This window comes from Colossoma macropomum, unplaced genomic scaffold, assembly GCF_904425465.1.
Source record: "Colossoma macropomum unplaced genomic scaffold, Colossoma_macropomum, whole genome shotgun sequence".
Classification (NCBI taxonomy): domain Eukaryota; kingdom Metazoa; phylum Chordata; class Actinopteri; order Characiformes; family Serrasalmidae; genus Colossoma; species Colossoma macropomum.
This window is the reverse complement of record NW_023494794.1, coordinates 19,035,858-19,107,946: the sequence shown is the minus strand read 5'-3', so window position 1 is coordinate 19,107,946 and position 72,089 is coordinate 19,035,858. Positions and strand designations below refer to the sequence as shown.

At 38.5% G+C, this 72,089-nt stretch overlaps 2 protein-coding genes across 2 annotated transcripts; one reads left to right on the top strand and one right to left on the bottom strand.

The window, feature by feature from the left end:
* Positions 1 to 36,349: 36,349 nt before the first annotated feature.
* Positions 36,350 to 59,841, bottom strand: bco2a (beta-carotene oxygenase 2a). Its single transcript, XM_036580488.1, has 13 exons — positions 59,729 to 59,841; positions 50,649 to 50,738; positions 49,176 to 49,362; positions 47,737 to 47,948; positions 42,271 to 42,386; positions 42,041 to 42,143; positions 41,789 to 41,917; positions 40,397 to 40,557; positions 39,977 to 40,144; positions 39,247 to 39,384; positions 38,414 to 38,596; positions 37,751 to 37,861; positions 36,350 to 37,578 (listed from the first exon to the last, which is right to left on the bottom strand). Exons 1-13 carry the CDS (start codon positions 59,733 to 59,735, stop codon positions 37,459 to 37,461), a joined length of 1,725 nt encoding a protein of 574 aa, XP_036436381.1. The 5' UTR covers positions 59,736 to 59,841; the 3' UTR covers positions 36,350 to 37,458.
* An 8,417-nt stretch (positions 59,842 to 68,258) lies between these two features.
* timm8b (translocase of inner mitochondrial membrane 8 homolog B (yeast)) lies at positions 68,259 to 71,120 on the top strand. The gene is made up of 2 exons (XM_036580489.1): positions 68,259 to 68,849; positions 70,354 to 71,120. The coding sequence occupies exons 1-2, from the start codon at positions 68,733 to 68,735 to the stop codon at positions 70,519 to 70,521; spliced, it is 285 nt and encodes a 94-aa protein (XP_036436382.1). The 5' UTR covers positions 68,259 to 68,732; the 3' UTR covers positions 70,522 to 71,120.
* Positions 71,121 to 72,089: the final 969 nt, after the last annotated feature.

Sequence of the window (72,089 nt, the reverse complement as noted above, 5' to 3'; positions counted from 1 at the left end):
GTTGCTGTTTGAAAAATGAATGGGAAAGCTTGTAATGCTCAACATGACATCCATTTACAAGGAAAGTGCTGCCTTACAATAAAATGAGTCAGTCAGCTTGCTGTTTAAGCCGCAAGTGGGAAAAGCTCCCTCTTGTTGTGGAGACATGGGCATGTGCAGTAGCCAGAACACACGGTAAAATGAGGTTTTTTGTACAATATTTTAGCCAAATGGTACCAACCTTTTATGCTGTTTTTGTCCAGTTTTATCAGTCATTTCTGATGTTTTTGAAATGTTAATGTGGTTTATAGGTTTCTCCCCATTCAAGGAGATAAGAGCCCGGTCTTGTATAATTGGAAATAGCTGCCTAGGGGCATTGCCAAGATGGCCGTTGAATGGACAGACTTTCCTATAAGGACTGTGACAGAGCCCTGACCATTCAACACCTTTGGGACAAATTGGATTGTAGCTTGCATGCCAGGCCTTCTCGTCCAGCATCAGTGCCTGACCTCACAATCAGTCTTTAAACTGAATGGACACAAATTCCCACAAACATACTCCAAAGTCTTCTGAGAAGATTGAGGCTATTATAGCGTCAAAGAGGGGGGCAACTCCATTTTAATGCCCATCGTTTTGGAATGGGATGTCCAACAGGCGTGAGTGATGGTCCTGTGTCCACATACATGTGGCCATGTTGTGTAGTTTGTTTTTATAGGATTGTGCTGTTTTCTTCTCTTAAAATGTCACCAAAGAGAACCTTGCACAGTAAACATAATGCAAACTAAAGCCACACTTCCAACCTCCAAACTTGTTTTTATTTCTTTTTTATGTATTAAATCGTCGCTAAGCATAAGCCCCTTACCCTCTCCACCCACTGTACTCCGATTAGATTCAGCCATATGCCTAGTTTGGATTATTTATGATTGTTTACATGAAAGATGGCAAACCGATGGGTATGCCAGCAACAGTTTTAAATTTCAAATGCTCATATTTTTTTCATTGTTACATCTTTACCACGCAGGCAGATTTAAAAGAGAAATGCCGCTGGATTGTTGTCAGGTTCTACTGGTAAATGTCAGATGTACATCATCCTCCTATCTACTGTATAATGTCTGTGGTGGTTAGGTAATGGAAGCTTAAGTAAAAGGCCACATGCTACATGAAACTATGCCTTATCACATTTACAATAGACCTTGTGTTTATGTTACATACTGGCAAGTGGAGCCATCAAAGTGCCATTATAATTATATGTATATGATTTACCTATATGACCAATAAAAGGAACCGTCGCTGTTGAACTCGCGTGACCCTCCGCTGCTGTTTGCTGATGCATTACAAGCTCCTTCAAGTGCTTCGTGTAGACCGACTGCGTAACCATAGCAACGGGACTTAATGTATTGTTATGAGAAGTTGCAAAGGTTTATGTTTCTGCTATGTGCTATGTAAAAGGTCTCTGGTTCGTACTGGAATGGGTTTGCTGATAATCCTGTTGTTCTGACATTGGCTGAAGGAGACTCGCATGGCTTCTTCAGCTGGGTTTTAAAATCAAAGGTCAGAGGTCAGAGCCCCTGTACCACCTCTGTATTGATATGATGGGCTGCAGATTTCAAGGTATTTCAGTTTGGTAGTGTTTTTCTGAAAGAGAGAGAGGGAGAGAGAGAGAAAGAACTTCTCCCTATGTTGCCTCTTGACAAGGCAGGTACTCTTCCAAGTCCAGAAATAGATTTTTCAGCCCTTTAAGCCATCGGATAAATAACACTGAAAAAAAAAAACGCATTACGGAATGCCACAATAAATCTGAGATATTAAAAATCTGCGAGGCCTATGTTTTATTATTGTTCCTCATGGCAGTCGAAGAAAGTAGGCAAAGAGTGTTGATCTTATCTCTGTCTTTCCATTCTAAATTGCCCCAGCTTTCAATAACATGCTTAGCCTGATGCAACAGACAAGAAATACTAAAATAACTTGGACATCTTGAATAACTTTGTCTTTGGGGTTATCTTGAAAGTATGTTTTTTTCTGATTTCCTAAATGCCATTGATGGTATGTAGTACAATTGACCATTCCCAAATTTCTGTTAAGTTTCGCCTTTGTTAGTTACTGTTACTGTGTCCATCCTAACAGTGAAGATAAGAAAACTCATCGTAAAGTTGTTCTGTAACATTATTTAGCATTGCAGTTAATATTAGCATGACTATAAGCAAATAGAGCAGCCTAAATTAAGTTTAGCTTGTCTTAGAGCCTGTTCATAGTTTTGAGCTGCAAGTTTAAGTGCAGTTAAGTTCAGTTTAATACAAAACCTTTTTACCTTTTGGTAGAAAAAAAAAATACCATTCTCCAGAAGATCAGGATTTCCAAATTATCATTCTTATTAGTATTAGTCTAATAATTAAACAAATTTACTGCAACTTTCTCACTGCAGGTTTGTTCTAAGGAGTTTTGTCAGAGGTTTTCCTTAGTATGATGGGAAGTAATGCTTCCCGTCATACTAAGGCAGAGACATGATCAAAATCAATTTTTGGTGCTTCTAACAGAGCTGCTTATCCTTAATGTACAGGTACTGCAGTGTTGCTTAGTGCAGGCCTGATCTTAAATGGCAACAAAGGGATCTCCAAATTCATAAAAATGGGCCTTATTCACCAACTTCTTCTTAAAACCCACTTATGCAGTTGTCATGAACATTCTGACATTCACCAATGTTTTCTTACATGGGATTTCTTCTAAGGTAAGAACATAATCTACACACACTCAAGAGCACAAGGGTGAGAACAGTTCTGCGCTTTAAGAACATGTCATGAATCTGACATAGATTTTTCTTAGGATCTTTCTCAAGAACACATTTAAGAACAAACTTAGGAAGATATTGGTGAATGAGGCTCAGTGACATGATTGAGCTTTGCGAGTAATAGGCCTTCATATTTTCATTTTTGAGTTCCTTCCATTGTAGTTGTGACAACCCCAAAGTACACTCTTTAAAATTAAAGTGCCAGAAATGATTCTTTGGGGCAATACTATAAAAGTTCTTTAAAGCGCCATATTTATAATGAGTTATGTGAATGTATAAAACCTCCACATAATGTTCTACACCAGTTTATCATGCAACCATCCAAACCAACGACCATTAAGAGCCTTTATTTTTAAGTTTTAAGTAGACAACAACTGCTTGCATAGTTTACATTAGTTATCCCTAGTTATAGTTACATTAGCTAGCCCTTCATAATTAGTCAGAAACACTCTTGGCTGGACAGTTTTGGGTAGGGACTGCTCTCAACCTAGCAGTGATACTGACTTGGGTGAAACCCCCTTTAACACCGCTGTGCCTGATGCATTCATACCAGAACCACACATACTACTTCACTTTTACCGTGTCAGTGTCTTTGCTGACGCACCACCCAAATATTGTCTGGTCAGCAGAAGTCCTATAGTCAGAAACTGGTAGAGGGCAGCTGATAAATTGTGCAGGGCAACAGATGGACTACAGTCTGTAATTGTGCACCTTAATAGTAGAGCTATAAGGTAGATTATTATAAAATGCCTTGAGAAAATAGAACACAATATAGATGTTTCTAGTAAAATGGATGATGAGTGTATATGTGTACTATTGGGTGGGCACTATATCTCACCTATTGTGTATAGGGTTGCTAGCCATGTCATTCTTAAAAAATATGGTTCTTCAAGGGTTCTTTAGTAAAGGGAATGGTTCTATTTAGAACGTGAAGTTCTATATTGAACCATTTCATGTTTAAATGGTGGTGGCATGGTGAAACTTTTCACCATGCAGAGGACCGTTTAAGCATGAAGGGCCTGGGTTCGATTCCCTGGCTAGACGACCAGGGTGCTGTCTGTGTGGACTTTGCATGTTCTCACTGTGTCTGTGTGGGTTTCCTCCGGGTGCTCCGGTTTCCTTCCACAGTCCAAAGACATGCAGTCACACTAAATTGCCCCTAGGTGTGAATGTGTGTGGATGTATATGTCTGTCTGCCCTGTGACTGACTGGCATCCTGTCCAGGGTTTATTCTGCCTTCCGCCCAGTGAACGCTGGGATAGGCTCCAGCACCTCCCGCGACCTATACAGATAAGCAGTTTAGGAAAGAAAATGTGTAGTTCTACCTGATTCTAAAAAGAACCATTCCCTTTACCAAAGAATCCTTAAAGAGCCACCTTTTTTGACATCCTCACCTGACCAGTAGGTAAATATTAGGTGCATTCAAATTGCATTCAAATAAACTATTTTGAGCCTTAATCTTTTTATTGTAACGATTTACTTTTATTGCTTATACATAGATATCCTGTACACACATTTAGAGAGTGGACATTTAGTAACTGTCTTGAGGGATTGAGTAAGAATAGAGAAATCAAAAGCACACAAGCATTCAAGAGAAAAAGCATAGAATTTCATATTCTAATGAAATGAAATAATGGCAGCATGATCTATCTGCTTCAAAAAGGCCATTATGAAGATTATTATAGTGCAGCTTTCTGTTAGTTAGCGCTGTATATGTATGTGTGTGCATATTTGTTTAGCGGAAATCCCGCTCGCACTTGTGGCAAACCCCATTCATCGCTAATCGGAGGGAACTACATAAACACTGCAGGATAGGGCTCATGCTCGTCAGCAGGAAACTCTTTCTTCTTTATGAGTTTATTCAGTGAATGGGTGGAAAGCAAACAACACTGGAGATAATGTTTTACAGCGCTGTTTAACAGTTTGAAGGCCAACATTCCATACGAGACACGCCGTTTTTTGCCATGGAAAGATGGAAAGGTTATTTGATTACACTGGAAAGAGCTTTATATGTGACTGGTAAGAGTGAAAACAGTTAAAAACACTGTCAGGTATTTTTTTTCCTCAGGTTGGATTGGAGGATTTCTTTTCTGCATGTATTAGCATAGCATGACACATTGTTGGTATTCAAGCCTTGACCGGGTGCTCTGTGATGTCTTCCCACACAAATAAACTATTCTGAGCCACAGTTCTTAAATTGATTTTTAATGATTTTCACACATATCCTGCCTTTTCTCTGCGGTTCAGCTCACATGAAATGGCTGAAATGTTTCTTTTGGCTAATGTAGCACACTGTACCTGGTTAGAAAAGTAGATGGCTAACATGCTCATATGTCCACTGAAGCTCCTGTAGAGGTTTTATCTAGCTACAGTGTTGCTTTTGGTTAATATAGAACCCAGTACCTGGATAGAAAAATTGCTTAGTAGAAGGCTAACATGCTCATATGTCTAGTGAAGCTCCTGTAGAGGTATTAGCTAGATACAGTGTTGCTTTTGGCTAATGTAGCACAGAGTACACCGTGCTCATATCACACCGGTGGCATCTCAAAGTGCTTTACAGAGAGGTGATAATATTTTACAAGAATAATCAAGACAATGTCACATCAAGTTACAAAGAAATACCAGAAGATATTTGCTGGAGGCCAACATCTGCAGATCTTAGATCACGTGTTAGAACATAAACAGCCGGACATTCCATGATGTAAGCGGGTGCCTTAAGGTCATTTAGAGCCTTAAAAACTAGGAGCATAATTTTTAAATATATTCTGAATGATACCGACAGCTAGTGCGGTTCGTTCGAAACAGGAGTAATATGATCTCTCTGTTTTGTTTTTGTTAGGATCTGTGCTGCTACATTTTGTTGTAAGGGATGTATTGTTTTCTTAGGAAGTCCACTAAGAAGAGCGTTATAGTAATCAACTCTGCTTGTAAGAGTTGCATGAACGTGTTTCTGTGCATCGCTCTAAGATAGAAAAGGCCAAAATTTAGCAATATTTCCCAAAGGATAAAAACTACTTTCGTGACTGCATTTACATGTGGGTAAAACAGAACTACACCCAGGTTTCATACTTTGGGTTTGATATACAAAGCTAAAGAACCAAGTTTTTATAAAGTGCTTTCTCTGAATTTTTGTACCCACGATCAGTATTTCCGTTTTTACGTTATTTAATTGTAGAAGATTTTACAACATCCTCTGAGATATAACTGACACACAGCTGATTAGTCTGTCTACAGAGTCTTAATCATCAGAAGGAATGGAAATGTATAACTGGGTGTCTTCAGCATAGCTATAAAAATTTAGATTATGTTTCCCAGTGACATCACCTAGAGGTAACATGCAAAAAGCAAAGGCCCTAATACTGAACCCTGTTGGACTCCACAAGGAATGTTAAATCTCTTTGAATGTTTTCCCAGTGAAACCAAGAATTGTCTGTGCATTAAATATGATTTAAACCATTATAAAACTGTACCTTCTCTTATAACTTATTTGTTGATTGTTTGAAAGTAACTTTTTCTAGGACTTAAAAAAGGAAGATGAGAAATTGGTCTAAAATTATTTAGTGTGGAAAGATTCATGCTACTCTTTTTCAGTAGGGGCTTCACCTGGGCAGTTTTAAAAGCATCTGAAAATAAATCTGGAAAATACTGGCTTTTTCAGCAGGGCAGAGATTATTAGCCTTAAAGGGAGCTTTTGCTCAATCATGAGCCTGTGCCAGCCAAGCATGTCATTACACAGCAGGGTTTAGTGCAGAAACATTGTAATTCGCTTTATAAGTAGTTTTTGTTTACCTCACTGCCTTGCCTCCCTGAGATAATGCTAATTTCCCTTAGCTTGATAAAAGGGATTTGTCTGTTATATTATCATCAAGCTAACGGTGGTGAATGTTTCCATTTAAAGCATCTCTCTAGATGAAATGCAGATATTTGAAGCTCATAACAGACATTTAAGTAACATATTCTTTACTTTGGATGTTATATTTTGGATGTTGACTCCTGTAGAAAAGATTTAAACTCAAATCCTGTCTCTGAATATTACTACCTTGCTAGGAAAACCAGCATAGCTGGTCAGCACCAAAACCGGCATATGTTGTGTTTAGGATGCTGTCGTGCTGGTCAGCAGCAATAGAAGCCGATATGAAGTTAATATAGGCATTAATATACCACTGTGACCATGCTGGGTGACCAGCTAAACTAGCACCAGAATAGCAGTAGACTGGCAGTAGACCAGCTTAGACCAGCATGAAGTTCATGCAGTTTGTCCATCTTACACTAGTGAGGACAGAATATGGTCCAGTTTGCTCATAGAGAGCTTATTAACATCAACAAAGTGAGTCTGCTGAATCAGTTATTAACACATTAGTTTAATATTAATTAATATTAATGTTAATATAATATTAATTAATTAATTTTTGTGGTTTGTATTGCTAAACTTACATCTGTCATGTTCAGCATGTATCTTAAATAACCAATAATGTTGTAATACTATGCAGCAGTAATTTATATTGAGTTTATTGAGAATGTCTATTGCAGCTATCACTTAGCTGGTGGTAACATGTAAAAGCATTCCACTGGCATGCAGTAAAATTGTAACTGCCTGTTCCTTAGGCTATGTAAACCTTTTTTACTATACTCAACCACACACACACACACACATTCACATGATTGCTATCATAGGCAATAAACCACTTTTACAGTGTGCCTGGTACAGTATCACTTTCATACAGTGGTACACGTTGGAACCTGTTAAAACTTAAGCTAAAGTCAAACAGTACGCCCTCGTATCCAGCTTTTTAGTTGCCTCCTGAAAGTTGTACTGACAACAGCGTGGTCAGATTCTACCCAAAGCAAAGTAATCTTCCGCAAACACTTGGAAAGGGTTCACTGCATGGGCAGTTCATAGCTTTGCCCCCAAGGTTGAAGCCTTTCCAAAGGGTTTGCAGGGGCTTGTGCTGGTGTGTTTGTTTGAGCAGCTTGGGTTTTTGAAGATTTTCATTTTACATCAGTTCATTTCCGTCATACAGAGAAGTTTTGTTCTTCGAATCTTTCTTTTGTTCTTTTTTTTTTTTTCCCTTTTTTTAAACTCTCTCTCTCCCTCTCTCTTTCTCTCTGGCTTTGTGTCTCCTTGTCTGTCAGACCTCCCTCTCGCTGGCCTCTCTTTGCTTGGTGAGCCTTTCATTCCCCTGAAGTTTTGTTCTCCTCTACCCTCGTCTTTTCTTCCTTTAACTTGTGATTTTCCCTCTTTTTCACCCCATTTGCTTCAGCTACTTTCTCAGATCTTTCTAGTATTAAAAGTTCCCGTTGTCCCACCCTTCTCACTTTCTCTCTCTCTCTCTCTCTCTCTCTCTCTCTCTCTCTCTCTCTCTCTCTCTCTCTCTCTTTCTCTCCACACATACACACACATTCTTTTTAATCTTTCTTTGAACCTCCCGCCATCTCGCTAATCTGCAGTAGACAGCTTCTTTTCCTGTTGGCCTGGCTAATACCTCTCTACTCCTCTCTCCTGTTCTCTTCTGCTCTCTCATAGTACGTTTCTTTCCCCCATGTTCCTCCTTTGCTAACTAATCCCTCTCAAATAAAACCTCTTCTGACCTTTCCAGACTGATGAAATTTTGTCTGAGAAATGTAGCATAGTTGACTCAGTGCTAGAGACCGAATGTTGCTTTTTGTAACCGAAATCTTTAGCAAAACACTCACCATTGTTGTCTCTGTATAGCACTAACTCAGAAGCAGCACGTACACAAAGACCAGACACCTATGCAGTCCAGAACTCCCTTGTTTCAAGGGACTCTGGCAGAGTCTTGGTGGGGTTACCTTGGCAACCCTGACCACCAACAAAATGCCAGGTGTCCGTAGCTGCGCCGCTGGCACCGCAGGGTCTCCCTTCCCTCCCTGCAGGGGCTATCGCTCTCCGCACTCTTCCCATCGTGTCCGGAAACATGCTAAGCCGGTGCAGCTGAAGGGAGGGACGTTTGGACGCCTAAACTTTTTGAACCATCACAGAGCTGAAATTAAAGGCACGGAAGGTCACCTGCCCAACTGTAACTAAAAGGGTTTAAACTCTAGACTTTAATCAGAATCAATCTGTCCTCTGTAATATACCAGAACGTATCAGACCAGCTGCCTTTTAACAATACAGTTTGAAGTGTCCTTCACAAGACGCAGCGTTGATTCCTTTTCTGATTCCTTTATGTTCCTTAGAAGTCTATTGTAGACTTACTGTTGTTTTGCTATACTGTAGGACCAGTCTACCAAATTAGTTTAAGCTGCAGTCCCTCAGTAAAAAAAAAACCTATAAAAAAATTAATTTATGATAACCTTTTTGTGTGTTATAATGAAAAATATTACGTTTAGGCTGTGTTTGCTAATCATGTACTGGCTAGCATTTTTGAATTATGACCAAAACATTCATTCATTCATTCATCCTCTGAGGCGCTTATCTTCGTCGCAAGGGGCCTATCCCAGACTACAAAACATTGGTTGTAAAAACATGAGTGTTATAGCTGTTTTGGTAGTGACAAAAAGGAATATTCAATCATTTATTTTAATAAAATAAACATAATTAAAATCAGGACATTTCAGTTGAACTTACGTCTTACATATTGCGCATGTGACTAGGTCATAGTGACATTTGATGGGACAAAAAATATATTTTCTCTTTTTTAAAATTTAGGATATACTGACAGAACATTTCCACAAATTCAGTATTCATTTTAACTGAAAGCTTACTCGCTTTCTTCTTGATCACTAACCATTATCAGACCTCTCAGATTTACAAGAACTCGAGGATTAATGAGTTAATTTTTTAGTCTGAATTGGCAAAAATCTTCCCACCTGACTGGCCTTCTACAGAGCTGCCACCTCCTAATTACCTACAGATTCTACAGATTGTGGAATTCAGGAATATAAAACTGTTACCATCACCACATCAGTATTATTTATAGTAAAACAATATATAGCTAATATTGGTGCAATTGTTTCAAAATGCTTAACAGAAATATGAAAATAAATCATCTTTAAAGTTTCTTAAAAGTCTTAAAATAGTTGACCTAGCTAAGGTCCATGCTTTACAGCCTCTCTTTTGTTTACCACGCGTGAACTTAGTTAGCTAGCTAACAAGCAACCAGCTAAAACCTCAACAGTTAGCTATATTGACCACAATTTGCACACATCCATATTGTACATAGATATCTTCACTCTGTAACTACTTACTAATTCAAATATTGGATATTTTAATAAGGCCTTATCTTTATTTTAGCTAAAACCCTGCTGACTAAAATGCTAGCGGTTAACAACTGATGTTACTTCCCAGAGTGAGCAGCACCAGAGCCCCTCCCCCATGTCTGATATGATTGGCTTACAGCTTACGAGGTCTGGTATGATTGGCTGAGCCGGCATAACACTTTTCCTCAATGATAAACAACAGAGGATTGCTGTCTTCTGTTATGCTAGTAAATCCCTGGTAGCACTGGTGGATTAGAGCAGTAGCGCCTTCCCCAGTTCGCACCCTGCTATCACAGTATGTTGTGAATTTGGAGACATGATGGCACAGTTAAGTAATGAAAAATAGACGCAAAATACTGTTGATGATTTGAACTATAATGTACTTTCATTTGGAGGGGGGATAAATAATATTTAGAGGGGGATAAGGCCCCATAAAACTGGCCTAGCAACACCTCTGATTAAAGCATAAGGTCACTCAAAGCAAAAGGATTTTAGTGTAGAGTCTTTGAACCAATTCGCTAGAATGATCTAGAAATGTATTTACACAATTACATGATTACATACAGTTCTGTTCAAAAGCCAGAGACAACCCTTTCATTTATTTAATTACCAGTCAAAACAGCCATTACGTATGTCAGTCATTTTTCAGGGTCAGGAAAAAAGCAAGAACCATATTACAGAAAATTATACAGAAACCTCAACAACATAATATATAATAGCATCCATAGCAATCATTATACGTTTTTGAGAGACTTGCTTTCAGTTCTTTAAAGCAACCTGCAAGGACATTTTGTCGCACCTCTGTAGTTAGGTCAGTAGAAGTTGGTTGCATTACAAATATAGACATCTTCAGTGCATAAAACCTTACTCCTCATCTCAGATGTCCAGTTTTGGTACTGTAGCACAAACGTTCTTCTTTTTTCGTGGTATTTCTTTTTCTCATTATGGACTTCTTGACAGCTATACATCATTTCAGACTCATAACATTGAGTTGTCTTCTCACAGTAGAGGAGGGACAGAAACACCTGTGGATTTTTCAGACATAAAGCAAGAGTGGAGCTTGATTTTCTCCTCTCTTTGTCACAGATGAAAGCTTTAAATGAGAATTTCACTGATTTTTTTAAAAAATCTGCATAATTAAATCATTAGGATGTAAACACAGTTATTTCAAGTGGTTTGGAGTGAAATGCTCTGGTCTAGAGTAACTTACTGAGTCAGAGTTGTTCACATTGGTGGTGACAGGAACCAGACATCTGACGAGTTTAACGCCTCTCATAGCTTCTTCACAGAAAGTTATTACATGAAGTGGTTTTGAATACGCTGCCTTATGCCTGAGATGTTGTTTTATGATAGATTTGAGAATGTTTTGGCTTAAGACATTGTTTTTTTTATATATTAATGGCATGCAGGACTTTTGTTCAGTCCTGCATGCCTTTAATGTATTTAAATTTATTATATACCATAATATATTTAAATAGTCCATAAAGATTTTTTTTTTCAGTTTAACCACTGTTTCACTGATTTAGCATTATGAACACTACATATATAAAAAAATCTCATAAACCCTGGTTCCCATTGCCACCACTGTAAAGAAATCGTTAATAAGGTCCTCTACAATTAACTATTTCACAACAAAACAGTGAATGACTTTAAGTAGTGGACAAATTAAATAATACTTTTTATACTCATTGTTGGAGGCTTTTCTGTAATTTTCTGTTACATATGTGTTCTTTCTGACACTGAAAAATGAGTAACTTCTACATAATGGCTGTTTTGACCGGAAATAAAATAAATGAAAAGATGGTCTCTGACTTTTGCGTGACACTATAGTCAGTTACATACACACACACTGTCTAAGCCACTTATCCATCTGGGTCGCAGAGGGAGCTGGAGCCTATCCCAGCAGTCATTGTGCCGAAGGCTGGATACACCCTGGACAGGTTGCCAGTCCATCACAGGGCAGACAGACATACACATTCACACACACACACCTAGGGGCAATTTAGCATCTCCAGTGTGCCTGACTGCATGTCATTGGACTATGGAGGAAACCAGAGCACCCGGACAAAGCCCACTCAGACACAGGGAGAACATGCACACTCCACACAGACCTCTACCCAGCCGGAGAATCGAACCCAGGCCCTTCTTGCTGATGTCGCTGAAAATGATGCTTTTTCTTTCTTCCAAACAAGACTGTAGACACAATAGCTTTTCATTACATTTAGAGCATAATAAAATATCTCTTCTTATGCTTACAAACATGAATGTGACATCAATTGGAAGTTTAGAATCTGCACTTTGGACAGAATTTCTATACTTCGGTGGGAAGTCATTTGTATCAATATACACCATGCTTTTGTTAACATGTGTGATAACTGTGACTTCTGAACATGAAATGCTGTAGGCTACAAATAGGCTGGATACGCCGACCTCCAAGAGGGTGTTTTTCATCTGGTCAACTGTTGTGAAGGGTTTTTTTCTTTTAGAGAATGCATCAAAACGTTGAAATGGTTAATGTCTTTTCTATCTGTCTGAGTGGCTTTGTTTTGATTTTTCAGCTCAATGATGGCATCATATCTGTGTCCCCTGCCCGATTTGCACACCACTGTCACGCATGCATAGAGAATATTACTTTTACCAGCAGTACCTGATCTGTAGTGCATATGTCTAAATATGACTGTATTTGAGCTGTAACAAAACAGCCATATTCCTTAGCTTCGACATAGGCTCATATAATATAGGCTCAATCTCAAATGGCTTCCTATTCCCTATGTAATGCGCACTACATAGATCATCAATCATGTTTAAATAATTCTATTCAATCAAAGCTGCACAACAACGTATTCGACATTTAGTGCACTGTTTTGGTGTAGAATCCGTGATTTCATGACATATGCCGCACACTATATAGGGAGTAAGGAGCCATTTGAGATTCAGCCACAGAAATACTCTCATGCTAAACCAAAATTATAGTATTTGAACAGGTTTTTGTCCGTACCTTCTCGTCTCACTGTGCTCTATCCTGAGTGCTTTTGCCCATTGAAAGACACATACTACTAGGTAGTATTAAATCAGGAAAGAGAACAGACTGCTTATGTAGTGGTTTCAGCATTAAACACCCCAAGCTAATCGGACAGTGTCATAAAACAATGCAGTGTACACATGTGTGACAGTGGCAGGGAAATATACCACTTCACTGATCTTGACTACTCTCTGAATGGTGAGTAAAAAGTGCTAAATAGAGAGCAAACTGCCCAATTAGACTTGTCATTGTAAGATAGTAGATCACAGACATAAGGTGTCCGACATTTGAGCGCTCAGCACTAACCTAATAACCTATTGCTAATCAGTAACCTATTGCTAGCTAGCTAACTGCTGGACTGTGCCTCTGAAGCTGAGATCACACAAGCTCCCATAATGAGTCGGCACTGTCGTATTTGCAGACACTGTAGAAAGTGTTATAAAATACAATTACAGGGAAATGCTGTGAGTCTTAATGTTAATATCACACTAAGCTGACGAGTCATGTACGGTGGATAGCTAGCTATCCTGCTCTCGTAAATGAAGTCGAATCTTGAAACAGTTGACACTGAATGCAACTAATGCAAGTAGAAAGCAGTCTAGCAATGTTACAAACTAAATCTTCATAACAAGCCTGAGCTTCATCAAGATATATATATATATATATATATATATAAATATATAAATATATATATATATATATATATATATATATATATATATTTCTTTGTTTTAGATCAAGAAAATATGAATACAACTGGTAAAAAATAACTAAACGTATGTGGGCTCACTCAGTTTTTAATTTTTCATCCTGCAGTTTGCTTTAGGTCGTTATTAGGCGCTGAAAAATGAGTTTGCAAACACTGCCCACTTATTTCTTCAGGGTGGTTATGGGAAATGAAGTCTTTTGATAACAAAAAAGCCAACCCTGCACAAAAGCCTCCGTAAGACTCTTTCTTTCTTTCTTTCTTTCTTTCTTTCTTTCTCTCTCTCTTTCTCTCTCTCTTTCTCTCTCTCTCTCTCTCTCTCTCTCTCTCTCTCTCTCTCTCTCTCTCTCTCTCCCTCTTTCTCTCTTTTCTCTTTCTTTCGTTTTTCAGAGCTCTCCTGCGGCCTGGGCAGGCCGAAGGCGTTGAGTTGGCGGCGCTCCACGTGGCACAAAGGCGCTGCGGCATTCCTGCTGTCTGTGGTTAATCTGTGGTGTCAGCTCGTGTTAGCCGGGCTGCACCGGAGCCCAGGGAATATTAAAAAGCCCAGCGGCAGAATTCCTCTGGAGCAGAGGTGAGGAGGAAAAAGGGAGAAAAAGAGAGAGAAAGAAACGATCTTGGCCTTCAGGTCGCTCGGAAGTCGGATGGTAGGGCTTGGCAACAAAGTGTTCATGTTCCAGAACGTGGGGGCCATGCTTTTACGTGAGAATGTTTCGTACTAATAACAGGTGTATGTTTTCATTTTATATTTCATTTCTTTTGGGGTAACTTGAAAGTTTCACCCCTGATGCTTTAAGGGCCCTTGACTTTAATTCCTCACTCTCAAAACGACAAAATAGTTTCGTAGTATTCAGTGAATAATAAAGACTGTCTACTTCAGCATATTGGATAGAATAAAGCACAGACTTTCAGCTTTAATTTGAGGGTATTTACATCCAAACTGGGTGAACAGTGTAGAAATTACAACCATTTTCATGCATACCCCCCATTTTAGGGGCTAAGAAGTAAATGGACAAGCTATTATAATCATAAATTAAATGATCATTTTAAATACTTGGCTACAATTCATTTGCACTCAAAGACTGTCTGAAGTCTGTGTCCTTAGACATCACTGGATGCTGTGTTTCTTCCCCAGTGATGCTCTACAGGACCTTTACTGTGGCTGTCTTTCATTCCTGCTTGTTCTTGGTCAGGTGATTGACCATTGTAAAACATTCTGCTGCTCAACAGTTTGATTGGTCACTTCTCAGCTAAAGTTTGCATCAGTGGATAAATGCATCAGATATATGTGCGATATGTTTTATTTGATGTAAAGTTCAAATGAAGAAAAAATGTAAGAAAATGACATTGCATAATATGCTACATATGTGCTGTTTAAAATTTCAGCCCCCCCCCTCAAATGAAAACACCCTCCCTCATCCCTGGTCAAATGTATATCATATTGTCAATTGCCAAAGACAATAAATTCAATACCATTCCCTGTACTTAGTTAACAAAACTCGAAAGACTCCAAAGGCACTTCTAGAAGTCAATGGCTGTTACTTGAGAGATCCAGCACCTGCTAATCAGCTAGTGTGGTATGAATCAGCAGGTTTTCAGTTTTTTTCTAAACATAGGTAAACTCATTTGAATCACTGGACACAGTCATCGAATGAATGCTGCAGATGTGGCTGACAGAGATTAAGTTGCAAAATGCTGGAGTTTTCCTTTCGTTAATAACTGAAAAATAAGCCTGTGGTTCAAGGAGTTTTACTGACCAGAAGAACTGTTACTCATGGCCTGCTGCTCCTCTGTCTGTCTTTATGACTGTAGGGCTGCTGATTGTGTTTCAGGCCCTGAGCTGGGACCAGTTTAGTCGTTTACGTAGATCATGTCGTCCACGACTTCCCAGTTAATTCCCAAATGCTGTGGAATCGATAGCTTGAGGCATTTATTGCTGCTTGTTCGCTTTAAGCAGCGTGCAGCAGGTGTATGCTATGGGGAGACTTAACAGATTCATTTTACAGCCATTTTTTGTGAGGGAGTAGAGAGAGTGGCTTGTAGCCAGGATCATTAAGCTCACGGAGCCACAGCCATCATCTGCCGCCTTCCTCGTTAAACACACAGGCGCACTCACACACATTTGTGTCCCTATAGTTGTGTTTTCTGTGTGACTGTAGCCAGGGTTGCTTTGAAATGTCCAAATGATTGCTATATTAAAGCAATTTAAATGACTTTTTTATTACTTTTTGTCTTTTTGAAGTAAAAAATGAGCTCAAACTAACTTTAATAAGGCATTTTTTTAACAAGTAAATCAGGAAAACCGATATATTACAGGTTACACATATTGTGTCCCGGAGACATTGTGATTGTGATTGACAGCCAGCAACTAGTATACTACGTTGTAATTTCCACAATTAGGGAGAAGGAAACACAAATTTCAACTGCTGGCCAAACATTTAAACACATGTAACACACCTTTTGGCGCGTAAAGGCTAGTTAACCAGAGTCCCGCCATGTACAGCACTAGTTGTAGTAGTAACGCTGCAGCTGTAGGGCAAATGACTGAGGACTGTGATGGTTTTGTCATTTTTTGAACTGTTTTGTTCACCACGGTCAACTGCTTGCCTAGCTTTTTATAGATAGTATTTGCAAAGGCTGGAAAAAGCATCTGGCAGCCATATTGTTGACCAGAATAGAATAGAATAGAATAGAATAGAATAGAATAGAATGCCTTTACTGTCATTGCATAAAATGTACAATGACATTAAGTGTACTACTCCTAATCAGTAGTGCAAACCAAGACAGACAAGTTAAGAAATGTAAAAAAAACATATAAAATAATTTAAGAGAATAAAATATTGCACTAAAATGTAATAATAATATAAAATTATTAAAGGAATAAAAAGTGCTTTTACTAATAATCTAAGCTCAGCAGGTGGCAGTAGTCCTCAAATCTTATGTGCTTATTCCAGTGTTTACTGCTCTTAGAAACTAGTATGTGTGGAATTGAGAGTTCTGATGGCCCAGGAAAAGAAACTACACTTCAATCTGTTTGTCTGGCTTTTAATGCACCTGTACCGTCTGCCAGATGGCAGGAGATTGAACAGTTGGTGACCAGGATGGTAAGGGTCCTTGGTTATTTTCCTGACGCACCAGGAGCTGGAGATGCCTTCCAGAGAGGGCAGAGGGCAGCCGAAGATGTTTTGAGCAGCATTAATGATGAATAATGTGCATGAGCAATCTTCCAAATCAAGATATGGAGAAAAATCTGTCTGATCGGACGTGGTAATCCGACAAAATTGATAAGTTATATTTGAGTCCTGATTATGCATTATTGTCTGCGATAACATATCCAAACATCTGTAATTACCTTGTAAATACTGCATCAGCATACACTTTGCAGGAGATAAGAGCATGCAAATCTCTAGATAATCATATAATTATGTGGTCTGTTGAAGGGTGAAGTGATATTCTCTGTTCTACCTTTAACTACACCATCACAGTCGTTGTAGTCGCACAAGTCAGTAATAGCTATGTATCTATGTTTGATGGGGTTAATGAGTGTTAACTTGACATTAGCTTAAGTTATGCAAGCCCTGCTAACGTTCTGGCATTAACTGCTTTTATTGTCAAGCTAAAGAATATGAGATCTAGACATAAACAGTTAGGCTTTTGCAGTCATCAGTGTCAGTTGAAATCTCAGCAGTTGAAAATGATCAAGAGCAAATGTACAGAATTCATCCTTCACATAACTGTCTACCTGTGACAGAATGATCAACTTCTAAATCAAGATTTCAGTAAAAGACAGTTTGATCAGACGTGTTGATCCATACCAAATCAGTAAGTTATCTTTGAGTCCCCATTATGTGTTATTGCTTGCAATAACATATCCAGGCATCTATAATTACCCATAACAATGCTGAAAGAAATCATAGAAACTGTTAAAAGTTTTGGTTCTGGTGGTGTCCGATAGTCATAATAGTTTTTTTATGATGGGTTTCACAGTGTAAAGGATTCCAGTGGTTTAACAGGTGTCCTGGGACTGATACCAGATGCATTAGCATTCTCAAACTGAGATTTAAAGTGGAACGTGAAAATCTGAACAAGAAGCTGGTGAATGAGAAGCTGACTTCAGCCTCGTAAAAACATTTTACAAGAAATTATTCTACTTTTAAGGAAGAGTTTCCTGCCGGACATGTGAGAAAAGTGGCTATAGCTGAGCTAAAGCTTAAAGCAGAGCTTTAAAGTCATTTTCATTTGCATTTTCATTTATAATATATTTTTTTAGTTTTTACTAGAACATTAGCACATACTGAGACATATTTACAGCCAAAATGGTAACACTTTACTTAAATAAAATGGACATAAAATATTGTGGCTCCCAAAGCGGTTTGGATTTTGTTGAAAGAACCAAATGGCTCTTCCTAACATTTGGGTTGCTGACCCCTGGTCAAGCTAAATTGTGATCAATTCTGAATAGTTTGTTCTTGATATTACATTTTATCTATCTGGATGCTTCATTAACTGACGCTTTACAAGCAGTGGCTCTGCAAGCATCGCTGTTGGAGGTATGTCAACAATATGGCAGCACGTCAAGTGTGACATCAATCAAATACTGTCTATAGTTATGTAGGTAGACGTCTGCACAGCACAGATCAGCTAAGTTCCTACAGTCAGTAGAAACAGTGGAGCAGGGTAAGGTTAATGCTTTGATTACATTTTGCCATTGAAAAAGTGTAGGTCCCGTGCCTCATCGATGGCCATGTGCAGCTTCAAATCTTGCCATGGCGATAGCTTCTGCTTTGACGATCACGTACGAGTGCAAAAATTTTGATTTTGCCATTTAGTTCATGCCGAAAAAAATGAAACAAACAGAGTCAAGTGCCAAATATATCCTTTGTTCTCCACAGTAGGGCCAATAATACCATTGCATGGTAAATGTGCTCTTACAGCTCAGACGTCTGTAGTCTGTGTAGCTACCATGTCACATTTCAGCCAAATTCTGCTAGAGATTATCTAATGTTCTGCTTCCATTTTTAAAAATGAATATGACAAAATTGCTGGTTTTTATTATATTTATATAATATATATATTATATTTATATTTGACGTACTGAGCTGGTTCATGTTAGCGAGCTAGTAAAAACTGCAGATTGGGGCCTTGATTGGGAATGTAGCATTAGCTAACATTAACAAAGGCTTTTAGCTAGCTTAGCACCCCTCCACAGTTCACATAGCATATTATCAGGTGAGGTGATAGCAGAACAATTAACCCACATCAGACGCTCACGTTGCAGTGGATATCTCTACATAGCATCAGCTGGAATCTGTATAACGGGCCTCCCCACCTTCCCTGTTTCAGACACCGCTCTCAGTCAATGAAACAAGGCTGAAATTTATTTGAATTTTTCATTGCACCTCAAACAGTGTTGCTGTAACATTCAGGCACATTTAGGCACCAGAATGTAACTGCTGCACCGTTTAAGGTTGACTGAAAAATTCAAAAAAGAAGCTGAGAAATTGGACACAAACAGTTCAGCCTTATTTTTTTATCAAACAGACTTATAAACCAGAGAAGTTGGCCACACGCTCCAATAAACCCTTTTCTCGTCAGGTCATGTATAAAGACAGTATGCACCTTTGCTGCTTTGGTTCACCCCTTTTTCTAATGTAAGAATAGCTATAAACTCTTTGACCACTATGTTTTCAGATGAAGCCTTTTCTTTTGAGCTCATTGTTGGTCCTGCCCTGATGGGATGATTGATAGTTTGGGAAGTCAATGAAAATGGAAATGCAATCGGGTTAAATGCATTTCAAAGGCATGTTGATACAGAATGAGCGCAGTAGGTGAGAACATGTTGCTGCAAAGAGGAGAGACGCTGTTTATCTTTTTACATTTGAATTTTGCCATCTTTCTAGCTTGGTGTTCTCTTAATGCATTTTCAATATTATATTATAGACTGCAAATGCATTTCAGGTAAATTGCATTTTAATTATGATTATTGTGTAATCACTTAAAGGACCAAACTGCCCACTCAGCTTGGACATGGCTGTGCCAACACAGACATTAGTTTGCCTTTGTTGTGCGAGTGATAATGGAATCCTGTTAGTTATAACCGTGTTTTTGTACCTGTATTATCTGATTGCTGCCTTTTTATAACTCTTGTGGAATACAGATATCTTTTTGTGATCTGGTTACTTATTGCTGTTACATGTATTCCAATACTACTCAACCCAGTCTATAGCTAAATGCTGCTGTGCTACACCTGTTGCTAACCTAAACTCAATGTAGACTGGAAATTATACCACTTTCTCCTTCAACATCATAATGTATATGCTTGGCATAATTTATTCCTTACAAAGGTCCAGATAAACAAATTAACATAACTGAATGGGGACAATGGTTACCTTTAAATGCTTGACCCTTAATGATTAGTCAAGGCAAGTAATGACAACTAATGAAATTAAATAATATACATCAAGAATATTTTATTTTGAAAGTACTTTTATAATCTAAAAAACATTTTTAAATTATATGGTCATTGGCTATTGTTCAAAAAAAGCTGAAAAAAAATTCAAAAAGTGCTTTAATTTTTTTGTTTTAATCCTGCATTTTCTTAACATAAAATAAAAAAAATTGTATTCATTTAAAATAAAATGAATATGAATAAAGACTATCACTTTGGAACAGAAATTTGTGGGTATGTTAAATTGAAGAGATGAATTTTGTTTTGCAGTGAAGCTCGAACTTTTGACTAGCAACACGGACTCTGAACAGAACTTTGGAGGAGAAAATGTACATTTCACTGTTCATTTGTTTTTAAACCCTGTTTGTCAACAAACCATGTAGTCACTTCACACCTCAGACCGAAAACAGTGAATGAGTTTGAATATCTATTAAAATAGATTTCTGACCTGATATCCAGCCATGTTATCTCTGCTCTGATGAGCTACCTTTGGCCAAGTCAAACACATCATTGCATTGGTTTGAATGAACTATAGCACAGGACTGCTATAGACGCCAGACTGGTCCATGTTCATGTCACTGAAATAAAATTTTTAATAATCAATTACAATTTAAACGAATAAGAAATTATCACCAGAACTACAGCTATTTACTGTTCAGATTATCACAATGTGAACATGCTTTTGCAGGGATATTGTATCATCTTGCTTTCTGCTTGTTTGCTATTCTTTTACCATTTACTTCTTCACTGTTTACTTCTACTATAACTTTTTAAAAAACAGTAATCAAATACACTAAGCAGAGCAATGTATACTATTCAAAATCATTCTAGTTCTTAGTTACAGAACATGTGCAGGTCCTACTTTGTAAATTTCCCCTCAGGACACTTTCCATGCAAAACACGGGACTTTTCAGTAATGTATTAACATGATATGGAATAGCAGAGACAAGGGAGTATACAGATCCAGTTATAGCCAAATATAAAGCACTTTGCTGCCAGTATGGTCAGATATATTACATCAAGGCCGTCTCAGACCGGGCCCTTGTTTTCTCCGCGAGTCTATATTTAATGCATGTCCTCAGTTATTGAATCTAGACCTGAGCCGGGGATATTTTAGTGGAGATTATTTTTAGATAAGAACCAGGCTAGCTGGGGATCTGTAGTAGTAGTAGGAGTGAATGGAAGCACTCTCTGACTGGTTCTGACGGATCTGACAGTGTACGAGCTCAGTACTGTGGCTGGCTCATGCTGTAATTGAAACAGACTGAGGGGAAAAAATGGTACTGTGTCTCAGCAACACAAGATTCAAAGATTTTCAAGTTTATAGGTATAGCATGTCTGCAGTGCATCTACCATCAATGTGTGTTCTCAATAGAGCTTAAGGTATTTGTATGAAACCAAAAGGACCCGACTGCCCATGTCAGGTTCATACATCAGTTCTCAAATATTTGTCTGGCTCGGGTTCATACTTCACATTGGGGTTCCTCATAGCCAGCCTTCTACTTTTAACAGATTTTGTGTATCATGCTTCTTCTCCCAACTTTTATTACCTTAACTCTCCTAAAGGCACAGTCATTATTGTCATTTTGCCATGCTGTTTAAATGTAGTTAGTAAATTTCGTTTACATTTAGTTTGTATCCTATCTCAATAGCTTTGGATCTACTTTTCTGATGTTTTTTTTCTATTTGTTTTGATGGTTTCACAATACTATATCACATCTTCTACTTACAAATGTGGCAGAAGTTCTAATAAAAGAAGTCTGTTCCCCATAATATGCATTTGCATTGAATTTCTGCCCCTATCACAATGAGCTACAAGTGATAAATAATGTAAAACTGCAAAATGCTTTCATTAGCACTAGCAATAAGGTCTTTTCACACCAAGACTGATATCTACAGAAAAAAAAAACACACAGGTTTTGTAGCGAATACATAATAATGCCATCTTTCATATCAAGTACCAAACTGATAGCCAGGTCTAGTGATGGCACCAAGCTGTTGAAGACTAGCACATACTCTGTGGCACGTAAAGCCAGCCATTACATCTCTTCAAGCTGCCCACTAACGTCATTGGACAGCTCAACGCCCTTGGATGAGAATGCTATCTGCCAGTTCTGTTTCGTCAGCTAACAGACGCCCACGTTGGCTACCATCATATTAAGTGATAGGGTGAAATGAAAGGCCATCCTACCCACCCAGAAAGAGCAGTCATGCTTTCTTGTACTTTTAGCTGAAGAAGTCTGTGTATCCTTTTTTTGATGTGAACCGATTTTTATTCAGCTATAAACAGTTTTTAATCTGTCATGCTGGAGTCACTTGTTGTTGGCACCAAAGTCCATGAGGCCTTGATGCGAATGAAAGTAAAACAGCATTTGAGTGTGTGATTCAACTCGGACTCAAGGCTTAAAACTTTCAACCAGAGAAAGAACACGAAAAAGTACAAATTAGGACTTCCAACCTGCGGTAAATGTGTTCCAAACTTTCATGTTTGAGATGTATGAGTTTTGCCACCGTCTCCTCCACATCACATCGGCATGAGGTTTAATATTACTTCAAATAACGTGCTTTCATTACAGAACAGATGTCAAGCTTCTAACAATAACAGAATCTATTTGGTGTTATATAGAACCATTTTCAGAAAGGTTCAATGTAGAGCCATATACAACACGTTGCCTCTCAATCCGAAGAACTGTTTCACCATGCAAAGAAACGTTTAAGCATGCAAGTCATTCTATTAAGAACTCTTGGTTTTAAATAGAACCATTGCCGTTACTAAAAACCCTTGAAGAACCATCCTTTTTAAGTGTGTATATAAATAACTTCAGACTAACTAACCAAGCTGTTTTGCTTGCTCATTCCTTTAAACCCTGCATTTACTGCACCTAGTATTTCCCTTTTGTTCTTCTGACTGAAGGTTCTTCTGTCAGGGTTTTAGTAGGGAGTCATGAGACTAATGATGTAAAAAAAATTATATTGAATCTGACTGGTGGCTCGACTTGGACTTGCATTACTTGTGAATATCAGGGACAGTTTTTTTCGGGTTTGGATTTTCCAGACTCAACACTAGACATGGACTATAACTCCAGTGACTCAAAACTCAACTCAGACTTGCACACCAGAGACTCATGACTTGACTTGGACTCCAGAGACTTGAGAATTAACTCGGACTCCAGTGACTCAAGACTCAACTCAGACAACCATGCCAGAGACTCGAGACTCAATTTGGACCCCAGTGACTCAAGACTCGCATATCAGAAGCTGAAGACTCGACTTGGATTCACCCTAAAGACTCAAGACTCGACTCGGACCTTTACTCCTGTTACTCCTGACTTGAGTCAGACTTGCATGCCGGAAACTCAAGTCTCGACTTGGACTCGGACCCCAGTTAGTCAAGACTCGAATTGCCTCAAGACTTGACTATGGCTTTGTTCACACAGCAGGTTAAAGTGGCCCAAATCCAATCTTTTTCTTCGGATGTGACACAGATGTGTTATCTGTGTGTCAGTATGAACAGCAAAAAACACATTGAATCTGACATTTTCAATTCTGATTTGGGACACTTTCAGATGTGGTACTGAAATCCGATACGTATCCGATATGTGGCAATGCAATTCAGTCTAAACAGCCAGAGCGGAATTCCTGCGACTTTTACGTCAATCCAACTCTGATCTGTTCCGAATAATGTCACATGTAGGTCACAGTTGTAAGATATTGTAAACGGCCTAACAAAAAAATCGTGAGAAAATCAGATTTGGGCCACTTTTACCTGTTGTTTGAATGTAGCCTTAGACTCTGACCCCAGTTACTAGAGACTTGACTTGGACTCGCATTTCTTGTGAACATCTTTGGTTGGGATGGAATTTTGTTCAACTCTGGATTAAACACAGAACATTCTTAAGCTACGTTTGTGTTTGGTTCAGAAGTCCAGTCCTGAACTTCCCAGTGGTCCCAAGTTTTGTGAAGGTGGCACTGCAATCTGCGCTTTCGACATTGTGTTGGAGTTGCTAGCCTATGTTTAACTTAAACACATGATGTCTTCAGATCTAATCTCTCCAACTCCTAAACAACTGCGGTGTGCGAGTCTTCTGATGTTTTATTCGAACACTGAAAGGCTGAAAGAGGTTGGTGGGACAGTTCCTTCCACGGCAGCTCCCCTTGCCGTGCCTCTCCCTCTCTTTCCCGGGGTCAACAAGTGCATGCCGTTACCCAGAATCCCCTGAGCTTGGCCCTTCACTCAAACGGCACTGTTCCTTTAAGAGTATGAAACAGGAGCCGCCTGTGTGCGCCCCTAACAGAGACACACAGGCAGCCAAGAGCGAGAGAGAGAGAAAAAGAGAGAGATGAGGGAGGAGGGGAGGTAATAGAGTGAGAGGGAGGTGAGATAGAAAAAATGGACCAGAGAGCGAGAAGGAGAGTGTAAACTGAGGGAGAGCGAGAGAGTGAAGGGAGGGAGGAAAAGGAAGAAGAAGGAGGGACGGGGTCAGCACAGTGGTTTAAAAGGCAGAGCAGGCGGGCAGGAGCACTGAGGGAACGACAGCGGAAAGAGGGGAAAGAAGCTGAGCGCATCCCTGCCCCCACAACAGAGCCGTTAACCCGCTATTATTCACATCCTAATGTTAGCATCGTTAGCTTCGTTCTGTCGTGCTGAAAACAAATGGTCCTGTTGCTAGGAGAGCAGGGAAGCGGCCTTCTCTTATTGGCTGTGCAGATCCGCTCCATTATCCAATCAGAGGACTGTGGAATCAGCAGGAGAGAGAGCAAGCGCGGGCCACACCAGCGGACTTGATTAATATGTTAGACATGTTTTATGGGTTACAATAAGTCTGGAGTAGATGTGTCGAAGAGGTAGCACGAGGAGTCTGTGTGAGACTTTACCTTGCTGTACTCTTTCACTATAAGCATCACATAGGAGTGCCACTAAAATACTATGCCCACCTGATAACTGCCTCCGAAAACTTAAATAATGTAATATTTCTGTTTAATCTAAAGAAATGATAAGCCTGCACAATACCCAGCATACTGTATATGTAATCAGTAAACATAAAACACATTATTACAGTCATGTAGCAATATATAACATGTTCATAAATGTGTAATAACATACATGCATGCCTACGAAATGAATAATACCGTGGTATGCAAATGTTTTGGTGCCCCTGTAGTTATTACTTGTTTTTATTGCTTTTCTTAATGAAAATATGTTAACAATCAAAGAGAACACATTTCTGCATTTTACTAGACAATGACTGTGTATTTGCTGAATTTAACATTGTGGGGTTGGGGGACATAAATGTGACCTGTGCAAAAGTCATGGCACATATTCATAGTTTATGCATTTTTTCCCAATATGTTAAATTCTGCAAATAAATCGAAATTGTGCAGTAAAATTAGCAGAAAAAGCCATGTTTAATATGTAGAGGCTGTGTTAACTTGTCTCAACAAAACATGCCATTTGACTAGGGGTGTTCAAACTTTTGGATGTGACTGTGTAGGTATAGAAAGGTATATATGAACAGCTGTGTAGTAATTCTACATAAATATTTTCCTCTGCATATTGCAAAATTGATGGCACAGGTTGAATTGAAAAGGTAATATGAATGTTAATAGTGTCCAAAGCCAGAAAAGGCTGTTTCAATTATAGTCTCTCCCTGCTGATCTAGCCACTGATAAGGCCTTCTAGCACACCACACCCTCCCATAATTATTTTATCATCTTAGTATTTTATTCTATATACGTGCAAATGCTGCATTTTTAGAATAAGCAGAGTCTTTAATAAGCATTACAGCCACATAAAAACGTCCATCTAAATCTGAGTGAACATATTTTTTTGCATTTATTTTGTTGTTTATGTCTTCATTTATGTGATTATTTTTACATAGCCATAGATATTGCAGTAAACAGAACTATGGACTATGTAGCTTCTGAACATGAGTTATTTTATTTTACTGAATGTGTTGTAAATGTGCTCCAGTCATGTACTAGTTGCTGAAGAGCAAAGCAGATACAACCTGAAAAAGAAATCCTCCCACTTGAATATTTGTGAATATGATTCTAAGAATGTGGAATGTAAATGTTGTGATGGGTGTTTTAACTGCAACGTTTCAAAAATGATGAAGGCCTTCCACTTAAAAAAAAATGCTGTGCTTAAAAATGTAATAAAAATGTCAGATTTCACATTCTGAATTTACAGTGTGAATAGCACAGCTGAGAGTGGATAGTCTGTTATTCCTTTTCACTCGGCCTGTGCTGCACCTCTGTTTCTTCTTGATATTAGGCTTCTGTTCAAACTCTATTGTTTTATACAAAAAAGTAACACTGTATTGGGATAGCCAGACACTGCAGGTGCTTTCTGGATGGTTTCACTGCCGTTAACTGGAATTTACCTAAATATCTACAAACATTAATTTCACTTTTTTTTTAGCCTAAACCTAACCCTGACCTTAATCCCAACTCTAACTTTGACCTCCACCCAAAACCTAACCCTAACCCTGGTCTTCTAACCCCAGCCTTAACACCGTAGATAAGAGTTTCTCCAGGTAGTTTGTAATAAGTTTGAACATCTTTACAGTACTGGCAGTTATTCAAATAAAGTGGGAAGTTCAGAAATCTCATTGATTGCTGTTATTTGAAAAAATATTTTTAACAATTAACCTTAAGGGGAATTAGCGTGTCTATAAGGTTTAGCTGTTACACTGTATAAGACCACCATCTAAATAAGCACTAATATTAAAAGAAAAGACACAGTGAAAAAATTGTGTGTATATGATGATTCCATTAATGTAGAATTGCTATATTTTTAAACCACTTAGAATTTTTGGAGATATCTTTTTAAGTAGCAGCTCAAACAATCCGCACTGCTGTTGGCCATTTCCGACTTTAGTCACTAGCTCAGAAAAAAATGTTTGGAAATGGGAAAATCTGTAAATACTGTCATATAGACAAAGAATTTACTCATTAATCTCTATATTTTGTGAATATATTCATATTCACCTTATTTGTCCCACATAATTCTGAAAGTAGGATGCATATGTTGACAGTCCCTCTACATTCACACGAAAGTCTCAAACTAAAAGCACAATATTGGATAAAATCTCACAGTAACAGGCGCAAACATTCACATAAGTGGGCTTATACGGTAGGTGGGCTTATATTAATGTAGATTAATTAGTTAATTAAATGTAGATTGAGTGCAATTTTAATGCCCCTTCATGATGAAAATGCCAAACTGGCTAAATACTAAAATACGTCATGTTGCTTTTGCTACTTACATTTCTTATACACCACATGGTGTTTCCCCACGATTTTTCCGAAAGTATCAAGACACCCCATTCTAATACTTTGAGGTGCACTTATTGCTGAAACAGGTGTTCACTAGGTGCTCTGGAGCAGCTGTACCTGAACCTGGGGCCACCATGTTCAGTGCAAAGCAATAGCTAGAGGTGTTTAAAGCCCCCCAGCACTGGGCTGTGGAGCAGCAGAGCTGTGTTCTTTGGAGTGATGGAGCTCCATTCAGTACCTTTGGGTTGAGTTGGAGTGACATTTGTGATCCAGAACTAATTATCTAACATAAGTACCTATCCCCACCAATGCTGTGGTGGCTGAATGCAATCAAATCCTCACAGCAATGTTCCAACTAGTGTAAAGCCATTGAAGTACTGCAGTGTCCTGTGCCATGGCCCACAGTGGACAGGTGTAATACCTCCCGTGGAGGGATCCACCATGCCCGGGTATAAACTATAGTCAAGATTGTTTTTTAAAGCTACAATTACATGTTAAATGGCTAATGTTACCAAAACAGCGCTCTGTATGTCAGTACAACGTCCAGCTCAGAATAAACTGAATGTCAAAAGCAGCTTGAGGATTAATGGCATTAATTAATGGCCAGTCACAGAATAATTTTGGGAAAAAAAAACAATTGAGGATGTTTTCTTACCTGCTGAGAAATGTCAAAACATCACGTTTGCAACATGTCACATTATTTTAATAGTATGGATTTGGAGTAAAAGGAAAAGTTCTACATCACCTTTTCCTCTTGGAAAGCGTGGCGAATTGGACTTTTCTAAGATGTTTCTAAGAAGGCTGGAGTTGTGATGAAACTCTAATGATGTTCATAGAAGTCTGCTAATTATCACCTCACTGTCAAAACGGACGACAAAGCGGAGCACCTGATAATAAAGCACAGAATTCATCCAGAATCTCATTATTTCAGCGGCGCTCAGGATGCTGTTTGAAGTCCTGTAAAATGTTGAGAGCGTAATACACACAATTAGTCACAGGCGCACAAGAAACGCTCTCAATCTGTATTTTCACTTTAGGTCTGTCTGTTTGTCTGTCTGTCTGTCTGTCGGCTCCTGGTCTTTTTGTTCTCTCGGGAGATTTTTGCTTCCGTTGTGCGTGTCGGCGGCTGTTTGAAGAGGAGGAGCAGCAGTGGGAGGGACCAAGTGCAGGTGTCTCGGGGGATTTACAGGGCAGAAGGGCATGGACACACACACACACACACTCACATTCACAGACACACACACACACACTCACTCACGTTATGAACTGACCACACAGTTGTCTTTTGTTAGGGTTTGGTTGCTGTGGGTTCAACCATTCGTTCATTCATTCATCCAGCCTGCCAGCCAGTTCATTTATTAATAAATGAATGAATTAACTTGTTCATGCATCTATCCATCTATTATCCATCCATCTATCCATCGATCAATCCATCTATTCATCCACCCATCTTTCATTTATTAATTTGTCCTTTTATTCATTTGATCCATCCACCCACTCATCCATCCATTCATGAATTTTTTCATCCATTCATCCACCCTTCCATACATGCATATATTTATATGTATCATTTCTCCATTCATCAGTTCATTAAACTGTTAATTACATTTTTCATCCATCCATCCCTCCATCCATCCATCCATCCATCCCTCTGTCCATTAACCCATCTGTCTATTCATTCAGTCTTTCATTTATTAGTTCACTCATCCACCCATCCATCTAGCATCTGTCTATACCTCCTGTTAGTTTCTTCTTTCATCCATTCATTCATTCATTCATTCATTAATTCACTCCGTCATTCATCTAATTCTTTCTTCTTTCATTCATCCACTCATCCATCCTTTTATTAGCTTGTTCTTTCATCCAATTATCCACCATCCATCCATTCATTAGTCTATCCACCCATCCGTCCCTCCAGTTGATTACTGTTTTGTTCTTTTATGTATTCAAGTATTCATCCATCAATTCTCTTTCACCCATTTTTGCGTTTTTTCAAGCTTCGTCCATCCATCCAATTATTCATTTCTTCGTTCATTTATCCATCCATCTATGCATTTGTTCATTCTTTTTTTGCTTTTTCATCCATGGATCCATTAATTAATTTGTTTTTCCATCCACCTGTTTATTCATTCCATTCATCTATTCATTGATTTATTCATATATTCATTCATTCATAAGAACTGCTAGTGAGCGTTGTGTGTTCATTCAGTGTACTGGAATGAAGTATAAGGGGAATAAATCTCACATGGACTTCAGTGTTTATGAACGGGAATGTAGGCCAGCTGCTGTGTGTGTGATTGTGGATGTGTGTTGTTTATTTGTTTCTTTGTTTACTGCTGATTTAACCCTGCAGCCTGTGAGTCATCGCTGTCCCAGTTAGTGTGTCTCCTCAGTCCACTGTCCACCATTCAAGAAAAAGAAGAAGAGCAAACGGAGGAGAAGAGATGCCTCCAGTGAAAAGAACACAGACGCGTGTTTACAGATAACAGTGTGTCACACACTGTACGAAACCACATAAGCAAGTCTATCTGAGGTTACTTAACAGCTCAGTGTGGTTCGAGATGAGCATGTAGTAATTTAGACACTCTGTCAGCACAATGCTAAATCATGCAGTTTTGGCGCCCACTACTCGTTAACTACACTAGCCTTGTAGTTGCAGTGCAAAACATCTGTTGGCTGATTGGCTGTTTGACTTTATTTTGGGCAACAGGGAAATTGTATGAAGTAGGCAATTTGCCAAACCATCGCTTTAATTTCTGGAACCAAAAATAAATCTTTTGGCTCTTTTACTTTTTCTAATAGCATCGAATTTTGTATAAAAATATTTTTCCTCATTGTAACCAGCCGCATATCCCTACAACAGCAGACAACATAGCCATGTATTTCATCACATTACAAAGATTTAATACATAATCATTGACACCCACACTTAGAATTACTTCTGAATCACTGAACTTATGTGTGCACTGACTCTGATACCTGCTGATGCTGTAACAAAATTCTGCTAAACCTCATTTTTAAACCCAAACATAACAACTTAGTAAAAGAACAGAAAATGTTGCTATTTTGTACAAACAAGTATAGTAACAGTTATAGATACAGCTAAGAGTAAAGTCTGGACCCAGAGGTGAATAAAAGGTGGAATTCCTCAAATCATCCATCCATCCGTCCATTTATCCATCCATGTGTTCATTTATTCATTTAATTTGTTCATTCATCCATCCATCCATCCGTCCACCTGTTCATTTATTCATTTCATTTGTTCATCCATCCATCCACCCATCCATCCATCCATCCACCCATCCATCTGTTTATCCATCCATCCACCTGTTCGTTCATTCATTCATTCATTTATTCATTCATTCATTCATCCATCCACCCACACACAATCCATCCATCCATTCATTTGTGCATACATCTGTCCACACATCCATCTATACATACATTCATTCCTTTATTTCATCCATCCATCCATGCATTTATTCATCAATCCATCATTCATCCATCCACCCATACATCCATCCATACGTACACACATTCATTCCTTTGTTATTTCATCTATCCATCCATGCATTTGTCCATCCATATATCTATCCATTCATCCATTCATTTATTCATATTTTTCTATATGGTATTTTCTAGTTTTCTAGCACAACATTGTCATTGGAGAGAAACAGATATAAAGGGAGAGTAAAGATATAAACAGGTACAGTTACAGGGTAAAGTTTTCTGAAGGTCCAGGTCCAGAAGTTTATAGAAGTGGAATTCCTCATAGGCCTGTTGTAACAGTGTTCCATCCATGGCAGTTCATTTTGTTCTTTGCATTAACTGTGAATAAATAAAGCTGAATGCCACAGCTGGATACAGCTCATACTGTATCAGTATTCTGGGTCCACTTTGTTCTGTGTGAGAAAAAAGGATGTAATTTTGGTCTTTGCAAAGGTAAAAATGTACACACACACTTTTAAACCCAAAGCATTCACATTCCCAGAGTGCTGCTATTGGATGTATCTTGCTCTGCCTTTCTCAGTGCTGTTTAATGTGTGGGGATTAGCAGAAACCTGAGAGCTCTCGTCAATAAAGCAGAGCTGGGAATGCTCACATTTACACACACATAATACCTAACAGAACTAAATAAATGCCAATTTAGTACAAGTATGTAAAGGTGGCATGTCCTGTAGTATCCATATTTTATCCATTGTGGGTAAACCTCACCAAAGTGTCCAGCTGCTGCAAGCGCCTACTGCCGCCTAGTGGACAAGAGCAGAAACTGCAGTATGTTCGACTTTACATTACTGGTTTGTTTTCTACAAACAAATGTTATTCCTTCAGATTGTTTCATATCATCTGTTCATATGGAGCGTGTTAGAACATGAACATGCACTTATAAACACTGCCCATTTTAGCATGTCACATTTTAATCAAAGATGGTAACGTCTTTACATAGTTTGGAGTTAGAAATTCAGATCCACCAGCAGATGGCACTGTGTTATGTGCTCCCATTGCTAGCTGATAAATGTTCAAAAGTATACAGACACTCCGTCTAAATCAGTGATTTCAACCGCTTTAAGGTGATCTCATTGCTGACAAAGGTTTTTTAGTTTCACTTGTACAGCTTGAACAATTGCTATAGAAAAAGCAGTAATAGATTGGTAATAAACAGGTAATGATAAGGTAATAATAGAGTGAGTAAGTTGCACTTAAACTACATGCTTTTTCTAGCTGTTACTGAATATAAGCTATTCAATAATTACTACTACTAATAATAATACATTACCACTACAATTACAATAAATAATTGTAGTGGTAATTTATGGAGCCCTGCTAGTGACATCCCATAGAAATAAAAAGAATATGTGGTCATGCTGTATTAACGTGTGGGAACGAGATCCTAATGAGACAAGACCACTTAGTAAGGCATGGGACCAAGTTAATTGAGTCGTGGCCATGCCTTAGTAAGGTGTGGGAACGAGATCATGCCTTATTAAGCTGTGACCAAGGCTTAATTGTCTCATTCCCATGCCATGAGGTGGCCATGCATTCGGATCTCGTTCCCATGCCTTACTAAGTTGTGGCCACAACTTATCTTGTTCCCACTCCTTACTAAGTCATGTCCCCACATATTATTTTAATTTATACGGGATATCACCAGCAGGGCTCCGTAATAATTAGTTAATAATAAAAATGTAATGGTAACAAATGTTAATTTTCCAGTTGATACAAAATAATTACTTAGCAACTATTACAGTAGAAGTGAAACATGAGTAATACTATTAAATTAGTGATTGTATTTAATTGTTGTTTTACTAAAATTAGTCCTGTAAATACTGTTTCAGTTTTTTCTACAGTTTTTTATTTCTTGCCTGGTATGTCTGTGAATGGTCAGATGCAGCGTGCTGTACAGACACAGTGATAGACTGTAATTACAGTGGTATAAATGCTATTGGAGCTGTAAAATGCAAACTTATTTCTTTCTTCTTGTTTCTCAGTTACTGCATCTCACATCAACTCTTGGAAATAATGTGGCTAACTGCACTGAACCGATGATTAAGTCACTGCATCATCACCCATGACGGTTCTATTACTTTTACATGTTGGCACACCTACAGACAAGTGTCGTCATCCAGAAACAGATGAGGAAGATGTGTTGAGATTGCACAGAATCAGGGCTAGAGAATACATCACATGTTCCTTTTGTATTACTGTTAACAGAATTCAGGTCTACAGCACATATCTGGCAAAAGACTGTACTCCAAACTCAAACTACACCACATATATCTTTATACAACATGTTTATCTTTCTCTCAGGGCCAGCTCTAGCTTTTTGCGGCCCTATGCAGAATTTATTTGGGGGATCCCGTCTTGCAACATGCTGTAAAATTATGTGTAATGTCTAAAAGCATGTTTATAACTGGCTAATTCATTTGATGATTGGATTACAATTTAAATCACAGATAACCTTCTCAGCATTCTTGATCCAGAGTTCTCTCTCACAACACAGTATTTGTTGTATACTCAGCTAAACTTAAGCTTAGTTAGATTAACGCTGGTGGCAGTGATGACAGCACTGCTTCTTTACTGTTATAAGTGCTTCACTTCCTACATATGAAGAGATACATTTCAAAATGCTGCATATGCATTTAGATATGGCACATTTTTTGTAAGTATAACAGCATTTTATCTAATAGTATAAAAATCGTATTAATTATTATTAAGCACTGATATTTCTTGAATGTGTAACGCCCTCTCCCAACAACATATATACTCTAAAAATAGAAAATTCTTGGAAGTGGTCTACAGTGCATTTGGGGAAACCCTTCATTTCTTTTTCCCACTTTGCTCGACTTCTCCTTATGTTTCACACAATTGGCTGTCCATCATAAATGTCATCATCTTATGCGCGCACATGAGGAATAATCACTGCTTTATCTTAGCTTGGCTCCAGATGCATACATTCTTTTTTTAGACATCAAGAACCAGCCGTTTTTTCCCCATCAATGGGGCATCTTGCACAACATTATGGTGCAATAATAACCCAGAAGTTGTTAGATGTCCCGCAGGTGGCCACAGGGCCCTCAGAAGCTGCTTATGTTGCTTATTAGGTACAGCCGGCACTGCTTTATCTTGGTTATTACTTGTTTTCTTGCAAACGAGAAATTCCTGTTACATTTTACCGTATTTATGTTTATTTCATTCTAATGTTATACAGCGTTTTACTGGTCAAAAAACACTTACTGGTAAGATAATAGATGGACTTAAACTATAGGCTTAAGTGCTTTAGGCTTTTGCACAGCACTGTATGTTATATATATTATCTGCTTCCACTGCATCTTAGCAGTTTGCTTTTTATCATTTCCAACCTCATGCAATAAGATGCAAATTTGTACAAAATGTCAAGAGGTAATACAAAACTGCCAATATTGAACAGTGAATTATAAAACTATAATACTGAAATGTTTTTAGATTGCATTAGTGGCTTAAAATACACTATATGGAGAAAAGTATTGGGACACACCTCTTAATAATTCAATTCAGGTGTTTCATTCAGTCCCATTGCCACAGGTGTATAAAATCAAGCAACTAGCCATGCAGTCTGCCTTTACAAACATTTGTGAAAGAAGTTCTAAAGAGCTCACTGAATTTGAGTGTGATACTGTAATATGATGCCACTGATACAACTCAGTTCATGAAATTTCTTCCCTCCTGGATATTCCATAATTAGCTGTGAGTGGTATTATTGAGAAGTGGAAGTGTTTAGGAACCACCGCAACTCAGCCACACAGTGTCAGACCATGCACAAAAACCATGAGCTTCAAGGCATGAGTTTCCATGACTGAGCAGCTGCATGCCAGCTTACTTCACCAGGCACAGTGCCAAGCATCAGATGGAGTGGTGTGAAGCACGCTGCCACTGGACTCTGTGAGCAATGGAAACATTCTGTGGAGTGATGAATCACTCTTCTCTATCTGGCAGTCTGATGGACGAGTCTGGGTTTGGGGAATGCCAGGAGAACATTGCCTGCCTGACTGCATTGTGCCAACTGTAAAGTTTGGTGGAGGAGGGATAATGCTTAGGGGCCTTTTTTCAGGGGTTGGCCTAGGACCCTTAGTTCCACTGAAGGGAAATCTTAATACTTCAGCAGACCAAGACCTTTAGGACAATTGTATGCGTCCAACGTTGTGGGAACAGTTTGGGGAAGACCCTTTTCTGTTCCAGCATGACTGAGCCCCAGTGCACAAAGCAAGGTCCATAAAGGCATGACTGGATGAGTTTGGTGTGGAAGAACTGGCCCACATAAAGCCCTGACCTCAACCCCATCAAACATCTTTGGAATAACCTAGACCAGAAATTGTGAGCCAGGCCCTCTCATCCAACCTCAGTGTCTGACCTCACAAGTGCTTTTCTGGATGAATGGGCAAAAATTCCCACAGACACACTCCAAAATCTTGTAGAAAGCTTCTCACAAGAGTGAAAGCTCTTATAGCTGCAAAGGGGGACCAACTCCATATTGATGCCTGTGGATTTAGAATGGGATGTCATAAAAACTCCTGTAGGTGTAGGTGTCCCAATACTTATGTCCATATAGTGTATGTCATGCTTTATGTTGCACAAAACTGGTACAGTTTGCTGGAACACATATATAAATTATTGGCTATGAGTCATTCTCAGATTAGGATGGCTTTCTGGTTTAGAAAATGCCCCAAATTTCACTTCTTTTGTAATCTCCCATTTATTTTTAATTTATTTTTTGTAATTTTAAAATATTCAATTAAACCATGCATGAGCAACATTTTTCAGGCTTTTATCTTCTTGACCTTGTAAATTGCACAGATAACAGTTTAAAACTGGTTAATGATGTTATGACAAGTGATACGTCATCACAACAAAGTTATTACTGAGATCTTGAAATGTTTCTTATTAAATAAAACCAATATTTAATGCATAATTCCATCGTATAACACCGTGTAAATCTAATGACATTAAACCTTATTTTATGCCAATCAAAAGCAAAACCTGTTACAACAGTAAAAAAAATTAAGATGTTTTTTCTCAAGAGTCTCTTCAGTCACACCTCATCAATCACACAGATATCAACAAGTGATGTCAATTAATCATTTACTTGAATAAAAATCTTTTTTTCATGTGTAATATGACTAACAGCAATGACAAATCTAAAGGCCTCACATGGAAAATAGAAATATTTCTATAGAAATAGAAATAAAGCAAAAGTTTACAACCTTGCAAAAGCATTAGTGAACATACCATGTACTTCTGAATACCCTGTAAAGAACTTTATTTGGAATTTGGAGGATGTTAAAGTTGGCCCAGTAACACCAATGACATTGAACTGAAGGACAAGTGTCTTTGTTAAATTATTTAGACCTTTCAATAAAGTTATGTGTTTAATAAATGTCTTTTTAAGGCAACTGCACACTGGACATGCTGCAGAGTGCTATAGAAAGCTGACAGGGCGTGTCAATAATAGCCAGTTACAATACAATGAAATACAATGAAGTAAAGCGTTCAGTGTCTCTTATCACGCTTGGCATCAGTTTACTACCTCTGCACAAACCGGCTGTTTTTGAGCTAAAAGATACTGAAAAATGCTAGGCTAGGTAACTTACCATTAGCATTTGTCTGTCTAAAAGATTGACTGCCATTCTTTGTGTAAATTTCAAGCCAAATGTGATCTACTAGGGCTTTCTGTAGTCTTGATAGAGCTTTAATGTAAAATGGTAAAGGCAAAATGTTGCATGGCGCTGTGACGTGCTGAGAAATTGAACAGTGCTTGGAGTCACGAAGCAGCGGTGCGCATTGATGCGCTGTGTCAGAGCTGGTGTGCGTACCTCCTTGAAAAACAATGGTTTTGAATTTTGGGATGAATACTTGGATGTGTGGTGTGCAGTGGCCTTTAAAGTATGACATCAAATTTAGTGAGAAACATTTTATAATGGTTAAATATAACTAAATACTGCACATAGCCTGGAGGACAACATTTTTTCAGGCATACAGTGCTTATAAAATGGAAAGAAATGGCAAATATATGAATAAAGCAGTTAAACATGATTTCCTTATTTAAAAATATATACATTAATGCTAATGTATTAATGAGTTATGTGTGAATATTTAACAAATGTGTCTTCTCCTGATCAAGGCTCAGTGGTTAAAAAAGTTTAGTGCTTAAACAGTGGTTTCAGTGTGACACAGTAAAACAAGATGCATTTGGCACAATCTCATATAAAACAATGTTGAATAAGTAACATAAAATATATTGCATTCCCTTCTCCTTCGTCTCCTCCCTCGTCTGTTTGAATTACACCCTGACCTTCATGATGATCCCTTATTCCTGCCACTGTGCTGTGTTCCGATTGTGCAAATCTTTGGCATGGGTTTTCTGAAGTATTGAAGCAGTGAGGAGCATCTTCAACCATAATAAACAGTCCAGTGCTGGGCTAATGTAGCCACTGTCAAGGCAGCATGTGGTCATCGCAGGCTTATTGTGGTGATAATACTACTTCTACTTAGTTCTCTGCGGAGTCAAAGGTTCCGTGGAAGCCATATGGAATGTTGACGGGCACCTCGGCTCTTCCCAGCTCCTCGAACGTCCTGGCGTCCAGAACCAAGAGGAACGTGCTCTTATCCTAAAAACCAAAGGGCGGGGCTATGAGCACCTTTAGAAAACGCTATTCATACAGGTGATAACTGTTGACTGTTTGAACCCTTTTGATGGAATTCTGGTTAAAGATATTTTGCTTAATGCAACTAATTTAGGTATTGTTTTGTGTATTGTGTACTGCGTTATCAGTGTAATACCTCAGTGGGTGTGAGGATGACAGACAAGATGACCCCATCGTCCTCTTCCTTGGCATCAGGTGAGGGCACAAACACAGGTTCAGATGGGTACAGTCCTGGCTGATACCACACCTGTCAATCAAACACAGATCAAGAATTATAATGGTTCAGTTATTACACTGTTTCCTTCATGGAACAGTGCAGCCAATGTAAACAATCAGCCCAAACCATGCTCTGCCCACAAATACATTATTTTGTACTTTGTTCAAATACACCATTGAACTTTATGGGAATCTGTAAAGCACAACTCAGTTTTTTTCGCATAACATCTCAATTTTGACTGTTACTCATTTTAAATGAAATTTATTTATGTGGAAAATCGCACTGTAAGGACGTGGGTGTAGTTTTATGTTGTGTAATTGAGGTTTTTGAGGATCTGATTGGCTAAACAAGAAGTTCTCTGTTTTAGCCTACACCTATAGCTACTGGCTTTATCCATAACGGACATTTTTCCTTGTTTGGCTTCTGAAAAGGGGAAGCTAAAAGCCCTTATCTGGATAATGTCTATACAGCAATAAATATCATTCAAAATTAATAACACATTAAAAATAAATGTATTTTGGCAAGTTTCTCATTAGGTTACATAGATCAGTTCACCAGCCTGATTCAGAAGCATGAGCTGACCTTGAGCTTTTTACCATCCAGGTCCATCTTGATCAACGAGTCTCCCACCAGGTGGCGGAAGCCGCAGCCATAGAAGTAGCGATACGGTTTGGTGTTGAACCTGTTATAATGAATATGGGGGAACTCCAAACCACCATAATCCAGCAGGTCATCACCATGGAGATCCTCAAACGTGCAGAACACCTGAAAAGGAAAGCAGAATTGGAAATGGATGCAATAGCATGATAGCACTGAGGTTCAACTGCATTAAAGTCCCTTTCAACATGATTCTCAACATTGAAAATTTTGTTTTAGTAGTAAAGATATGCTGTGGAAAAGGCAATTATTATGTTACATTCAATAAATGTAAAAAAAAAAAAATTACAGTTTAATGTAAACAAACCTACACCAGTGGTAATGGTCAGCAACACCGCTAACGATGCTAGAGATGGTACACACAGCAGACAGAATTGGTGTGGTTTCATTTTGAAGAATGAAATAGGTTGTTACTGTTGTTCAGTTATAGTAATAACAGTTATTATAATACAGTTATTAATTGGTTATTATTTTATTATTTTTAGCACACTATCACATTTAGTAAACATGATTATAAACATTAATAGTTATTTGACTATTACAATTACAAGTATATAATAAAAGACTCTTTAAATTGAACTTATATATTTGGAAAAATGCTGAAAGCTCACAGTTATAATTGGTATGAAAGAGAGTGATTGGCATTTAATCCATTTTACAGTGGGCCAGCTATACACACACTCAAAGACTTGTAATGCCACACTAGGTTACAACTAAGAGTACATTACTGCAAACATAATCTGTATTCTGTAATTTACCTTGTCTTTGCTGTGGCAGACAGCGGTGGCGGAACTGTTGGGCCGTGTGTTGAGATTCTGGTCTAGTGGAGTGTCGCTAGTGATGTTGAGAGGCAGGACAAAGCGGCGAGGAAACGTCCTGGCCAAGCTGTTATACACCTGAGAAATTCACAATAGTTAGTAGTAAACATCAGTGTCTGTCAATTATAACGAACCTTTACAAGGCGCAGCTGGTGCCGGACTCACTGCCCGCACCAAATTTTAAGCTGGGCTTAACAAGTAACCACATGTTCCTTAACCTAGCTAAAACAGTTATGAGTGACACTTCTGTTCACTGACCAGATATTTTGGTCATAATCACGAAATACGGCAGTCACAGATAGAATGGAATAGAATGGCACAATGACAGTGTTATCTCAAATGCTATGCACTGGAGCTGCTGCAGAGAATATTATTGGCTAATTATTGTCACAAATTGCTTATGAAACATTGGCTCCACACAAAGTTTTCTGTTCTATACATATGTGTTGAAGAATTCACATGGCTTAAAAAAAGCACAAGCAATATTTGGAACTATGAAATATACTGTCTAACAATGTGGCATTATATATTGCATGTCTTATCGCAATCCCAACTGCAATTACTGCAATTATGAAGCAATGGAATATGGGGTTGTGCCCAAAGAGAAAGAAATGGCAAGTGACAGATGAAGAAAGTGAGTGAGAGGGGAAAAGAGCAAGCATTAAAGAACCTTGTCCAGTGCCTCTCCAGACTTGCGTAAGTTCTGAATGAGGAAGTTGTTGATGGCCTGGCCGTCATCCGAGCAGCACATGTCCACCATGAGCAAGCCGCCCTCCTCAAAAGCATTAATCTGGTGGAAGGTGGACAGAGGCTTGGTGTGATACTTCACTGGACTCACCTAGAAAACAGCAAAGGGAAACAAGCAGCTTCTGTTTATTCCACAGATCAGCAAGATCTAACAGTAATTCGGTAAAATCTCTGCCAGTCCAAAATAACTTAAAACCGTGATACTCAGGACCTTAGAAGGCCAGTTCTCTGAAGCACTGTTACACAACTTGAATATAACTTCAGTTTATCCTCCATGGCCTGATTTCAATCCGCCAGGAGCGCTAACCCCCCCATGAGCCCCCAGCAGGCGCTTTATTGTTACCATGCCAGTTTGCTTGTTGACAAGGTGGAAGACAGTCTCCTGGTTGGGGTCCCAGTAGATGCCGTCGCTTAAGTTTTTCCCCCTCAGCTTACACGTCACTATCTTTAACAGATCCATCTTTATGGGCTGCTCGATGAACACCACATAGTTCTCTGACATGGCTGGCAGGGAAAAAACAAGGACATTACACCAGTAAGTGTTGCCACCATACAAATTCTTTCAACGTTCATTACTTGAAATCAAAGATTAAAATTGGGCAAATGCAGGCGCTCACAATAAAAATAGCCTATATGAACATTTGAGTTATCTGATTTGAGAAAATTCACTAATATTCAAATTATTAGTCATTAAATACTTCATTCAGTACAAGTTATTAATTTTATTGGATATAAAAAGATTAGGTATGTGATAATCCACTTGCATAAATAAGGGAAATGGTCACTATCAGATAAACAGCACTTAAAGCTTTTACCTTACTTTTACTCCACTCTTACTTCAGGCCTAAAAAGTTTCTCAGGTGTTTCTCTGGATTTCCTGAATGCAACGTAGAGGGTGACATACCTAAAATACTTGCAATCTCTCATGGACTAAATGAAGGGTTGTCTCTGACTTTCGCACAGTACTGTACACTGTTATAAATAAAGGTGCTGTGCAGGTACATTTTTTGTTCATCAAGGTACAAACAATGTTCCCTCAAAGGTACAACAGTGGTTTGAAGGCTCAGTTGTGAACCTTAAATACGTTTTTCCAGGTGTACCTTTTCATAACCTAATGTTTTAAAACAGAACAATAAAATAAAAAGGCTGGGGACGAGACGGGGTGTGTGGAGTCAGCGGAATACAGCTTAGAAAATAGAATTTCAATGGATTGTAATACAATTGTGTTCCCTGACTAAATTGACTGAGATGTACCCTTGAGGGAACCACCCCAGTGACAACAGGGCTACTGCCCCAGTGATACATTCATTCCTTTTTTTCTGAGAGTATATGAGCCACCAGGAAAGTGGAAATAAATATATTTGATGAAAAGAAAACTGATGAAAATGCAAATGAACTGACCTTAAATGCCACATAAACAAATGATTTTATAATAATTTATTCTGTGAAAAATGTTTTAATAATTTTAATTAATTTTTGTGTGTTTAAGCTAATCAGTTCTGGCCACTGAAGAGAGCAGCAGTGGAGCACTAAGCCATTCACTAAGTATCAATAAGTACATTTAGCCTTAAAAGGCTGAAATAATGAAAATTCCTTGAGTTGATAAAAATGATAAAAGATGTAAAGTGTACAGAAAACAAAAACGAAACTTAGAAACTGCAGTTAACTATGTGTCAGACTGGGTGGATGATAAATGTCTAAGTCACTGAAAAGAATGCTAGTTTAGCATGGATACCGAAGCTGTGGTAGTAGGAGGGTCTTGTTCTGTCAGTGGGGATGATGGAGCACAGCACCTTTGCCCCTTTCAGGGTGTCATCTGGGCCTTCTTTGGCTGGAGGCACACTGATAATGTTGTACAAAGCTCCTGCCGAACACACAGAGCAGACCAGCCGAACGCTCTTTAAAGCGAAGAATGCATGACCACAGTGTGATCATAGAATAGCTTGGTGATAATGTATACATAGTAAATGTGAATGTACATGCGGACCTTTGCTACCATAAGAGTTGCCCATGTTGTAGGCTGTACCATCTGGGTCAATGTGGGGGTGGGCAGTGGCCCCGTTGACTGCAATGAATTTGCTCCAGTCCACCTTTAATGAACAGATTTGATCAGAGTGGAAAGAGTATTGAATTGGTCACAGTGGTGGGGATAGGAACCAGACGTCTAAAGATTTTTGTGCCTTTACAAAAAAAAAGAGTGAAGTCAGTAGTACATACCTTCTGTTTTGTTTCCAGAGTCTCCGGGTCCACTTTATGCATAAAGTTTGTCTCTGTGCTGACATAGTAGTCGCCCTTGTATTTGATGAAGCTCACGCTTGCATTGTCTGTAGGCTCTGTGAAGGGGTGAGAATTGGCAAATTAGCCAAATAACATCATTAATTTATGGTCATTGTAGTATTTCTCTGTTCTTTGTCCGATTGGGCAATTCACTTATGACTAGCCATCTTAGCTTCTACTCCACAGTTTTTATGATAGCATAAAAGTGAGAAATTTGCATGTCATGGTATAAATTGAATTCTAACATGACAAAATTCAAATTGTACTAGTACTAAATAATATTTGAACATAGAAGGCTGGTTTTACACGGTGAAACTTTTATGCAACATTAGTTGCTTGAAACCTACATGAAGCTAAATTGCACTTGAGGTTCTTGCAACTCATTTGAAGGTCAGCTGCAACAGTTGCAAGCGTTTCAACTTTGTGAAACAAGTTACATGAAACAGCCAGTCAACATGCAGATAACACATCATGTGATCATATCGGATGACATTTCAAGCCATTGATTTCACCGGGTCACTGGAGCCTGTGCGTTGGCATTATGTTGTAAAGACATATAATGCAACCTGAAAAACTCCCACGAAATCCATCCTGATACCTCTGACTTTAAATTACTTTTTCAGCCTTTGGACTCACAGGCACCATATGTTAGCATGTTTTTTTTTTCTATTGAGTCAGTAATGCTACTTCTTTCAATTTAAAACTAAATCTTTATTTGAACATGTAATAATTTGAATTTTAACTTGTATTTACTTGTGAAAACTGAACGAGCACTTATTCAAATTAAACTTAGTTAAGATTTTTGCTAAATTGGATTTTTCTCATTTTATCCCAGAAAAATGGCCAAAGACATATGTTTTCATATGTACACTCACTGAGCACTTTATTAGGAACACTATACTAATACTGGGTATAGCCTCCCTTTCCTCGCAAAACAGCATCAATTATTTGTGTCATGGATTCTACAAGATGTTGCAAACTCCATTTTGCTCCATGTTGATTTTTTAGGTGCTTTTTCATGCTGCGAATCTTCTGTCCTACCACATCCCAAAGTGTTCGATTGGAATCAGATCTGGAGAGCATTGAACACTGAACTCATTGTCATGTTCATGAAACCAGTTTGAAATGACTTTGACTTTATGACATGGTGTATTATCATGCTGGATGTAGCAATTAGAAGATGGTAATTTGTGGCCATAAAGGGATACATGGTCAGCAACCACATTACTTAAATAGGCTACAGCATTCAAGTGATGATTGATTGGTATTAACGGGCCCAAAGTGTGCCAAGAAAACATTCGCCACCCCATTACACCACCTCCACCAGTCTGGACTGTGGATACAAGGCAGGTTTGGTCATTGGATTCATGCTGTTGGTGCCAAATTCTGACCCTACCATCTGTGTGCAGAAGCAGAAATTGAGAATCATCCGACCAGACTATATTTTTTTAGTCTTCAACTGTCCAGTTTTGGTGAGCATGTGCCCACTGCAGCCTCAACTTTTTGTTCTTGGCTGACAAAAGTGGAATCTGAAGTGGTCTTCTGCTGTTGTAGCCCATCCACCTCAAGGTTTGATGTGTTGTGCATTCTGAGATGCTTTTCTGCTCACCTCAATTGTACAGAGTGGTTATCTAAGTTACTGTGGCCTTTCTATCAGCTCAAACCTGTCTGGTCTCTTATCAACAAGGGGTTTCCTTCCACAGAACTGCTGCTCACTGGATGTTGATTCTTTGTTGCACTATTCTGAGTGAACTCTAGAGACTGTTATGTGTGAAAATCCCAGGAGATCAGCAGTAGAAATACTCAAACCAGCCCTTCAGGCACCAACAATCATGCAATGGTCAAAATCACTGAGATCACATTTTTTCCCCATTCTGATATTAGTCGTGATATTTATTTGAATGTCTTTAACTAAAATTCAAATAAATGTCTATTAAATGCAACTAAACTTGAAGTTATTAAATCTATACCTAATCTTAACCCTAACCCCGAGGCCAAAACCTACACTTACTCCTAATGCTAACCCTAACCATAATGTTATTGATAATCAACTATCACCAGAAAGTTTGTTAATAATTTACATATCTGTTGATCATCTATAGGGGACCAAGTGTGACCTACATGCCTATTGTCTTCTGATATAACTGTGTTTTGAGTGTGTTTCTGCTGCAGACGCAGCAGATAGAGGTTAGGTGGAAAAATGCTGGAGTGTTTCTGCATAGCTACATGTATGTGCAAAGCACAGTGCAAGCACATGCTGTTTATTAAGGGGAGGAGAAGCTTTGAGAGGGAATTAAGGGAGAAATACCTCACCTCCTCCCTCCTTCTCCATGTGAGGCTTAAGCAACCCCCATGACCTCTTGGCCAATCCCCAGCAAAAATAGCTGCCATGGTGTGGACTCTTTGCAGGCTGTTATGTATCTAGCTCAATTTGTGTCTTAAATTCATTTTCAGTGAATTTACTTATTAAGCTGCGGTCAGACCAGACTTCTGCCTCGCTATTCTCTTTTGTGGGGGTGGAACAAAAGTACACGTGGTAGTGACATGAGTTTTGAGATGAATGTAAAGTTTCAAGTAAACAGTTACATGTTCTGGTTAACTAGTTTGTTTTTTTGCAACTTTAAGTGACAAGCGACATTATGTCCACTAAGGAAGAGATTCTCCATTCAGTATTTTTAAGAAAAAAGAAAACACACCTCACTCTCTTATTTTCTATTGGCTGATGCTTTTGAGGTTTGCAAATTAAAGTTTAAAGTTCACCTAGATCACATGTGTCAGGTTCCAGTCCTCATGGGCCAAAACACTGCAGGCTTCAGCACACGGCCTCCTCAAACAGCTCATCAGCTGATTAGGCCTTCGTGAACTGAATTTAGAGTGTTAGTAGAGGGTGAATTCCAGTCTCTGCAGCACTTTGGCCTGGAAGGTCCCCAGTTTGACATACCTGACCTAGATGCTACAAGCAAAATTTAACGCTACTGGAGTACTTAGAGTTTAAGGAGTTCTGTTGCATGAATTGTAATTTTACTTTTTCAATTTTATTATTTATTATTTAAAAGTCTTAAAGTGGGGTTTTGTTCGTCTTCCATGACTTGCCCTTAATGAAAGCTATATTTTGCAAGAGGACCTCCTCTCTATGAAATAACTGGCATAGATTGGTAGGATTAAGTGTAAACTAATTTTATTTAGTTTTTTAATAACGAAAGTCCTCCTGACAGTCACATATTCAGTGTTTTAGAAGCTGTGCATCCAGAAATAGTTGCAATTGAGGTTCACAGCTCCCAATTAGAGAGCAGTATGTAATCATTATCCTCACTCAGTTTGTGCTGACTGATGAAATGAAATGAAAATAAAACTAGAGTTCTTTGAAAACACTGGGGCTGGAACAAGTCTCTCTACGGGAAACTTAATAGAATTTAGCCTCAAGTTCTCAAAAACAGTTGAAGGGTTTGAAGCATGAGATGTTTTTTTAGAAAAATGCTTTTGAAGTAGTAGAAGCCAGTGCACAGGGATGCACCAATACCAATACTGGTATCAAGTATCGTGCTCACTCACTTACTCATACTCAGCCTCATAAAAAAGCACTGATACCAACATTCCGATACCCACTGATGCCATGTGACATAAGCATGGTGCACACAGCTGTGCTAATAAACAAACAATTCCGTGAAGAAGGGTCTGCTCACACAGAGGGAGTGAAGGTTCGATACAAAGCTGTCGGTCACTTTAATTCCGCCTCGGGATACTGCCACCAGGAATATTCTGTGTGATTTTAGTCTCAATCAATGTGCTTCCCCAATATGGCTGGAGACTTGTAGGCTGACAAAGCATGGGCAAAAAAAGTCAACATTTCTTACTAAAGTCTGTATATACTGACTTTATAATGTATAAACTTATATATTTTTAAACAGTCTTTGTAAATAGGCTGTAGACAGTCTGTATTGTCTTACTGTGTTCCTCACCACCTTGGTGTTAGCAGAGCTGCCCAGTTTCTCAGTATGTTTGCTCAGTACTCTGTGTGCAGCGTGTTGTTTTGAATAAAACTGTCTGTAGGGGCTGCATTTCATGCAGCATGGACTAAACATTTTCGTCCAGCGGGAGCATTAAAAATTGTGGGCTTTATTCGTACACAGTGATCTATTCAAATGTGCAGTGTGACTCACTAAAGAATAAGATTTCTAAAATCGCACAGTGTCTGGCTTTAGAGGATATTCAACTACAGCTCAGCCCGCCAAACAAAATACTCTGACAAGATGCTCTGACAACTCCACAAGTGAACTCCTCAGATTTGCTTTGGGTGCATTAGCCTTAAATGTGATTCCTGCTCTCGCTGTGCTACAGAGACTCATAGTAGTTCACACCAAGGCCCAATCCCATTTCACCCCTTGCCCCATCACTTAGCCCTCACCCCTCTGTTTTGCGTGGGTGTCCTGATTTTTGTTGAGATAGAGGAGTAGGGTGAAGTGTTAGGGCTACATGGTCCTCCAAACGGAGTGTTATGAGAAAAAAAGAAAAAACTAGCACAATGGCTGCACAAGCGACCAAAAGATTAAGTAACCCTTTGTAACTCAGTTCCAGGGGGCAAGGTGACATTCGAAAACAAGGGGTAGGGGTTAAAATAAGTAATGGGATTGGGTGTCTTTGAAGTGCCTATGAGCCTACTGCACTTACTAAATGACTAACAAATGAAACGTGAGATTCATATGCTAAAATATCAGAGCAGCCCTTTATGTTGAAATAAACTAGCAACAAACGGGTACCACATACCCGCACATTTTCAATTAAGGTTCAGGTTTACATTCCGCAGTAACGTTGTAGCTCTGATGTCTTGGATGAGGTGCCGAGCGAGATTACTGCACTCCGTCATGACTTTGTTGTACCATAATTAACAGCATGTGGCTTTAATCTGAACTGAATCACATTATGAATCCTAGGCAAAGAGAATCTGAGTGTCTTTTCAGCCATTTCTTGTGTCCTCACCAAAAATGCAGTGTGTTGGCTATGACAGAGTAGGTTAGAAAAGTGATTCTTTAAAGGAATACGCCAGTGCTTTTCAGCCTGGTCTCTGTCTGCCACACCTGTAGCCAAGGCCAGATTAAGATCCCCACAGGCTCCAGGGGTTTCGATGCTCTGAGCCCCCCCCCCACATCATTCCACCACCAGGCACACAGATGTTATGTCATTAACAGATTGTCATAATTAACCTGGCATTAAAGTAAATTAAGAGATAAAGTTAAAAAGTAAAATGTTAGCCTCTTAGCTTTAATACTAAACTAAAGAAGCCAAATTTGGACTCCAGACATGTCTTGGCTGACTGACTACATGCAGGAAAAGTGGTAAATTGAGTAAATTAGATTTTTTTGCCAAACTGTTCCTTTAAGCCACCTACACTCTTGCCATGACACTCACTCATCATCTCGAAGCGGGACAGGAAGCGCAGGAACACGTTCTTGCAGGGGTCAGGGAAGGCCAGCGTGCCAAACTCAGACACCATAATGCGATTCCTCTCAGAGTTCTGGTTGTAGGAGTCACTGCGTAGGAACTGGCTCCTGTAGGTCACCTGACCATCCATAATCTGAAAGCGGTGCATCAAAGCCATCCCATCAAACCAGTGGTTGTAGCTGAGGAGAGAGAGAAATGAAAACGTAATGTAGTAAAGATAGACGTTAATTACTATGAGGATTATCTGGAGTAAACTAGTTAGTAAACATGCATGATATATAGTTAATATATTAAATCAAATTAACCAACTAGCTTCCCCTGGAATAGTGTAAACTGGTTAGTAAGGGTGCCTGATTTATGGATCATTCTACCAAATTAATCTCATAGCAAAAAAAAAAAAATAAATAATAATAATAATAAACAATGTAGACCTTAGATATTTACTAGGGGTGTATCATGATCTATTTAAAATGAAGGCATTAATTGAGCTAAATATATTTAAAATCATAATTTATAGGATATTTTCTATTGGGAGGTGTATTTCTTAAACCCTGACCCCTTTTTTTATTACTTTTTAAGTGAAGTTGAACTATTTAGACTTTTTTTTAAAAATGCTGTCCCATGCTTCCCAAGTTTTAATTTATAGGCTTAGCCTTATTTTAGCCACACCCCTGCATTTTAGAGCAGGAAGTGAGACTGCATCCTTGTCCCTCACAGCCACACTGTTGGATCCAATTGTTTTGAAGGTAAATGTGCCCTATAATCTGAAAATCAGGGTGTAACATTGCTGTAATGTAACATGTTATGATTTTATGTGTGTACAACTGTTCAAAGTTGTATTTCTATTGGATAACATTTTTTGGTTATACATTTGGCTAATAGATTAGCTAAAATTAACACTACTGAAACATTTGGTAAGAGGCATTAATATTGTACTAGTAGTCACAAAATAGAAAGTTCTGTAATTTATTTTAATGAAATAAGCATAAAAAAGGATTTAGTCCAAAGTCTAAGTCAATTAAGAGTCTGAAATGGGTTAGAATTGTAGAATTATCCATATAACCAATATATACTTACAGTAACTGGCACAAAGTTTTGGGTGTAATACAGTACAAAGTAATACATTCCTAGGCACCAACTAATGAAGGGGGGCAACACCGTCCCAATACTCGCACAAAGCTCAAGAAAAAATGCACAGAACAGCCTGAAAAACAGCTGCTGTAGTGAAACTGCATTTAACAGCTGGAAAACAGTAGATATGTTTGGTTACTTGAATATTTTTAAAATTTAGGCTGGTTAATTCAAAGTAAACCTGTAACACCACACTAGTAGGCCTATAGCTATTGTATATACTCTGAAATGTCAACTAATAAACAAAGGCTAAAAGCTCTTTTAGCTCTACTCACTGTTGGTTTCCAAACTCAAACTTTCCAGGGCCATTGCGGAGTAGACCTCCCTTGATCCAGGTAGGGATGGTGCCCTTGATTGTGGCAGGGATAGGCTCTGGAGTCTCCTCCACTGTCCGCACCAAAGGAGCAATACACTGGAGCCCGTGCAGCTCTTTGAAGCCATTCATTTGCTTATTGTGGCCAACTGAGGAAAGACACCACAGGCTGTTGTTTAAAGGATATGGGAAAAAGTAGACTGATAAATCAGTGTGAACAATTATTAATCTCAGTGTTACTGCGCTCATTTGAGATCAAACTAATAATCTCAATCTGTTATGACAGTGTATTCAGTATTCAGCCATCACTACTTTTTCAAGTTAGCCAGAAACTGTTGCTTTAAAAAGATGTATATTTGGTCGGAATGAAGAAATAGTAAAGAATAAACAGACAGTGGCTATAATTATTCTTATTATTCTTCTAACTTCATCATTTTCTTATACTGGATATGGATCATTTTTACAGGGAAAAAGCTGTCATTGTATTTCTATGGTAGCATGTTTACATGGTTCTGAACCTGTCATTGTCATGTTAAAGTGACTTATGCATTAATTAGTTGTTACTAGTTAAGTAACAACTTGAGGATTTATGGTGCAACCAAATTTATTAGAAATATAGTTTAGTAAACTAACCAGTGTTAACTAAGGACTTAGTAAGATAAACTTAGACAAAAGTGGTGCACCCAGCCCTGTAGAGAAAATTTGGGGTTGGGTAACCTTCCCCTGGGGACTTCTTCCCCCCAAGTTACCCTATATTAAGACCATGTGTTTCTGCTGTTTATTACAGTTTAAAATGTGTGACAATTGAAAATTGACTATTATATCTGTCAGCACTTTTTAAAGCAAAACTATTGGAGCACACAACCGAAATCTAAAATACAAATATACAACCAATCTTATCAGTTTTCTGATTTTTTATTGATGTTGGCCACAAACATGTTCTCATGGTTCAGACAGTAGTTCACACTTGACCCCTGTAAATTCAGTGCATCCCTTTTTTGATGTCAGTTGATCTACACTGACAACACTAACTAGCTTAAAGGAATTTTCAGATTGGTTTCTGGTGCTTTGCATGTACTTAGCTGTCAAACCCATTTTAACCCCAACAATGCTCCGCATAACTGCCAGCTCGTTCCCCTACAACACGACCTCCTGTCGCTTCAAAAGCTTAAGCTTTATTATTGACTCAGCAGCAGCCTTTACACAGCCTTTGCACACCAACAGCACACGCAGCATTGGCGACACTGCAGCCTCACGGAATCAGTCAGGGTCTACGTAGTCCGAAAAGCCAATAAATAAACCATCGAGCGTATCCAGTTGTTAATGAAAAATTAAAGCCCAAATATAAAGTGACAACTGCACACACAACAAATGCAGCTGCACTAAACAACAGAGACAGATGGCGGCCCACTGAGCAGACCCGGAATCATCTTACCTGGGGCTTGAGACTTCACACGGGACATGGTGGAAGACGATAAGGTGCCGAGAGATCGGGCAGAGAGGAGAATGAGGATGCGTGTTTGTGCTGTGGAGAGAGAAAGAGATGAGAGCACTGAAATACAGCGCGCATTATGAACACAGCAGGACCCTCCCCTTTTCGGTGTGACAGGCCTGTACCATTATCCAGCATTACCCGGTGAGAGCAGAGGGGGAGGGGGAGGGAGGTGGGGGGGGGCTTACAGAACAGTGCACGATAGATGGAAAAGTAGGACAGGTAGAAAAGAATGCTAATGAGGGGTTGCTTAATATTTACGCTGTGTGGCCACAATAACCAATTACACCAGCGGAATGAGATGGACATAATGTAATGCAGACCTCAATTCAGAAATGTCGGGACTGTCTGTGAAATGCAAATATAATCAGACAATACTGACCTGACCTGTATTTAACCCCAAACACTACGAAGATCTATAATGTTTTAGCTTATCAGCTTCACTGTTTGTTTATTATGTTGATTCTAGAAATTGAGGCCTGCAACACATTCCAACAAAGTTGACACAATTTTACACTAGGAATGTTGTGAAGTGTTTAAAAAATATTATGCAATCATGATTGTGTACAAAATGAGCATCTAGAATAGGCCTAGTAGTTTATAAGCAAGAACTGCTCAGCAAATAATCCAGCAGTTTAGGAACAACATTCCTTAATGAGCGATTGCAAGTGTTTTAGGTAATTCACCCTCTATGGTGCATAATAATCTTCAAAAGATTCAGAAAATCTACAGAAATCTGAGTGTAAAGGACCGAAAACCAACTACTGCATTAACGGCATTAAAACCGTCTTTTTGTGATGGGTTTTAAAAGCTGTTCTCCACAAAAACCACCTGTATTATGCACAGCTGAAACCATTTGTCAACAGTGTGCAAAAACGCTGCCGACTTCTCTGAGCTGGAGCTCATCTGAAATAGACTGATGCAAAGTCAAAATGTGTATTGATGAGTCAAAATTTCAGATTATTTATGGAAATAATAAGCGGAACAAGAAAGAAATAGGCCATCCAGATTGTTACTAGTGTAAAGTTTAATAGCCAGGGTCTGCCGAAGTATGGGGGTACATTAGTAACCATGGCATGGGTAACCTGCACTTCTGTATATACGCATTTGGGAGCAACATATGCTGTCTAAGGCCAGGGTAGGGGGCTGGGCTAAGTGGGGGATGGTGAGAGCAATACTGAGTCCCTTATTAATAATAACATTATTTGGCCGCACACATACTGCAATCTTTACTCCTATGAGGACGTAGTTTACATATTTGTTTAATAGTAGTTATTAAATAATAAACCATAAACTGAATATAAACATGCGATTCAAAGGGTTAAAAACCTCAATGTCACTGCTGGGTTGACAATAGGCCACCAACCAAAAATATCCAGCCAACAATGGACCTGCGGTCAGAAACTGGCCACTGATGAAGGGCTAGAGCAGGCATGTGAAACAGGGGACCTTCTGGGCCAAAGTGCTGCAGAGATTAGCATTTACCCCCCAACTAATGCTTTGAATTCAGTTCATGAAGGCCTTGCTAATTAGCTGATCAGGTGTGTTTAAGGAGGCAATGTGCTGAAGTCTGCAGTGTTCTGGCCCGCAAGGACTGGAGCCTGACACATGTGGGCTAGAGGACGGCTAACACGAATTGTGCTTGGAAAAATATGAGCTATAGACTCTAAGGGTCCACATACAAGGAGTACCAGTAAGGCGTTTTGTTTTTCTAGTGAAGTGTCCAGTTTGCATGCCTAAGATAGTATCCACTCATCAACACTAACACTGTGATGTTCAGGGCTAAGTCATTGAAACAAAAACACATTTCATAGCTCAAACTAACAAACTATGGAATGTTTTGACAGGAAATCATCCAGCTTATCTTTCATGGTGTTATGTTGCTGTTTCATAATTAAGGCGATAGCATACATGAAAGGTAGGATGAAAAGAGAGAGATATCACACACAATCTGATTGGTTAAAGTGTCCTACTCAAATTGTCATGTTTGATAACAGCATGTTTTATTTACTGTGCCTCTGACCACCGGTTGCCAACTAACAACGACAGTCGCTTTATTCAAAGTAGCTGGAACTACTTTTTTTGGTTTGCTATAATTAAAACCTATATTTGAATAAATGTTCCTGGATTCTTTACTTTATTCTATTCAAAACTCGTGTACACTACTGTGCAAAAATCAGAGACCTCTCTTCATTTATTGAATTTAGAGTCAATTTATGTAGTTTTTTAATTAGAAAATTACACTGAAGCCCCAACAACTAAATATAATATTTTGGTGTCGGTGTAGAAAGAGACAGGATTCTGCTGAAAGTAGTTCTCTTTTAATGAAACGCCAGCAGAAAGGCACATACATACAGGCAAACTTGCAGGGGAGGTCACCACTACCCATAGTGCTCCCTTCATGGCAACCACCAGCTCACCTAAATTAACTCATGACATGACTCAATAAAACAAATAAATCAATAGCAACATTGACCTCATTAAAGTCCCTTTTTACAAGGAGATCCTGCTGCCCACGAGCCTCTTCACGTGGCCCTTTGCATGGCCACGCCTTCCAAACTTCAGAGGCAGCGCAAACCAGTGGTGGGACACCACAAGAGCACTATTTAGTGTGTCCACTCTTTTCTTTTTCTTCCATTCTTCTCAGGAGACTTACTTTCATACCTTTCCACACCTCCAAAATTTAGTCTTAGAAGTTGGTTGCATTTTCTGCTTCTCACGATTCATGTAATCCCAAACATATTCTGTGATGTTGTGGTCTGGACTTTGGGGTGGTCAGTCCATTGTTCTGAGATCACCAGCGGCTTCTTTGTTTGATTTGCAAATATTTCTTTTTCGTCTATTTCCTTTTCCCGGTAACAGCTTCTTGACAGCTACACATTCTTTCAGATTCAAAGAGTTGTCTTCTCATAGTGGATGGATGGACAGAAACACAACGAAGTAGGTAATGGGGAGAGTCGGGAGAATTCCAGGTGTGTTAATGTATAAACTCACACATACAAGCACAAGAACATTGTGCGGAGCTCTCCTGCTATCCGCTTCAGACCAGTTGCCCACGCCCCAGTCGCCGCCACTTGCCCAGCTACCGCCACTTGACTTGGACTAGCTGCCCACTCCCACTCTACACTGAAGTTTTCATGGACTCCTAACTACTACTACTATTACTACTACTACTACTACTATTAATATTAGTAGTATAATAATTTTGTAGGTAGTTTGACCAGAGGAGGATGGGTCCCCCCATGTGAGCCTTGGTTCCTCCCAAGGTTTCTTCCTCAGCTCTGAGGGAGTTTTTCCTTGCCACTGTCGCCCCTGGCTTGCTCACTTGGAGGATTTACATTTCATGTTAAAACTTTGTCTTTAATGGATTTCTGTGAAGCTGCTTTGTGACAACATCAGTTGTAAAAAGTGCTATACAAATAAATTTGACTTGACAAGAACATTCAAACAAATATAAATGGTACATCAAAGTGTTTGTCTGTAGTAATTTAGAGGTTAAACCAGTGGCCCCTGTCTCAAGTGGTGATAGTAACTGTTTGTCATATGGTAGATAGAGATTAGATGAAGCTGAAGTTAGCTTTTCAGTCTCATGTCCTGTACAACTGCTAGACTATTTAAGTGTCACTCCTGCACTGTTTAAGGTGGACTGCCAGGTCTTGCATGGAGTCCCATATTCTCAATGTTTTTTAATGATTTTTCAAACTCTTTTTAACTCTGTATTTCAACTTTTCACCTTTGACTTTGCCCTTCCTTATGCAAGTGAATCATTTTATATCTGATCTCCTCAGATATACAGTGTATGGACCGAAGTATTGGGACGCACTTTATCATTCAGTCCCATTGCCACAGGTGTAGAAAATCAAGCCCCTAGCAGCAAGCACCTATCTAAAGTCTAAAGTCTGCTTTTTCAAACATTTCTGAAAGACTGGGTCATTCTACAGAGCTCACTGAATTAGAGTGTTGTACTGTAATGGATGCCGCCATTGCAACAAGTCAGTTCACAACATTTTTTTCCCTCCTAGATATTCCACAATCAACTGTGAGTGGTATTATTGAAAAGTAGAAGCATTTAGGAACCACAGCAACTCAACCATGAAGTGTCAGACCATGTAAAGTTACAGAGCAGGTTGCTGAGTGCTGAGGCATATAGTGCATAAAAGCCACCAACGCTCTGCTGATAATCTCAATATCTGCAGAGTTCCAAACCTCCTCTGGAAGCAACATCAGCAGAAAAACTGCACTGGGAGCTTCATGGCATGTGTTTCCATGGCTGAGCAGCTGCATGCAAGACTTACATCACCACGCAATGACAAGTGTGGGATGGAGTGATGTAAAGTGCCGCCACTGGACTCCACTGGAGCAGTGGAAATGCATTCTGTGGATTGATGAATCACACTTCTCTATCTGGCAGTCTGATGGACGAGTCTGGGTTTGGCGAATGCCAGGAGAACATTACCTGCCTGCCTGCATTGTGCCAACTGTAAGGAGGAGGGATAATGATATGGGCTTGTTTTTTTTTTAGGGGTTGGCCTAGACCCCTTAGTTCCAGTGAAGGAAAATCTTAATGCTTAATGCTTTGGACAATTGAATGCAACTTTGTGAGAACAGTTTGGTGAAGGCCCTTTTCTGCATGACTGAGCCCCAGTGCACAAAGCAAGGCCCATAAAGGCACGGCTGGATGAGTTTGGTGTGGAAGAACTTGACTGGCCCACACAGACCCCTGACCTCAACCCCATCAAACACCTTTGTGATGAACTATAACAGAGATTATGAGCCAGGCCCTCTCATCCAATATCAGTGTCTGACCTCACAAATGCTCTTCTGGATGAATGGGCCACAGACAAATTCCCACAGACCCACTCCACAATCTTGTAGAAAGCTTCCCAGAAGAGTAGAAGCTGTTATAGCTGTAAAGGGGGATCAACTCTATTTTATTACCTATGGATTTAGAATGGGATGTCATAAAAGCTTTTGTGGGTGTAATATGCAGGTGTCCCAATACTTTTGTCCATATATCCTGACAGCAACTTGTACTTAGTGGCTGTTTTGACAGGAAATTAATGTATGCACGTTTTTTTTTTTATACATTTGAAATACATTTTAAATACATTGCTATGGAGTTAATTTTGTGCCAAATAATGAGATTTAAATCAAACTTAATTTTTCAAAAAGATGTCTATTCATTTTCAAACATTCTAATATAAGTTTAATACTCATTTCTATACTCATTGCTTTCATTTCTTTGTATTTGCTGATTTTACTAATGCCTTTTTTGCCTTCGCTGAAATTTTTCTTGTGCTTCTGACTTTTGTCAATTTTTAACAGGGTCTTAGAACAGGACGTTCACATGCACTTTCTACTGGTCAACTGATTTAGAGTGACATATCTTCTGAACGTGTAGCCACGGCCACTCAGACAGCTGTGTTCTTCCTCGAACATGGCGGGGCACTTTGTACTGAGTGTAGTGCTGCCAGAGAGGGTTGCGCTGACATGTCCACCCTTATGGACGTTGCTGGTCATATTTATTCATGTAACACACACTTCTATTGTCCTGTGTCGAGCTGTGTGAAATATATATTTTGGAAAATGAAGCATTTAGCTAATCTTAGCTGTTGAATGATCATCTTTCAAGTTGCAGATGCTAACTAACATTAGCCTAGCAGTGGAAATGTAAAAGTAAGTGAACACAGTTCACCTATAGTTTGTCACGATGTCTAATGCTTCATAGTACAGTCAGTATTAAATCACAGTAAATAATATTTTAACAACACTTACAGAGTGTTGTTAAAAGAGGAGGTGCTGCAACACAGTGGTAAACATTTGGTATGTTGTCTTTGTACTATTTTCAATGAAATATAAGGTTTAATCATCAATCAATTTAAGGTTTCATCATTGCATTTTGTTTTTATTTACATTTTGCACAGCGTCCCATCATTTTTGGAAACAGGGTTGTATTTTCTTATACACATTCAGTATAGAGATTAAATTTTATTGCCTATTACAAGGGTTTCACTGAAACTTTTACTCTGATCTGTATGCTGCTATAAATATTTTGGCAAAGTACCTCAGTAATGATGGATGTATGGTGACCGTCAAGAACGAACGGTGCAATGAAATCTGCATTGCAGACTCATAAAGGTGATGCAAATTCAGAAAACACTTTCATCCACATGATTACAGCTCAGCTACAATTAACAAACATGCTGAAAACGTAGAAAACACTTTTACGAACAGTGGTGGAGAATAACGTAGTAAATGTAATTGTACTTAAGTAGTTTTTTTGTGTATCTGTACTTTACTGAAGTATTTCCATTTTGGGCGACTTTTTACTTTCACTCCACTACATTTCAAAGTCAAATATCTTACTTTTTACCACTACATTATGAGAAATCTGTTGTTACTTTTGGTTTATGCGTGTATAAAACATAACAAATATAAACAAATATAAAATGTGTCAAAACGAAAGAAGCACAAAGCAAGAACACCAATCAGGGCACAGCGCGCACTTTGTTTTGAGCTTGTTTTGACCTGTTGGACACACCTACCCATTTTGGGAGTGCATATGCCAACATAAATGATGGAAGAAACTTCTGACTCTAACCAAACTTTGTGTAAATAGACACAATATAGAAATTGTACACATATGCAGTTGTGACTGGCATATTTCTTTTTTTCTGAATTTATATAAACACTATTTCGTTTTATATTAAATTTGTTTTGGCTAGTTTATGTTTATGAACAGAGACCTACAGATGCAATATAGTAAAGGAAAACTCATTTGTGAATCTGCTTTTAAAGTTTTTATTAAACTTAAACTTGTAACTAAGTTGCAAATAAATTTTAACCTGAAACATTGCTTGTTTGCAAAAAGTTATTTCACTTAGCCGCTTGGTTTTACCCAAAGGAAATTGTTTGCCTTCAGTGTTTTGTGCTTATGATAATTTTAATAGACATCAGCGTCACTAATTAATGACATTCTATTAAAAGATTGGTTTACCAAGAGTGACATTAGAGTATTTTCACCTAAAATTAGTTGATTAAGCAAGAGTCTTGTTACAAAAATGGTAATAGGACATTAAAGTCATAATTAATCTTTTAATACTTTTACTTTTAATACTTAAGTACATTTGAAGGCAAATACTTTTGTACTTTTACTCAAGTGGAGGTCTAAAGGGAGGAACTTCTAGTTTTACTGGAGTAATATTTTACCTTGGGTATGTCTACTTTAAGTACATGATTTGTGTACTTCATCCACCACTGTTTACGAAATGACTACACCTGAACTATATTTCACAAATGCCCTGCAAACTCATACAAATTCAGCAATGCTGCAAAACCAGTCACAACACAACAAAAGTGAGCCACAGCACAACGGACATGTTTCTGGAAGGTTTTAAATGGGGATAGAATATCTGTGATGGAGAATCACTGACAGAAGTTGATAAGACTGCAGACTGTCATTACATTAAGCTTATGGCAGTTACAGTACAATCTACAGCTAATTCCTATTACAATACAGTGATATTAGTTATCTGTTCAAATACCCTGAATTCAAGAGTTTGAATGGCTCCATCCTCTTTATGGAGAGGATGGAGCCATTCTAGAAATGTGTCTGTGGTGTTGTGACTGGCATTTCTGAAGTTGCATATGTTTTCTGTATTTGCAGCACATTTGGATATGTAGTGCTGTTGTAGTCATTATGATGAAAGTGTTTTCTGACTTTGCAGCTCCTCCTTGATTTCTTATGGTCTTGTTGGCCACTATATGAATGTGATGACAGAAATGGGAAATAGCAGAAATAAGGACTATTAATAAATGATCATATCACAGAAATGCATGTTGAAAATGGCTGCATTTGTAACAATATAAGCCCCAATGTACAGTCGTATGCAAAATTTTGGCACCCCCAAAATTTTGTCATGTTGCTTTTCTCAGTCAAAATAAATGAACACATCCTCTGCAGAGAACACACTTCTGCACGTTATAATATGCAATTACTGTTTATTTGCTGATTTTAACGTATTGAGAAGAAAATAAAACATAAAATGTGGGCTGTGCAAAAGTTATGGCACAATTTGCATTTATATTTGATATCATTCAAAACAACTTTTATGTAGTGGTCAATGAACTGAAATCAGTGCTGCTGAACAAACATGCATTGACACATTGCACACTGATAAGCCTACATGATTGATCAGAGGTGTCAGTGGACAGGGGTCTAAAACCGTGTATGACCCTCACTTTATCTCTAGAGACAACAGACAGCAATAGTGTTGCTGCAGGTGGGCAGAAATAATATTAACCAATGATATCATGTTTCACCTCGTCCTCCCACCACCCTCTCATAAACACTGACTTTAAAGGCCCAGATCTCATATTTTCTTGTATTTTTGTTGTTTGGCTTCATGCACACAAGTTATCCATTAAAATTACACGGGTTGTTTTTGTTAATGTGAAAGACTGATACATGTAAATGTCTGTTCTGATCAGCTGCCCTGTATTGTACCTTATTCAAAAAGCAGTCCGGACTGAAACACTCCTTATAACTTCAACATGAATGGGTGGAGCTAAGCTGCTGTAGGCTGAATGAGCAGATATATGAACATGCATTGTGACATCACAAAAACAGTGAAGTCAAAATGAGCTGTTTTTTTTGCGGTTAAGTGCCCATATATGGACTGTTTGGACTGGGGACTGGGAGTATGTTTTGAAACTTTTATAATGATTGCATACTAAACTGAATAATTTGGTTTTCCATAATAAAAGCCTGTCTAGTGTATCACTAGAAATGTTATGATACTTGGCATCAGAAATCTCTGTCCTTTTCTATGCTGATGTATCTGTTCCTATTAAATACTTATTAAATAAATGAATACATAAGCAAATAGATCAGCAGTCACCAATGAGATAAATGACTTTATGTGAATATGCAAAAAAGATCTGATTAAAGCTTAATTAAAGCTGCAAGCACAGGCTAGAAAACTACTGGAGGGAGACTGAAAAAAAACTGAAAACATGCTTACCTTTCATGGTTTTGTGCAGCTAAAACGCCGATATGTATGTGTGGTGGACGAAAGGAAAACAGTAAATGCAAGTCGGACTTTGTGTCTGAGGTGTTTGTGCCACTGTGCATGCGTACAGAACCAGTGCACTTCCTGATTGTAAAACAAAACCGCAGCTTTGCTCTGCTGTTCAGAGGTATTTAGGTCAAGGCAGCTTATTGAATTGACTTCCACTGGCCTCAGGGTGGCGTTCACTGTGTCAAAAACACCTACATGTCCTCATCTGGGGTTAGGACAGTGTTATGGTCAATGAACTAAAATCAGTGCTGCTAAACAAACATGTACTGCATTTATTGCACATTCTGATAAGCCTATAAGATTGATCAGAAACTTATATAACCCTCATTTATCTTTAGAGACAAGACAGCAATATTGTCACTGTCCAAAGAAAAACAAGGATCTCCAATTACAGGACCTTACAGGAGTGGGCAAAAACGTGCTTAGCATTTTTATATAAGTTAGTGTAAGGAAGTTTTATTCCGAGTGATTTTCCATTGGCCCACGGCTGCTGCGTTCAAATGATGTAGAAAAATAAAAATCAAGAAAAAAACAGAGAAATCTCTTTTTGAACAGCGACGATGTGTTAATTGACATAAAACAAAAGGCTGCAGTAGTTGAGTATAACTCATTTGTTTTACTTCTGCTGTTTCTCAAGAGTTTTATTGATGCCTACATACAAAATTACTTCCAAACAAAAATTTAAAATTTGAATTCAAAAAATTAAAAATGTCTCCCCCTATAAGCATAAGTGATTTGCAACAAGGTCTCAGAGTATGTGAAACTTCCTTAGTCCTGCTGAAAAATGACCACAGCTGGCTCACATGAAGCTGCTTGAGACAATGACCAAGGTTTTGATGCCTGCCTATATTCTAAAATGTGGACCAAAATAAAAATACTAATGAAAATACTTGTGTGCAAACTTTTGATTGGTAAAAGATGTTTAAATGTGGATGCGTTTTACTTTCATTTAAGTATATTTTTGGCTCCAAACACATTTAATTGAGAAATATTACCCTTACTTTCACTGAGGTACCGCTCTTTGTATATTTCTGGGTTTACAAACCTAATTACAAAAAAGCTGGGACATTGTTTGAAATGCAAATAAACCAGGAAGCAGTGATCTGTAAATCCTCTTTGACTTTTTTAAATATACAGCAGTACAAAGGCAAAATATGCAGTGTTTTAACTCATCAACTTCATTGTTTTTAGTAAATATTGTAGCGTCTTGGTGAAGAAGGAGATATGGGAGAGGCCGTGACTTCTGCTATGAGAAGTGCAATTGTGTTCTTTTACCGGGCTCTGCCTTCCTCGCTGTCCACCCTAAAGTTCTTCAAAGTATCATTCTACTCTCTGCCACAGGGTGGGCTCTATCCCATTTGTGACACCAAATGTAGCATCTTGGCAAAGAAAGAGACATGGGAGAGGCCAGGATTTCCACTCTATGGTAAACACTCAACCTGCTCTAACTAAGCCTCAGCCCTACACAAAATAGTATAAATAACACATGCACACGTCTCAAATTAACAGACAACAACAATAAACAAGAACATTTAACATCCCTTTGGCACGGCGGGGGGCGGGGGGCGATACACGGTGTAACTCTGCATACCACGCCTCCAGAGCTCCTTCTGTGAAGTGGAGCAAGTAGCAGCCACCACAATATACATTCCTTCTGAAATTGATGCGTGTAACACATTCCCAAAAAGTTAGGACGGGGCCAATTTAAGATTAAAAATACTGTTCAATGTTCAGAACACATTTTAAAAGAGATGATGTAGTCAGGATTGGGTGTAAATGAAGCATCCAGAAAAGGCATAGTCTTTTATGAGCAAGGATGTGGTTAGGCTCGCAACTTTGCCAAAAAATGCATCAGCGAAAAATCCAACAGCGAGCATATATTTACAAAAAAACATCAAATATGGTGTTTGTACGGATCAGCAAACATCAGCAGTAACTCTATTATAAGAATGAGATACTGTGGTTTTGATTGATTGACGCTTTACTATGAAAAATATGGGGTCATCAAATTTTAGCATGTTTTTTCTCCTGACTCAGAAATGCTATGTGTTTCTTACATAGTGCAGATTTAAGTTTAGTGACCTTACAAGCTGTCGAACGTTCTGGCACCTGAGTGATCAGGTTCCAGTCTGAGATTGACAGTGACAGATTTTCTTCCTTTTCAGATGGTTAGCAGGCCTCAGATGAAGAACATGATAGTACAACTAAGCATGACACAAGTTAATGAGGATCTGCTTTCACGTGTCACCTTCATAAATCATATAGCTATTGTTTTTACAGGAGATTCATCTTGAAATTCCTACTGACTCCAAACAACCACGTGCTTGTGAACTCTCAATGACCCGAGCACACCTCGTTCTCTCATACAAGAGTTTATGGCCCATACACTGTGCTGGGTGCTTATGAACCTAAAGGGCCAGTACTCTTTTTCCTTTTTATTCCATCCTTCTTAGGTCAACTTCTAATATTTGTGTGACTGTATGCGTTAAACCAATTAAACAGTCTGTTTGTTACTGTGTTTTTAAGACTGATGTATGTAAATTAGCTCTATTCTGATTGGCACAACGTTTATTATGCTTACATCAAACCATTTAGCACCATGGACACCTAAAATATAAATATATACATAAATAAGATACAGAACTACAGGATATTTCAAATTTGGTACATACAGTCATATCAAAAATGTGGGCACTGATGATCAGATTACATTTTATTGCAATGTTTGATAATGTTTGTTTTTACTTCAAATCAACTAAACATGTACTTTGACCAGGGGTATTCAAACTTACAATCACCTGGCAACACCTCAGCAACCACCAGAGATACCATAGCAAACACATAGCAACACTAGCAACCACCAGTTATTGTGTTGCAACTACATGGGATCTTAAATCAACCAATAAGTAAGACTCTAGCAACCACCTGGAACACCATAGCAATCACCTAGCAAAACCTTAGGAATGAAATACCATAGCAACCAGTTAGCAACACTTTAGCAAACACTGGGGCTGGATGCTACATTCAAAGACGCAGTAAGTGATTCTTGAGAATGATTGTTGATATTTATGGGAATACAATAGCACCGAAGCATAGAGATGGAAGAATCGATCAGCTGCAATCGGCGATTGGCCAATATCTCTCTAACTTATCTGATCAGTAATGTAAAACATATGAGCCATTTGAAGCGCCAGAATGTAACAGCTGCATCATTTAAGGCGGAATGGTCGAACGAGAAGCTGGCGAATAGGAAGCCAACCTCAGCCTCGTCATATCTATTTCACTGAAGAAAAACATTTTTTCCTGAAGTATATTACATATTTGGCTCCTATTACTCTGTACTTTGTAAACTCGCTTGTGTGAATGTGTAGAGCTGTAATTAACACGGTTTGCTGTCAAAGCTTTGAGGATTCATTTCTGTTAGCATGTTAACATCCAAGCGCTAAGATTAGCCTATCTTACACTGTACTAGCGTCATGAGCTATGTCATTGGCAGGGGCTGAAAATAAAAATAAGATGCAGAAATGCAAAAGTGATCGCATGTCAGCCCTTTTTATCCCATATTTAGAAATCCATCCATGAAACAGGAGGACTGTTTTGTCCTGTTAGCTGGGGCAGTTATTTCAATGGCTATGCCCTCCTGAGGCACCAGAATGTAACTGCTGCACCATTTAAGGTGGAACAGAAAAAAAAAAAAACAAGAAGCTGATGAAAAAGATGCTGACTTCAGCTTCATCGAGAGTTGAAAGGCATGGTAAGGGATGAGGAGGTTGCTCTGTTTCTGCATGACAAGTGGGTAACGTAACTCATTTTTGCTGTTTCAGAACCAACAGCTCATTATTGTTTTTTCCCGTTGTTTGTGGTGGCTAATCCCAGCTGATTAGCTTCACAGTAGCCATTGTAGCCACAGTTTGCTAACTTTTTTACAATGTTTGCGAAGAGTTTTATGGCCATAAAGATCTAAAAAAATGTTTTGGCATCATGGGTCCATGACTTTAGGGGTTGGAGCTTCTGAAGTGAGGGGTGTATTTGTTTTTCTCTCGAGTTCAAATATCAACAGTCGTTCTCAAGAATCACTTACTGGGTCTTTGAATGTAGCATCCAGCCCCACCCTCAATCGGTATCAGCTACTGGTGAAAATAATCAGTATGGGCTATTAGTAAAAATGTAAAGTTACACTTTTTGGTCCCCCTGACAAAAATACTAAACCCAAAATATTTAGACAGATTTTCATTGTAAAGCACATAGTTGTTTACTGTAGATTCACTGGTTAGCTAGCATTAGTTTTAAATGCTAGCTATAGCGATCATTTGCTAGAATGAGCCAGCATTTTCAGTGAAATCTTGAAGGAGATTGATGTGTATTATGAGATTTGGAGCTGTCAGCAGAATTACACCTTGCCAGGAATTTTGATGAGAACATTTGCACATTAAAACAGCTTTTATAATATTGTTATTATCATCCTAAACAACATAAACAAAAGTGACACTTTTCAGTTTCTGTTTTGCTGTCATTTTTCTTATGCCATAATTATGAATCAACACAAACTTGAGTTTTAATTGCACTTTAAATTACACAGTTTTTAGTGCACTTGGAGTAAAAAATTCAGCTGTTGAAAAATGCAAAAACAAAGTGATCTGACCTAGTAGTTATACATTCTGTTAAAATGAGATGACAAATGATGCAGGATTTACCAGGGAGGCATCTCTAGCCTTGTGTGCTTGTCTTCACATTCACAGAACGCTTAGTCTATTAAGTCTTAATGAAATCACTATATAATACAGGATCATATTATCATAGTGATAGCATGACAAAAACACATCGCACTGCAGCTGGTGTAAGAATGTACAGCTGTATTTTTAATGTCAGTGAAGTATCAGACTACAGCACCTCCTAGTGGGGTTCACAGCAAAATACCAGCATCTACAAATCAAAGTGCCCACTCTTATTGTGTTTAAATTCCAGTCAAATCAGCCAATAAGTGCAAGTTTACATTTCTCAGGAGATTATAAAATAATCTGCTTCAGTAAGGAAGTGGGAAGGTAAAAGGAAGTAAGTTTAAATAGGAGTTTCCAAAAGTGAGATCAAAAAATTATTAAGACATAAAGAGAAGCTCCTTTCAACTGTGCAAGACCTGGTAGACCACCAAAACAGTCCCCATCAGATAAACAGTGGCTTGAAGCTTTCATCTTTGAGAGAGAGGAGAAAATCAAGTGAATGCATTTGAGATTACTTGGATCACGAGAAGCCAAAAATACAACCAACTTCTAAGACTGAGCTTTGGCGTTGTGGAGAAATATCTCTAGATAGAGTTCCTTGAAAAACTAAAAGCAAGTCTCTGGGAAAGAATGAGAGCTGTAATACAAGCAAAGGGTGCTGAATGCTGAAGATTTGGATATCATATTCAGTAACTGACACTGGGTAATCATCTGTTAAATGTATGTTTCCTGAAACATGAACAGCCATTTTGGTCTCTGACTTTTACACAGCACAGTGCTGTATATGTTATTTCACACATGCCCTTTCAATAAGATGCTTTGCAAAAAACATTTGTTTTGAAAAACTGCCCTGGTGAAACCACTACTAAAGAAGAGTAGCATGGATCCTTCCACACTCAATAATTTCTTTTTTTAAGTAAAGTCTTGAAAAATGTTGTCTGTGATATATATATATATATATATATATATATATATATATATATATATATATATATATATATATAAAAGAAGTTTTAATCAGGTTTTTCTTCTAACATCTATAGTACTGAGTCAGCATTGGTTCGTGTTGTGAATGACCCCTCAGGCTTAGTAATGCAGCACAACATCCTTCTATGCTGGTCTTATTGGATCTTAGTGCAGCTTTTGATACTGCCGATCACCAAAGAAGAGCACTTATATCTATCTAGTCTGTTACTCTATTGTAAGCCAAAATAGGAACTTCTGGCTCCATTGTTTCTAATGTAATCATTAATAAACAAATCAAGGGCTTCAAACTAATTTGAAATAAAAAAAATCATTCATAGGATCAGTATTTTTATGAAATTACATTCATAAACATGCAGTTTCTAGTGGTCAGGGTAACAAATTAATGTAAAAAATGTTTAAAACCTTTTCTTTAGGTCTTTGGCAAGACTTGTTCACTGTTGTACATCACAGTGCATGTGTATGTCTTCATCATCACTGTTGAAAGGGTCAGGAGGCCACAGCTGACCACATAGGGGTCCACAACATTCCTCAGGTTTAAAGGAGTAAACAAAACCTCTGCAGCAAACTTAAAGAAATGTTTTTTTTTTCTGGTAATGGTGGAAATGGAATGGATTAAAAATTGAATGTTATGTACCAATAAAGTATATGACAAAACCGTTCAGAGATTGAAGACACCTATAACTCCATTTTTTTTGGCAATTTATAGTCTTCAGCTGAGGAATCATATGGGAACTTAGTTGTATTTTGCACCTAACAATGTGCTACATGTTTTAAAATAGAAGGCAGGCAGGCCAATCTAACACCTGCACTCTCTGATTACGCAGCCATGAAAAAGACAGTGTCTAAAAAGCAGCATATGTTGCTCTAATGTGTGTATATATCTTTCATTGTTAATCTTAATCTGTCCCTCTCCCAATATTTTTGGAACATGTTGCAGGCGTCATTCATTCACGTTTTCATTTTAGAATGAGTGTATATTTACCTAAAATCAATATTTTTTAATATTGTTAATATTGTTCAATAATATTCTTATAACATGCATTCAAACTGTAACTCAATGCATTCAAAAGTGAATGGAATCAACCATTTGTACTGGTCCTGGCCATCCAACTAAACACCTACCTGGACCTACTGAAAACATATAATAATGATCTCTGAATTATTTGGGGTAAAGCAGGAGCTCCAAAGGCTAGAGAGATACAGAGACATGAACCTAGATAGTACAGATTTTTTTACCAATAAGAGTGTGACGTGGAGGTATATGATTAGCAGCCTGTCGAAATGGCAACGCAGGAGAGTGTTTGTGAATAGGTGCTAAAAAGAAAAAATCTTTGTTGGTCTGAACTCCTCAAAGAGCCAGTCAATAATAAATAACATCAGTGATACTGATAGGCTGTGTAAACACTTGACACAGCAGTCTCATTAGACTTCTGAGAGATCAGCAGCGCTTTTTATGAAAACAGGTATTTCTTTGAGGCTTTTGAAAAACTGAAGGGAGCACAGTATTGGTGCTGGAGGTTTGCTAGCTTGCTAATTTAACTACATGATCACTGTTGCTCCAACAAGTTCAAGAATGAGAACACAAACTGGAGAAAATGCAGAGACGCTTTAGCTAGATTCTGTTCATATTAAAACTATTTAAAAACTTCTCATCACGGTTTTTGAAATTTCCTAAAGCATTCATTTGAACAGTGGTGTTATATTTTTGAGCACTTCTGAACTGGTGCCTTATGTACGTTCATGATATCAGCAGAGCCGGTTTATGAGGAGCCTGGCCACTTCCTATTCCCCCCGTTATATCAAAAACAGGACTGCTAAACAGCAGAGGGCGCCCGCGAGTGCGTCCTCAATGAATAGGAGTAAATGGCACTCAATGGCTAAAAACGAAAAGTTAAAATAGTTTCTAATCACTCGCACAGACCATTTCTTTAATTTTAGAAAGTAGAAGGATGTATTTCACTAAAAAAACAAAGAAATCTTACCTGTATGTTTCCTTTTTTCTACTGCAAACAGCAGAAGGCAGGCATTAGTGCTAGAGCGTGATGACTGAATGGCAGCTCATTGGTTGCTCGTGCTCACTGACATCATGAACATACATGAGGCGCCGTTTTAAACTCCTATAACTCGAGTTTAAAAGCTCTTAAAAATATAACAGCGGTGTTAAAATGTTTTATGATATTCAGTGTTCAGGAAATGATTGCATTCTTTTACATTAAAATGTTTAAGCATTTATAAACTATGACTTTGATCAAATGCTCCATATTAACCCATTCATTTTGGACTCACTCGGGAGCGCCCTCTAGCGTGTGAGAAACCCGGAAGACATTGCAGAGTGGTAATTCTCCTCTCTACGAGTTCTCTGATATCAGCACAAACTGCTTCTCTCAACCAATGAGCTGCTCCGCTCGCCAACCAATCAGCACTCAGTAGCAGTAACGCTAACGTCCTATCGCTCAAAGCTTGTTTGTTGTAGAAAAAAGGAAACATACAGATAAGTTTAATTTGCTTGTTAGTGTAATACGTCCCTCTACTTTCCCGAATTAAAGGAAGGTCCTGGAAAGGTGGTCAGAAAATATTTAACGTTTCATTTTTAGCCGTTCACCCCAATTCATTTAAAACCCGCTCGCGGGCGCCCACTGGCGTTTTACAGTCATGTTGAATAGGGAAAACATTTGGCTTGATTCCAATCTAAATGAAGTCCTGCCCCCTTGTTCCCTTCTGCATCGAAAGTCCCTCAAGCACGCATGGACAAACCTCAGTGTTTGAATGCAGCTGTGCTTTCCTGTACTTTAAATTAGTTAACTAGCCTATCGAAGGATTATGTCCTGAAATACAGCTACGTAACACGAAACAGCTACGTAAGGGAAGTAAGGAAGGGCTTTCTGCTTAAATAGGGATCGAGCCTAAACGCGAGCAGCTTCGGTTTTTTCCTCGGTTCTGCCACCTGGTGTGCTGGATGTGCGGAAAGGTCAAAGCTGTGGAGCGGCCAAAGCAACCGTGTAACTATATTTTTAAATGTTATGTTTTTACATTATTATCATAATTTCATGTCAGATTTGTCGAGTTCGAGATTTTAAAAACGTATTTTATTTTATTATTATTATTTTCCACAAACCCTTACGTCTGGTGTGACGTCATATTCATGCGGCAGAAGTCGTTTGCGATCGCATGGTGCTGTGTCTGTGCGGACTTTACCCTTCGCGCTGTGCGGCACTTCATTGCGTTATAACGTTACAGTGAAAATGGCTGATTTCAGTAGTTTTGATATGCCGTCCGCCAATTCGTCGGAAAAAGCCGACGCTGCAGAGCTTCAGCGACTGTTAGCCGTGGAGCAACAGAAAGCCCAGTTTCAGGCTCAGGTGAGTGGACACGGCTATTACTCTCAGTCTAAAGGTCTCTATCTGTTCCTCCCTCCCTCCCTGTCTGTCTGTCTGCGTGTCTCTGACTTTTTCTGTCTGTCTTTCTCTCTTTTTTTTCTATTAGTCTCTCTGTCTCCTGGTCTCTTGGAGTCTCTGTCTGTCTGTTTGTCTGTCAAGTGTCTGTCAAGTGTCTCAACCAGTATATACTGTGGCCCACTGAACTGCACATCAAATTAGTACACCACCCGTTGTGCCAACTGCACACTATTTAGTACAGTAGAGTTGGAATTGAGACACGGCCTGTGTGGGCACAGGCAGAATTAGCTTACGTTATGCTGTGGTTCGGGATAAAAAGGGAACTTGTTATTACTCTGTTATAGCTACTTTCAAGAGGCAATTCCTATGCATATTCTCTGATCTGAGAGTTTTATGCAACCTTCTTACAGACGAAACAGTCAATAAACAAAAGTTTATTTTCTTGTGATGACTTTTGTTTGTTACACCATGCCAAAACAAAACAGAATAGAAAATATATTACGTAACTTAAATAGTTTAACCTCCACTGTTCATTGTAACACGAAAATAAAACAACAATAAAAAAAAAAGGACCCATATCCTACAGTTTTTTTCCCAGAGATCCACTTATGATGTTTGGGTGAGTTTACCTAGCAAATAAAATAAAAACTCGTTTTACATAACTGTTTTTTAGCCTCTCTTTATAGTTTTAAATTAAACAGGCTGTTTTTGTTACTTTGCCTTTAAGACTGGTGTATGTAAATGATCTTTGTACTGATTGGCTGCATGGTATTGTGCCTCATTCATTCCAGTTTTGATTGGATCGGCTAATTGTATTCATCTGAGATAAACAAAACAAAGACAAACCAGTCATGATCCCCCCAAAAAAACAAAACCAAAAACACTTCAAAAAATACTAGTATAATGCTAAACATTCATGCTAAGTGAAATGGTTAAAGAAATAGCACAAGCACTGTTGGTGTTTCCTATTATGTGGGCCAATTATTAGCATTTTGAATTATTCTGTGTTGGTAGGAGACAATAATTTCTCAGCACAGGCCAGAAAACAGTCCCATAGTTTGTTAAAATAAAATAAAAAAAAAACTCTTAATTTGCATCTAATTTTTTCCATGTAAACAGGATGAGATGTCAAACTAGAAAATGCTTTGGTTTTTGTGGTATCACAACAAAATGAGCTAAATTTGCAGCTTAGTTTCCATTAATGGACTGTATGGACTGGATAGTGAATGGTATGTTTTGAAACTTTAAGAGTGTTTACATACATCAGACTCTTTCTGTTTCAAGAAAGTGGGAAAAAAATAGATTTTCTATGAAAAGGGGGCCTTTAAAACACACACACACACACAAAAAAAGCCAGAACCCCCTCCACAGCCCTTTTTTTTGTCCCCGTCCTGTCTGGTTTTACCGTGGCTGAAAACTGGTACCCCTTATTCAGTGATGCTGCTACATTAATATTATCATTTCACAGGTGCACAACTTCACGGACGTCTGCTGGGACAAGTGCATGGATAAGCCAAGCTCCAAGCTGGACTCGCGGACGGAGACGTGTCTGGTGAGCTGCGTGGAGCGCTTCATCGACACCACCCTGACCATCACCAACCGCTTCTCACAGATGGTCCAGAAGGGCACGCACTGACCCCCTTGGAGGATGACTGTTTGGAGGAGGCATATCTGTTCATCCACATTTTTAAATGGGGGCTGGATCTCAAAGAGGCTCCCTGTAACCAACATATAATCTATTATTTTTACAACAAGGAGCCATTTGAGATTCATGCCCTGGTTGTGTCTCAAATAACTCCTCAAACCTGACATAGTTCTACCCAAATCATACGCTGTCCAGTAGGGGGCCATCTGGGATTCAGGCTCAGTTTCTCTTTGGCTCCCTTCGTCATGGGAATGAAGGTCTAATGTTCTGCCTCAGCCTCAGTGTTTGGTGAAGGACACACTACACAGCACCTTCCAACCATGTTCGTTGTAGATCTTCCACTTCGTATTTCCTTTATTTATATCCGATGACCCCAGCAGGACAGCAGTGGACTTTGCGGTAATAGTGCATATTTAGGTTAATGTTTAGGTTAATCATTAGGGACAGTGATTATAATTTTCAAGCAGGCAAACTTTCCTGTATTAGAGTTTAGAAAACTGTGAACAAATTATGAAGATGTTTCTCTCTGAAATATTATCACTTACAAAACAAATGCAGATCAGTTTGTTAATAAATGGATGATTAGTCAAGTGTGTCTTTTGATTTTAACCATTACATTCACTATGTAAAAGTGCGTGAATTAAAAGGAGAACTCCACTGACTTTTTAGAATCGCTGTGTAATTCAGTCATTGATGAAGAAGCAAGAGAGCAGTTTAATGTGAATTAGTAAATTGTAGAGAAACTTAATGAGTCTGATTCTTTACAGTGGTGGTGATGGGAGCCAGGGGTCGCCATGTTTACTACGCAAATACATTTCCGGAAAGACCAGTGAACCTGCATGTGTCTTCTGTTTTTCTTTTTTTGTAATGTTGAAATTTTGAAAAATCACTGGAATTCCCCTAAAATAAATACATGTATTTGGATGCATTTATGGTGCCCATTATACTTTCCATTGTGCATAATACAGTCGTATGCAAAAGTTTGAACAACCCCCCCCCCATTTACCAAGTTACATGTTTTGTTGATTTTGTATGTGAAAATACACACAATACACAGGAAACTAGCTTAAATATGATATTTTCTGCTAATTTTAGTGTGCAATTTCTATTTGCTTTGTTTCACATCTGAAAAAAAAATGAGCCGTAACTTTTGCACAGGCCACATTCGGTGTTTTACTTGTCTCCCAATATGTTAAATTTAGCAAATAAACAGTAATTGTGCATTAAAATATCGCTGCTGTTGGAAGAAAACATTGTATCTCCATTGTTATCGTTTTTCATTTTTTGACATAATTTGGAAATGCCTGTTGCCCTTTACATTGTGTGTAAATGTCTTGGAGAATGGACACAAACAAATGGCCCAAAATGACATGTCTGGTTCTATTGACTTATATTAAAATTAAATTTTTCCTACTAAAGCTATCATTTTGGAGATGAGTTTTTTTTTCCGACAACAGCGATATGTGTGTTCCCTGTAGAGGATGTGTTAACTTGCTCTCTCTTAGAAAATCAACAGCACACGTAATTTGACCAAGGGTGTTGAAACATTTGTATACAAG

Excerpts from the sequence above, each read along its gene's own strand:
- bco2a (XM_036580488.1), bottom strand. Across the intron at positions 42,387-47,736 it reads GTCCCGCTTCGAGATGATGA|AGCCTACAGACAATGCAAGC; the intron begins GTGAGTGTCATG and ends ACCCCTTCACAG. Across the intron at positions 38,597-39,246 it reads TCTGCCACAGCAAAGACAAG|GTGTTCTGCACGTTTGAGGA; the intron begins GTAAATTACAGA and ends TTTCCTTTTCAG.
- timm8b (XM_036580489.1), top strand. The coding sequence starts at position 68,733 with ATGGCTGATTTCAGTAGTTTTGATATGCCGTCCGCCAATTCGTCGGAA. Across the intron at positions 68,850-70,353 it reads AAGCCCAGTTTCAGGCTCAG|GTGCACAACTTCACGGACGT; the intron begins GTGAGTGGACAC and ends ATCATTTCACAG.